The sequence below is a fragment of the Canis lupus genome, chromosome 5 (genome assembly GCF_048164855.1).
Source record: "Canis lupus baileyi chromosome 5, mCanLup2.hap1, whole genome shotgun sequence".
NCBI classification, from domain to species: domain Eukaryota; kingdom Metazoa; phylum Chordata; class Mammalia; order Carnivora; family Canidae; genus Canis; species Canis lupus.
The window spans coordinates 37,486,475-37,540,416 of NC_132842.1; the positions used below are offsets into that span (position 1 = coordinate 37,486,475).

General features: G+C 52.3%; 1 protein-coding gene across 4 annotated transcripts; it reads right to left on the reverse strand.

Annotated features, from left to right (window-relative positions):
* Window positions 1-3,063: 3,063 nt before the first annotated feature.
* On the reverse strand, window positions 3,064-29,534 carry PCDH1 (protocadherin 1). 4 transcript variants are annotated; one of them, XM_072826262.1, is made up of 6 exons: window positions 28,959-29,147; window positions 19,829-20,676; window positions 14,712-16,907; window positions 9,296-9,515; window positions 8,300-8,338; window positions 3,064-7,106 (listed from the first exon to the last, which is right to left on the reverse strand). In XM_072826262.1, the coding sequence occupies exons 1-5, from the start codon at window positions 28,996-28,998 to the stop codon at window positions 8,313-8,315; spliced, it is 3,330 nt and encodes a 1,109-aa protein (XP_072682363.1). In that variant the 5' UTR covers window positions 28,999-29,147; the 3' UTR covers window positions 3,064-7,106; window positions 8,300-8,312. The 4 variants fall into 4 exon arrangements, with proteins under 4 accessions (XP_072682363.1, XP_072682362.1, XP_072682360.1 ...); XM_072826261.1 differs by lacking the exons at window positions 8,300-8,338; window positions 28,959-29,147 and adding an exon at window positions 29,516-29,534; XM_072826259.1 differs by lacking the exon at window positions 8,300-8,338 and having other exon boundaries at window positions 28,959-29,109.
* Window positions 29,535-53,942: the final 24,408 nt, after the last annotated feature.

The window sequence follows — 53,942 nt, forward strand, 5'->3', positions numbered from 1 at the left end:
GGCACTTATTTCTAACATCCATGGACCAGGCCTACTGGTTGCCATGGAGACGCAGTGTGCAGCTGGATGGTGAGTGTGTGAGAGGAGCTGTGTGCGCTCTGCAGCACAGGAGGGGGGGGGCTGTGTGTGAAACATATCCATGTGCAAGAAATCTTTCTTCCAGGTCTCCCTGAAGAGAGACCCAGGCAGGCCAAGGAGGAGACTCCAAAGGGCCCCAATGATCCTAAAACGCTGGTCCATATTCATCAGGGACACCTCCTAACCCCCTGCAGGTCAGATACTATAAACGCTGTTCAGTCCAGGCTCTGGACTGGCAGATTCTGGAGGGGCCCCAGCCTGCCCCTCCTATCTAAGGAAAGGATCAGAAACCCTGGGAAAGGAGCAGGGGTAGGCAGAGGCCTTTCCTCTACAGAACAGCTTGAGCACAGATTAAGCTGTGCAGATGGACCTACTGATAAGGCTAGCAATCCCCCAACACCACTCCAGGGGCTGGGAGTTTGTGTGTGGGGGGGTGGCCCAGCAAGCTGGAAAATCTCCTCCAGTTCTATTTACTTTACCCTGTATTTGTCCAGAAGGGTGGGAGAGGTAAGAAACCTAGATTCCTGCCCTCAGGAAGCTTACCATCTTACAGGAATCAGACAAATTCTTCTCTTGCCTCCCATCCCAGGGCCTTGGCAGGCCCAGTTTCCTGTCCCTAGAATGCTCTGTTCTGAGCTCTACATCTCCAGGTGCCATCAGAGAAGCTTCTCAGGCCACCGTAAGGCAGCCCCGTCCTCCCCCCCCCTCGTTATCCTCCTTCATGTCCTACTGTTTGTTTCCTTCACAGCACTTTAACACAATCTGTAATTATCTCATTTGTTTGTTTGTTTATTGTCTGTCTTCTCTACTAGAATGGAAGTTCCAAGAGACAGTAGGGATCATGCCTGTCTAATTCAAGACTGCAATGCCAGCACCTGGCACAAGGCCTACCACATAGTAGGTGTTAAATATGTGTTTAATAAAAGAAGGGACAAATTGTTTCACTGAAGCCCCACAAGAATCTTCCATAATGGTAAGATTATTGTCCCCATTTTACAGATGAAGAAATGAAGGTACAGTCACCTGCCCAAGGTCATACCACTGGGAAGCAGGACAGTAAGATTTCTAATGTAGGTCTCTTTGATTCCACGTGTGAGGGAAGGAGGTGGGGACCATCTTTCCTAACCTACAGTGCACTTGGCTCCTCTTCCTGTTTGTCTGTGGGTGTGTCTCCACTCCCAACCTAGGCATCACCAGAGAGACCTGTGCAGAGAAGTGAGGAGGACAGTCAAAACCTGTGAAGAATGTGAATCTGACCTTTTCTTTCAGGGGCTTAGAAGTTCTCCATGGCTTTGCTTTCTCTCCTTAGGTGGACTAGCAGGCCCTTCTAGGCCTGCCCCCCTGCATTCTTCAATTTTACCTGCCCTCCTGCGGATCATCACTTTCTTCTCCTTATACCCCAGGCCCTCCACACTCAGAACTCCCTCAGGCCAGATCTGTCCTTTGAAACTCAGCTCCAGCACCCTGCCTTCTGCCTTCCAGGAAGCCTTCTGGACTCTCCTGGAGAAGACACTCCTTTAGCACTCCAGCCTGAATTTACAGTTCAGGGCAGGGCTGAACACATGATGCAGTTATTATCTATCTGTCTGCCTTTCCCACAGAGACTGCGTGTCATTCTCAGGGTGTCCCAGCACCCTGTGCTGGGCAGGTCAAGGGAGAGGCTCAGGAAATGTTTACAGAATGAGTGAACCAACCAAGGGCAGGATTAGAATACCCACGTTTCTTGACCCCTGATATCTTTTCCAAAGCTAGGCCTTAATAGGAGCCCCTCACCCCCAATTGTCTGGCCAAGTCTGGGGTGGAGATGATGTGAGGTTCTCTGATTCACTGGCTGCCTCCACTGATCAAATGAGGCCTCAGGGTTAGGGGCTGGTCAAGTAGGAGGATTTGTGATTCTTTAACTGGAGGATTGGGGGGCGGGGGGGCGCAGAGGTTGCTCACTGAACTGGAGAGTTGACCTGATCCCTTGTGGGTTCAGAGGCTGTCAAAGGGGCCTCAGCCCTTCCTCCACCCGCCCCCCTACCCCCGGCTATAGAGCACTAGATTCAAGCCTGATCTTGGTGGTGTCTTCTTCTACCCACCGCCGCCTCCCCCGGTCCGTCCCTCACAGCACATCCAAGCACAGGTCCCTGAATGTGGTAAGGGGACCTCGGGTGGGCATCAGGCTCTGCGAAGCCCCGTGTATAGGAATGGATGAAGGGGCGCCCGCGACCTCCGCTGTACCCGCGGCCGATCCGGGTTTACACGGAGGCTCAGCCAGGATTAGTCCCTGCGCTCCGCTAATCCCAGCCGCGGAGGCGACCCCGGGGTCGGAGAGCCAGGCCCACCGGGTGCGGGCGGGGCCCGGGCGGAAGCGCGCGGAGGGGGAGGGGGAGGGGGAGGGGGAGGGGCGCCCGGGGAGGCGGGGCCGGGAAACCGGCGGATCCGGCCTCTGTTCTGCGACCTCTCCCCAGCCGGTGTTTACCCGGGAGCCGGACGGAGGAGGCCGGGGCCGCGGCGGCCCGGAAGCGGGGGGAGGGGAGCGCAGTGGGAGGTCGGGGTGAGACCTTTCCGGGCCCCCTAAATCGACCTCCGGCCCTGGTTCCTGAGCGCGGGAGGGAGCGACAGGCGTGCCTCCAGCCCCTTCTCCCATTCAGTGCGGCAGTTCCTACTTGTTGCCAAGCGCGAGGGGAACAGGAAGGGGTTCCCGCCCTTGGAAGAAGGCAGCAGGGCTCACCCCTCCCCAGCGCCCCTCACCCCCCCCCCCCCGCTGCAGGTGGGGCTGCGTGGCCCGGAGCCGGCGGGCCGGGCGGGGGGCCGGGGAGGGAGGCGCAGGCGCTGGCACCGGCGCGGAGCGGGCGTCCGGCCTCGGCCCGCGTCCTCCCGCCGCCGTCCCCGAGCGGCGCGGATCCAGCCCAGCGGGCCCCGTCCGAGGCCTCTAGCCCAGACTTAGCCCCCAGGCTCCCCGGGACGCAGGCCTGAGTGCCCGGAAGAAGCGAGGTGGGGTCCGGTTTTCACACTTTTATTGTAAAGCTCGGGAATAATTACACGGGTCTTCCATTGACAGCTCAGCAAACAAACCGGAAACGAACCGAACCGGAGAGGGGAGGGGCGGTGCCTGCGCATGCTCGCGGCGGGGGAGGGGCGGTCAGAGAAAGAGAAAGACAGAGACGGAAATCATTACAAATCAACGGGATTGTGCTCGCAGCGCCGGGGGCGGGGCGGGGGAGTAAGGGCGGGGCGGGGGCCCTTCCCGGGAGGAGCGAGGCGGTGGGAAGTGGCACGAACCAAGAGAAACACGACCCCAGTGTGGGCACCCACGAGCCCCAAACCCCCCTCCCCGAACCCCACCCCCCAACACACGAGAGAGACACGGCCCCCCTCCCCACTCCGAAAACCCGAGGAGACACAGTCTCCCTCTCCCCACGGGCAGACACAGCCGCCCGGGGACCCCAAGGGCGAGGCAGAGTCCCCCCTCCCAGAGAAGTCCCACGCGGAGGCGCCCCCTAAGAGACTTTCTCATGGCCAGCAGAAGCCTTCCCAACACCAGGAGACAGCCCACGCCCAAGGAAGAAATGGCTCCAGAGGCCGGATCCTCGGGAGAGAGGTATCGCAGGGCCTCCAGGAGAAAAGACAACTCGGAGCTGCCCAGTCTCATCCCAAAGTGCTGCAGGTCAGAGACACCCCCAGAGGAGAGATGCAGGGAGGGTCAGGAATATCCCTTCCCAGACATGCTTCAGAGATAGCCCCCTTCCCTGGGAAGAGAGATGGCCCAAGACTGACATGCCTTAAGTACTCCCAGGAACCCTGGGAGGAAAACAGGCTCCCCAGAGAGCCTGGGTAGGGGGGAGACATGCTCCCATGGTCCCCGGAGGGAATACATGTCCCTCCAGAGACTCCCAAAGGGAGAGATAGGGCCTAGGGAGCCCCCAGAGGTGAGAGATGCCCCAGAGACCCTCCCCCGGGGATGTGAGACACGCTTCAGGGACCCCCGGAAATATGTCCCCATATACCCTCCCCCTACCAAGAGACATGCTCTGAAGTAGGGGGTTGGGAACCAACTAGGTCCCCTCTAGGAAGACACTGACTGGGTCAGGCTGGGTTTGGGGGGGGGGGGTCTCCCCTGGCCAAATGTCGTCTATTTGTACATAAAACTGTACGCGACACAAGGCATTGGGGAAGGACTTCACAGACCTAGGACCAACAGGGGTGGTCCCCAGTGCTGTCACCTATCCCCTGCCCACCTTTGGTTTCTCCTCGAGTGCCCAGGTGGTGACAGACTCAGTGCCCTGACCCCAACCAGGGGGCTGGGACTCTGCCTTTGCCTGTGGGAAGGGCTCCTCTGTGCTTCTCAGCCCTCCCAGCCATCTGGGCTACCCCCTTCCTTCTGGCTTCTCCATTGTGCAAAATGCTCCTCTGCCCTTCCACTCAGTGCTCAGGAGTCTCCAAGACCAGGGCAGGGTACCCAGGCCACCAGGGGCTTCCAGGGGAGTCCAGTGACTCCAGGAATGCCTCCTGTCTGGACCACCCTCTCCACCAAGCAAATGGGCCTCATACAATCTTCTTGCCAGAATCCTGACCTCCAGGACCCAGACAGCCCTTGAGGCCACTGCCCCACCAGCTGGGCACCTCATGTTACCAACTCTACCACTATTGCACCTGCCCTGTTTGTGCAGGGGGAAGGGGGCTGTTTCTTTATCAAGCCCCTGGCCCACTTCTGGGCCTCCCCCAGGGAAAGGAGCCTTTGGCCAACCCCCAGACCTGGTTGCTGCTACCTCAGCCCACTCTACCCTCTGCCCTCAATAGAAGGGCTGTGTATGCTGAGGCTACCAGCCTAACAATGCTCTCCTTCCCAGCACTGTTACCCCAAGCCAAGGTAGGGGCAAGGAGCAGAGAATAGGGTGATTCTTCAGGCCCCTAGCTTTCCCGAGGTGCAGTGGGGTCTCTGGGGTTACAGGAGTCAAGACCCCAGCAGCACAGCTCCCAAAGGCACCAGACGACCCAGCAGCCTGTACCCACCCCACCCACCCTTGGGCCGGCCCCCAAGCTTAGACTAAGTCAAGCAAGGGCCATACCCTGAGTCTCCAGCCTCCCAGCCTGGGCCCCTGGGGAGCTGGAGAGGTATGGGCCAAGGCAGTGGGGGTTTCTGGAAGGAAGAGGGACTGAGGCTTTGAGATGGCCACAGTGGGAGATGAGGGCTCTACAGGATGCCCCTCACACCCTGGCCCCCTGAGGTGCAGAAAGCAATCCCACCTCATCATGGCTGACTAGGCTTCTCTGCCCCCCAATCTCCCCACCCCCTCCCCCAGGGGACCCCTGACCCTGGCAAAGGGAAGCCCAACTGGAAGAAGGGGGCCTGGAGCCCAGGGTGCCCTGAGGCAGCGCTTCCCACCCCCTGAGATCAAGGCAATGGTGGTTTTACAGGCTGACGGGTCAGTCATGGCAGGGGCTGGGGGGGGGGGGCAGGGAGGGGGCAGGGTGCAGGTTCCCCCTGTTGGAGGCAGCAACCAGCCACCCCTTGAGCAAACCTTCCTGCTCCCAACTCACCCAACCAGGCCAGAGGCACAGTCATCCCACCCCTGTCCAGCTGCCCCCCCACAGCCTCAGGGCCCCTCTGTGATGCTCATCTGGATGTGGGGGGGCCAGCCTGAGCGGGGATCCCCCCAACCCAGGGCACAGCGCAACAGTTCCAAAAAAATAGAGATTTGTATTTTTAAAAAAAATTAAATAAAAGCCCAGCTCTGCTGATAGGCGAATGTTACCCCCATCCCCACCCTCACCCACCCATTGTTTCCCTGGCCTGCACCCCCATCCCACTACGGCCCCAGGGGTATTTACAACATGGAACAGTAGAGGCCTGGGGTGGGGGGCACTGCGGCAGGAGGGAGGGGGCACAGGGTAGCCTCCCCCCCCCCAGAGGGGTCCCCCAAGACAACACAACATCAACAAGAAAAGTTGCAAATCAGGCAGAAATGGGGACATCATTCCAAGGTCCTTATATACAGACACTGCATGACCAGCAGGGAAGGAGGTGCCTGGATGGGATCAGGCATGGGCATGTGGCAGGCAGGTGGGCCAGCCCAGGAGCAGTGTAGGAAGACATGGCCTCCACCCCACTCCCACCCCCATCCCCACCCCACCTTTGGTAACAAAAGCCCTTCAGGGAGCCCCTGGCGGTCAAGAGTTTCCTCTGGGAGTTCCCAGGGAGAGGGGCTCCCCGGCTCAGCCCTGAAGCAGGGCTGGAATGGGGACATCCTGTCTCCACCCTGGTCGGCCATGTGGGAAACGATGAGTTAAAAGTGTGTTGCCCACCCTTGACTCCACCATCTGCCCGAGGTGAGGGGGCGTTCCCCTGAAGTGGAGGGAAGGGAGCCTAGTCATTGTGGAGGAGCCCTCTTGGGCACCAGCTTGGGGGAGCCCCATAAAGGGGAAGAAGGGCTCCCAGGGGCTGGGGCTGGGGGATGAAGTGAGGAGAGAGAACCTGGACCCTGCTTGGGGGAAGGGCCTACGTGGTCATGAGGCCAGTACTCACCCCAACCTGGGGCCCTGGCTGGGAAGTCCACACTGGAGGGGTCAGGAGCAGGACCCTGGAATGGGCCCATCTGGGACCTGGCCGGTGGCTGGGAGGGGCAAGGCCACCGACCAGGAGGGGGCTCACAGGTAGATCTCGCGCTTGGCTGTCTGGGCAGACGCCGGTGTGGCTGCAGGTGGGAAGTCCGAGGTCTGGGTCAGGGGGATTTCCTCCAAGGTGGCCGAGTCCTTGCAGGAATCATGGCTACTGTGGGAGAAGGCACTGTAGGAGGGCAGGAGGCGCACAGGGGCCGTTTTGGTGTTCCGGTCTTCCGGGGGGCTGGGGCTGCCGGCGCCCACAGGCTCCTGCCCTCCTCGGTCCTGGTAAGGCACGAAGGTGGAGAGTTTGAGGGCGCTGCTCTTGGTCCGGCGGCTGGGAGATGACTGGCCAGGCATCCAGCATGTGTCGGAGTGGCCAAACTCGCTGCACTCCTGGGTACATGTGCCTGTCATAGCAACGTCAGGCAAAGGGCGCAGGTCTGCAGGACAGAATGGGGAGGACAGTCTTCAGGCAGAGTAACATCACAAAGCTCCACTCCATGGCTTCCCACAGGCACCTACGCCCTGCCTCGAACAGGGGTGCACGCCCCTTTTGCCCACTGAGTTCACAGGCACACACACCCGCAAATAGACACTCTCCCACCATCCACCGCAGGCTCTTCTCTCTCTCTCATACAATTTATCCTTAAATAGATGTGTTTCTCCATCCTCAGCCACCCTCCAGCTCGCCTATCAACACACCCACCAAATCTTCCCTCAGACAGGTGCACAAACACACAACCCATCTACACACTCCCTCATCTATCTCCAGTCAGGCTTAAACAAGCAAGTCTATCCTTAGGGATAAGGAAACCCCCATCCTCATTTAAGGGCACAATATCTCCATTTGTCTGTCTGTCTGTCAGTCGTGCACACTCACACACTCACTCACACACACACATACACACACATGCCTATCCTCAGATTAGGTATGGACACACAAATCTATACTGGGCATCTCCATCCTCAGATAAAGGTTGGGCACATACTTTCCTTCTGAACCCCCTCAAGCCTCACCGTGCTCCCAGCTGTCCTGGAACCCACCCTAACCCAGCATGGTGAGGCCTTGCTTGAAAGCCAGGGAGAAGGGAGCTTCTGTGTGGGGAGTTCACATAGAAGCACACACCCACATACTCATAAGCACACTCATGCAACCCCTCCCCACCTCACTCCAGCCCCCTATGCCAACCACCACCCTTGGTCTAGTCCCGGCTCCCTGCCCAGAACACCCACGGGAACAGGAGTTGGCCGCCTGACATCAGTAGCCGGTGTGGTTGCTGGGCAGCGGGGGGTCTCCATGGGAACGGCTGGGCCATGAGCACTTCCTGTCATGGTTGCCCCGTCTGCCCTCGCTCAGGGACAGTACCAGGCGGTGACCCTCCCTGAGGGACATGACTGAGCAGCACTGCCTGGGTCAGAGGCTCCCCGGGTCCCACCCACCCTGGCTTGGCCTCCTGCCAGTGCAAGGTGAGGAGGGGACAGCGCTGTCATTAACCCTCAAAGCACCAAGGCTCTTCAGCTCAGAGTTGAGGGACCCAGCTTGGCACCAAGCAGAGCAAGGGCGCTGGGTGGGCGGGGCTGGGTGCTGGGCCAAATCCCCCAGACCCCAGACCCCAGAGCAGCCCCCACATACCTGGCACTCCACCTCAGGGCCTGCTCCGGCCAGCCGGCTCTGCGCGGGCACAAAAAGGACGAGATGGGCATGAGAGAGAGCACGGAGGGGCAGGGTGGGGCGGAGGGCACTCGGAGACCTAGGGCCTGGGCTGTCAGACAAGGGCCCTGGGCCTGACGGCTGGGTGTGGGACGTCGCAGCGTTTTTGGGGGGGTCAGTTTGGACTGAGGGAGGGGACAAGACCCGACAGGACAGCTCCAAGCGGGAGAGTCTTTCAGTCCCAAGGGGAACCTTTTTGAGTCTCCTCCTCCAGCGGCTATCACGGATGCCCTCACACACACAAGCATACGTACTACGCACACACACACATTTTGACAGCACATTCACTGTCCATTCCCGCACTGACCTCTGCTCTGGCCCAGACGTCCCTTCTGCCATCACCTTCAAACCCTTCGCAGACCAGCCTTTCCCCTCCCGAGACCTCCCACTCCCTTTCCTCAGCCAGACCCTCTCCGGCTCCTCCCCTCAGGGGAGTGGCATACCCTTTCCAGAGCTCCTCACAGAGGAGCTGGACTCTTGAATCCAGGGTCCCCTCTCTTTTCTCAAGGCCCTCTGACCCCATAAAGGGACCCCCCCATTCCCTCAAGTTTCCCTCACCACCGCCTGAGCCCCTGGCCACTCCTCTCCTAGGCCCCGTTCAGGAAGGCAGTATGATGTGGTGCTGAAGGCAAGGTCTCTGAAGTCAGAGAAGCCTGGGTCTGAATCCCTCCCAGCTCTGTCACTTCCCACATGTTACTTTGGGTAAGTGACTTAACCTCTCTGAGCCTCACATGCTTGCACTGTAAAGAGAACAGTGAAGTTCTCACATCAGAGTCGTGAGGATTAAATGAACGTATAGCTCAAAGTACTCAGCACAGTGAGTACTGCTGAACACATGGAAGACATTGTTGAGGTCTCCTCACCATGCTCAGCTGCTACCCATTCCCAGGGGGCCCTGACCATGCTCATACTCCTCACCGTTCTCGGGGTGCTCCATCTCTCCTATGCTGCCATCAGGGGTGGTGCGTTCATAGTGATCCTCAGGCAGAGCCAGGGGACCGAGTCGGGGTCCCGAGGATGACTTGCTGGATGGCGTCTCAGACTCCTCCAGGCCACTGTCATAGTAACTGTGCTGGGATGGGTCCTGCAGCTCTTGGGCCTGACTGGTGGCGGAGAAGGTGACGCGGCGGTGAGGTAACTGCAAGGAGAAGGAGGGTCACTGCTGGCAGGCCAGCCTGCCCCAGAGGCCCACCACCACAGTGATCTCCACCCCCAGCCTGGCCCACCCCAGAGCTCCTGGTCCCCCAGGCCTCAGCAGCGACTGAGAAGAGGCCCAGCTCCCTAGCACAGCAGAGCCCCCAAGGAAGCACAGACCCCGATGGAGGACTGCCCCTTAATTGGGACAGGATAGCCAAGACTACACGCAGCAAGTCCCACCACAGCACAGGCCCCAGTGTTATTATAGCCCCCAGGCCACCACAATAAGCCTAACCCAGTACAACCACTCTCACAGCACAGCTTCCCAGTATTGGCATAGCCTTTAATTCCAGAACAGCCCACACCAGAATAGCACAATACCAGCCAACTCCCCTAATTCCAGCATAGCCTTCAATCACAAGCAAGCTTCCAATTTCTAGAACAGCTTCCTTAAAGCAGTATGAACTTCTCATTCCAAAACAGCTCACCAATACCAAAACAGTTCCCTAATTTCCAAATAGCACCCCTGAACTTCAGCTCCTCACCTGTCTCATTGCTCTTTGACTTCCCATTGCCTCCATCTAAATGAGATCCCAATGTCTTTCTGATCCTCTGTTCCTACCCCTGCAGTCATGCTGTAGGCAACCTCAGGACTCCCTGCTGCGTCCCCTCCCACTGGCGGGGGGCGGGGGCTTTGTCCCCACTGCATCCCCTTCCAGAGAGGCCTGGGAGAGGAGAATGGTGGGAGGGAGGGAAGAAGGAAAGGGAGCCCGTTGAGAAACCAGGGCCCTTTGGGGGTGGGGAAGCAGAACAATGGAAACTCCCCCATCCTCCAGATCAGGAAGCAGAGTATTAACTGTAGAGGGCAGGGCCCAAGAGGACCTGGGCAGAGGGGGAGGGGTCTGGCATCCATCAGGAATTAGGAAGGCTGGCCTCAAATGGAGACTCCTTCTAGCAAATAGGAAGGAGCTTCTGGGAGGGGACAGGCTTGGACTGGATGTTGGCGTAGGGGCGGTAGAACTGTGCAGGCTGCTCCCAGCCAGCAGCCCCACATGCCTGCTATGGGTTAACGATCCTCCCAGGAACCTGGCAACCTCAGCTTGGCACTTGGCACAACCAACCAGTCACCCAAACGCCCACCTGGGACTGTCACTGATTTTCCTGTCATCCAGAAATTAGGAGTGGTGGAGAGTGTAGACACAGGGTCCCCTGGAAGCCAGGAGTGGGAGCAGCTCAGGCCAAGGCCCTGCTGCTGCTAAGACTCCAGCCTCCCTCCAAGCCTCTAAGACTTCACAGGTGCTTTGTCTTTACTCTAAAACCCTCAATAGGAGTTTATCAAGAAGGCCACGAGAGGAGATCCTGGGTTTGCAGACCCATTCTCCTGGTACCTCCTGATCCATCACAGTCTTCATTCCATTCAAGGCAGCTGGGGTGGGGGAGGCTGTCAGGACGAGGAGCTCTTAAGCTGTTGGGAAGGCGGCTCAGAACTGCCTTTCCATCTTGGCTCCCATCTCATCTTCAGGAATAGGCAGCCCTTCTTGGGATCTGTGTTGTGATCCAAAACACCACAGGGTCTGGGTGATGACAGACAAGATCCCCCAAATTGACCTGTGGGTGGGATGTTGTAAAGGGGCATCACCCCCCTGGTCGAAGTGAACAGTCTCCAGGAAGGGTCTGTGAGTCACCGGCCAATCTGGTTGTCAGGGGCTTCTCTTTGCAGTTTTCTCCAAGATGATATAGCCAGCAGTCCTCCCTCCTTAAAAAACCTACACCTGGTAATTCAAAGCTTCAATCCTGCCTACTAGGTGTGTCACTTGGTCCCTTTTGCCTATGATTTTCTTTTTCTATAAAATGGAGGGTTGGGGCATGCTCAACCCTAAACATTCCCTATACATCTATCACTATCAAATCTTAAAAGGCCTAGATCCAAAATCTCTCTGATGCTAGTCCTGAAGTTCTAGACATTTGCTGGGTATTTCCTATTAGCTGTCCTTACTGGCCCTTCAGATTCAACAAGTCTGAAACCCAATTCTTCTTTTTCTTCAATCAGTTTTTGCATGGACAATGATTTCGTCACTATGCCATCACCCAGACACAGATCATGTCCACCTGGGAATGCTGGTAGCTGTGATACTCATTGCCCATCCCTACAGTATATCCAATTATCCTTTGAGTCCTAGAGGTCATTTCTCCCTAAGTTTAGCCAAATCCATCCATCCATTGTCTCCACTGCCACCATCCTAGTCCAGACCTCAGAGTTTCAATCCTGTACCTTCACCTCTACCCCCTTTATACCCACCATACACTCTGGTGAATTTTTTAAAACTCAGTTCATCCAAAACTCATGAGCGCTCATTGCATTCCGCATTAAAGAACTTTTGGCAAGGCATCTGTGTACTCCACAACCTCCAGCTCTTCCTCTCTTGTCTCTCTGCTCCCTCCTGTGCCCTCCACTCTAGCCCTAATACTTACTCCCCTTTCTGCCCTCTCCCTGTCCTCCACTTGGCCATGCTCACTCCTGCCTCAGGAGCTGGCTCACTTGGTTGAACCTCCTGCCCAAGTCCTGCTCATCACTGAAGAGCTGGCTCAAGTTCAACATTTTCCTTCCAGGAGCCCACTCCCATGACCTATGCAGGTTTTCCCATTCCCATACTGTGTTCCTCAGAGAGAGGGAGGGGGCACTGTGGTCAGATACATTTGGAAAACCCAGAGTTTCACAAAAGGTTAGCAGGCCCCTCTTTCTTCAGGCCTCGCAGAGGTTTTAATAGGCCCATGTGATTGTACGTCCCCTACTCCCTACACTGACTTAATCGTGGGACCCCTCTTGTGCAGCATTATGGCTAACAGCAGACTCTGGAGATCAGATTTCCTGATGCTTTGTGTGTGAATTCTGACTCCACCGCTAACCAGTTTTCACTTCTGGAAAATGAGCGTTAATGACTTATGTCACAAAGAGTTATGAGCATCGAATGAGCTAATTCACATAAAGTGCTGAGTATGGTACAATGCACCTCATGTAAAGATTTAAAAAAAAAAAAAGGAAGCACCTAGCAGCAGAAGGAATAGTGGAGCAGCAAGCTGGGGAAAGCTTCACTACGGCACTTCCTGCTCCATGGTCAAGATGCTCAAATGTGTCATCTTTTCACTCCTATGTCTTGTATGTACATGACCACTTCCCCTCAGGGTCTAGTACCATGCTGATCTCACAGGAGAAGCGTGGCCTATGTGTTTTGATGACGACAATGGTGTTGTGGTTTGGTTGTGTCTGAATGTTGGGAAGACATGTTCAATGTGGCTCCACGGATGTGTTGGGTTGCAGCTGAGGAAGAGATAATCCCTCAGACCCTGGGAAAGAAAAGATGAAGAGGCTAAAGGAATAGAAGAGCGACCTGGCGGTAGCAAGGATGAGAACAAGAGAAGAGAGAATGGTAGGTCAGGAGTTGCTGGCTGTCCCCCTAGAGATGCTTATTTGTCCAGGAGAGATGAGACGTGACTAGATTTCCCTTGCCATACCCCATTCCTCAAAGCCCCCAGGTGTGTTTATTTTGGGGGTACTCCCAGGGCACTGGGGAGTTTGTGGATGGAATCAGAGTAGAGTGCTGGTGCCTTGGACCTCCTGGGAGTGTCTCAAGCCTCTTTAGTTGTCATGGAGACATGTTGCCTCTGGCCTCAGAGACTCCCCCGGGACCTGAGGCCCCTCACCCAGGCTGTAGCCCCAGTGCCCGTCAGGCACAGCCAGAGACAGGGCAGACCCAGGAGAGCAAGAAGTGAGAGACGGAGAGAGAGAGAGAGAGAGTGTGTGTGAGTGAGAGCCAGCAGCCCAAGGTGGTCAGAGCAAGATGCTGAAGGAAGGGAAGGGAGGAAGGGCAGGACTAGGGGACCTCAGCCTCGGTCGGAAGGGAGCACCCTAAGAATGGGAATATAGAGCAGGCCAATCCAGAGAACCTGAAGATTCCCTCCCCTCTCCCTGGGCCCTCCCTCCCAGTAGCCCAGGCTGGTGATCATGGTGGGGACACACAGGGCAGGGCCCAGTAATTGTTGGGTATTGAGTGATGTTGAGATGAAGAAGCTGGGAAAGGGACTTTGGAAGATCTCATCCTGAGGGAAGGTGGCTCGTAGAATCAAGGGCTTCTCTGCCTTCACCTGAGGTGGGCAGGCTGCACTTCACCCTCACCCAGGTGTTCTGGCCTGAGTTCTGTCAGACGCTGCTCAGGTGAGCAGATTGGAAGGGTCAAGTCTCAAGCAGGGGACAAAGGGCAGGACCTGGGTGCAGCTCGCTTGGGTGCTCCTGCCCTTTCTCGGTGGAGGGGGTCATTCCTAGGGAGAAGGCTTCACAAGTATGGAGGGGACACATTGCCAGATGTGGGGGTAGATGGGACGATGGTAAATGAACATAGGGCTGGGGTAGAGAGCAGGTCTAGGAAGTGGGAAGGGGCAAAGAGAAGGGATGGGGAAATTGGGTAGGCACCTAAGGACAAAGGGCCATTTCCAGTCTCTCTCACTCCTTCTCTCAGTTCCAGGAAAATAAGAAACAAAAACTCCAAAAATAGAGAACTTTATTGTCAGGGAAAAGTGTTTGGGACTGGGGAAGGGGAGCCGGGGCCCAGCCCCAGAAGCCTGGGGTGGGGAAGAGGCTGACACAGCACACACAGGAGGCACAAATAGGGAGCCTCCCCCTCCCTGATAGAGTCCCTACCCAGTTACCCAATAGGACCCCAGGTTGCCCTGTTTCCCTTCTAGAGAAGCACCAATGGGTGGTCTCAGCTAGAGACCCAGGTTTGGAGAAGACTCTACTTCTTCACTTTCCTTCCCACCTTCTTGCCTCTGACCCTTCTGCTCACCTGCCCATCAGCCCCCACTGGCAAGACCCAGCAGCTGGTTTGGCATCTTGGGATCTGACAGTCACAGGCCTCTCCCTGTGGGGAGGGGGCAAGAATGCCACAGAGCACACCCTCCCTCAATTTTCACTCAGTCTAACCCTCCATGCCTGGGCGAGGAGGCAGGGTCATCATCAAGGCCCCAGCACCCCCAGATCCTCAGTCCCACCTCCCACCACTGGCTTGGGTCGGCCCCTCTAGGCTGGTGAGCCTGCAAGTTGGATACGCCTGCTTGGTCACTCCCATACCTCAGTCCAGATGGCCCCATGGTAGGGGTGGGGTAGGGGCCGGGGTGTGCTAAGCCGCAAGGGCTGGCCTACCTGCTTGCTGGGGTATTTGGGGGGGTTGGTGCGGTAGCTGTAGTCGGAGTACTGCTCAGAGCCCGTGGACGTGGTGTCACCAGTGCCCACAAATGTGTTTGCGGGTGGCAGGTCCTGCACCACCTGGTGCTTCTTGGAGGCCGAGGGTGACTGGGGCTGCAGCTGGATGGAAGGCAGTGGGGAGTTAGAGCGGTAGTGGCGGCCCAGATCAGGGCTGCCCGGTGGGTAGTTGAGGGGCAGGTGGATGCGGGGGCTATCTCCGGGGGCGTCGCTCATCAGATTGAACTTGAGGGATTTCTGCAGCCCGGCCTCGTCCTCATCTTCCACTGGCTTCACGGGCTTCGGGGACTTGCTCTTCTTGCCCTTGCTTTTGTTGCCCTTGGAGGCTTTGCTGCTGGGCTTGGGGGCATACAGGTCCTTGGTCTCCTTCTTACCGGCCTGGTAGCCACTCTTGGCCTCCCGCTGCCGGCAGTAGCGTACAAGCACTGCCAGGGCAATGAGCAAGGCCACAGCCACGACACCAGCCACCACACCGAAGAGGATGTTGCCACGTTGCTTGGAGCGCTCATATTCTGGATCCCCAGCAATGTCGATGTCCAGTGGCGTGTCCAGGCTGTGGCCCAGCAGGGTCTCCAGAAGCGTGCGGTTGGCCAGGGTCTCATTGACATAAAGGTGGACCAAGGCTGTGCCATAGCGCGGGGGCTTGCCACGGTCACTGACCTTTACCACGAGGCGGTGTAGCCCATGGTGGCGCCGCTCAATCTCCTTCTCAAGGGTGATGGCACCTGAGTGTGACCCAATCTGGAAGAGTCCGTAAGGGTTGCCACCAGCAATGCTGTAGGTCAACTCCGCATTGACACCAGAGTCAATGTCTTCAGCTGTCACCTGGCTGACCGTCTCACCAAGACGGGTCTGGGGGGTCAACAGCTGGTGAGAGGTGTTGGAAGGGGCAGTGATAAAGGGCGCGTTGTCATTCTCATCCAGCACATTGATGGTGACACCAACGTAAGCTGAGCGAGGTGGGACACCACCATCCACTGCCTTCAGCTGGAAGGTATAGGTGCTTTGATGTTCTCGATCAAAGCTCAGGCTGGAGAGGATGGTGCCCGTACCGTTTTGGATAACAAAGTCACCATTGTCCTGCTCCACCGTCAGCTGTACCCGGGCATTCTCCCCTTTGTCCCCATCAATGACAGTCACCATGCCCACTGGACTCAGCGCTGGCATGTTCTCCATCACCGAGAAGTTGTAGCCACTCAGCATAAACTTGGGGTCATTGTCATTGCAATCCAGAACATTGACAAGGACGGTGGCTGTGCCCTGCAGGCTGGGACTGCCCCGGTCAGCTGCCACCACTTTTAACTCATAACTGTCCCGCTGTTCCCGGTCAAGGGATGTCTTCACCCGGATCTCTCCAGTGTCAGGTGAGATGGTGAAGAGGCCCTTGGCAGCCGGCTCAGGCTCCAGAGAGTAAACCAGCTCGGCATTAGAGCCTGAGTCGGCATCGCTGGCAGTGACTTCAGCGACCACTTCACCCGGCTTGTTGTTTTCTGGGAAGGCGACCTCTGTGATGCTCTGTGTGAAGACAGGGGCATTGTCATTGACGTCCACCACCTGGACCTTGAGGGAGTTGGTGCTCGAGAGTGGGGGGTTGCCAGAGTCCACAGCTACAATCTCTATGGTATAGTCTTTGACCTTCTCGTAGTCGAGCGGAGTGGTGGTCTGAAGGAAGTATTTCTTTTTGCTGTCACTTCCTGTCTCACTGGCCTGGCGTAGCTGGAAGGGTACATCATTTGCCACCACACAGGTGACAGCTGCATTCTCTCCCTCATCTCGGTCAGATACCTGCACCAAGGCCACTGCTGTCTCCTCTGCCACATCCTCTGAGATATTGGCCATCCCATCTTGATGGGTCACCAGCCCTATGCCCCGGATCTCAATGGTGGGGGCATTGTCATTCATGTCCTTCACAGTCACTACCACTTGGGCACGGGCACTCTTGGGGTTGGTGCCTCGGTCCTTGGCGAGCACCGAGAAGCGCAGGGTACTTAGGTCCTCACGATCCACGGGGCCCTGTACAGTGATAAGTCCAGTGTTTCTGTCCAGTCGCAGGAGACGCCTCACCACCTCGGGCGCCTGGTGGAACGTGTAGTCAATCTCCGCGTTGGCACCTTGGTCCGAGTCGTTGGCCTTCACCTACAGGGTAGAAAAGGAAAACAAGGAAAACAGGGACGGGTTAGTCTGGGGATGGCAAAGTAAGGGACATGTGTGCTGCCTTGGCAATGAGCATGGCAGATACAATTTATCTAAAGTGACACCCTTTCCAAAAGCAGCACATAGACTGCCCTTTGCCCAAGCCTGACACTAGGGCACAGTACTGACCTCTTTCCCCGAGGAGGAAAGATGCAGCTGGCAAATCCTCAACAGTGTTACAAGTGACTAGTAGAGATGGGACAGGGCACAATTTAACTCCACTTACTGTTCCTGTGCTAGTGTGCCCAAGTATGGGGATGAGGATCCAGTTGCCAACTGGGGCAGCCTTTCCACTCAATTAAACTGGCCTTCAACCTATCTGAAGACCTGGAAAGGTATGAGGCACGTATATATGACATATATGTCTAATATGTGTGCGTGCACTTACATGTGTTCCGAGACTGGGATTACATGTTATTGTGTGAGAAGGCATGTGTTTATGCATGTGTGTGTCTGCTCATGAGTGGAGACCCACATGCCCACCTGGAGGCCACAGGTGAGGGGATTTCTTTTGAAAGCAGCCAGGTAGGGATCTGGGTCAGAAGGAGCCTACCAAGGCCACTGCTCTCTCAAACTGGGGAAACCTGTTTCAGCAGCTTCTTCCCTCCTGGTTGGCGCTGGCTAGGCACCAACTTGAGGAATCTGGGCGGCTGCGAGGGAGGGGTTGGTGGAGGCCACAGAGCCTGCTGGCAGCGGGCTGGGATCCCAGCATCAAACAATGAACTGTCTGTCCCTTTGCAGTGGGCACGCCCTCCCACGCCAATGCCGATGTACACTCGGCCCAAGTCTCTACAAACATGAGTGGTGATGGGGCAGCGGGAACCTGGTGGGAATGGCCATGAGGTACCACCGGTCAGGGAGACAGATGGTTGGAATTATGTCCCAGTCATGCAGAACGTGATGGCACTGGGGGTGGGGGAGCACGGTGGTAAATGGGGAGGACAGGACAGGTAAAATTTGGCAGAGTCTCCAGGGAGCACAGCAAAAGAGTCCTGGGTTCAAATCCCAGATGCACCCAGTTCCCAAGTAACTATGTGACCTTGGGCTAATTTCTCAACCACCACAAGCCTCAGTCTACAAGTGTATAATATGGGATAATAATAGAATCTATTTCATGGGGCTGGGGTGAGAATTAAGTGAGATAATACTTGTAAACATGTCTAACACTGCCTGGTATGTGGCAAGTGTTGCCTAAATAGCACTTATACCTCTTTTCATCCATCCATCCATCTGAAAATCAGTCTCTGAAAATCAGTGCTAACACAGTGCTGGGCACTGCATCTAGCGGAGTCTCAAACCACTGCTGGTCTCCTCTCTTTCCTGTTAGGAATAGGACTTCTTCACAGCGGAGACACCTGGGCAGAGGGCTTCCCAGCTATACCGGTCCCTGCTCACATCCTGTCAAAGCCAAACTCCGTTTCTTCTCATCACCTGCCCTATCCTCATTCTCTCTCTCTGTACATACCTTTTCACGATGATTCCCACTTCTCCCTGTCTCTAGACTGGTCACCCAGCTTCTTATCTATCTCTTACTGTCTTAGCTCCCTCTGTCTCTGTGACTCTTCATTTCTGTCCCTGTTTCCCTCCCAGTCTTGCTCAGCTCTTTCTGCCTCTTTCCAATCCTTCTTTTCTGCCCCTTCTCGAGCCCTGTCTCTGTCCCACTCTCCTGCTTCAGCCTCCTGGAATGGGGTGTAGCTGTTACACACATAGGCTTTGAAGCCAGACTACTGGATGTGGCCAGAGTGGGATGTGAACACATCAGCTGGGTGAGATCAGGCAAGTTTCCAAATCTCTGTGGGCTCAGTTTCCCATCGGTGAAATGGGGATAATGCTTACCTTGTACTGTGAGGATTACATGACATAATATGCATAATGTGTTCAGAACCGTGCCTGGCACCCAGGCTGTTATTATTCACCATCTCTGACTGTCTGTCTCCCTTTTATTCCTGAGTCTGTCTTCTATGTGTTCAAGTCCACCAGCCTCTAAAAAACTGCCTAAAACTCCTCCCCATGCCCCACTTCAATTTAAGGACATGGAATGAAGGGTTTCCCAGGACCATAACGGTGTACAGGGCAGGCTGATCCCTTCTCAGCTCCCTCACTTCAAAGACAGACAGCTTCAGCCCAGGGGGAAGGAGAAAGGAGCTGGGGCTGGCAGGAGGCCAGGGCTGAGATGACAGTGGGAGATACGCCCACCTGTCTGCAGGGACGCTTTCTTTGCTCCCTCCCAGGCCCTGGCCCCACCAAGCTGCCCAGCCCCTGAGGCGGTTCCCATGGAGAAGGGTGCTGAGAACTTCAGCAGAGTTAACCCCCCGCCCCCCGTGCCAGAGCACCCCATTCTCATAAGCACCCTGTGCCTAGGCAAGGAAGCTGGTGTACAGTCAGACATCTGAACACAGTTTTCTAGAGCTCTGAGGACTCACTTGGTTAAAATAATCTCATTTGACTGTTAGGAAGAGGCAAAGAAAGGCTCTGTCCTCTAGCTCAGGAAAATCTCATCTGGTTGGGAAGATATTCTCATCTCTAGAGAGATTGTTCTTGTTCTAACTTGGCTCACCCGGCTGGAGGATGAGCCAAGCCATTTGACTTGGGAGGGGGTTTCTCTTCTCAGGAGTTTCTCCAACTTCGGTCAATTTTGGGGATGGGGGCATTGCTATTCATATGCTATGTCACTCTCACTGAGTAGATTGATAGAGGAAAATTATATCACCTGCTGGGGTAGGAAGGTCTCACCAGATTGGGGCTGGGGAGAAGAGCTCTTACCACAGTATCCTGACAGTTCCCAGAGAAGGGAAGTCTCGCCAGGTTGGGTTGGGCTCCCATTTCTAAAGGTGGGAACCCTGACAGATGGAGGGACCTCTCACCTGGATGACCGAGTGGCCTATGGGGCTGTTCTCAGACAGTTCAGCTTCGTAGGAAGGCCGTTCAAACTTGGGGGCGTTGTCATTGGTGTCAAGCACAGTGACTCGCAGCAGGGCACTGCTGGCACGTGGGGGGCTGCCACCATCCTGCACCTTGATGGTGAGGTCATAGGAATCCCAGCGCTCCCGGTCCAGGTTGCCCATCACGATGAGCTGTGGCTGCTTCCCCTCCTGGTCCTCTGCCACCTGAAGCCCAAATAGCTCCTGGGCCTCGGGCCCGGCCTGCAGCTCATAGGATGCCACACCGTTGGGGCCAGCATCACGGTCAGAGGCCACCGGGATGGGGAAGAGTGAGCCAATGTTGGTGTTCTCCGGGATGGGTAGCGTGATGACTGGTGAGGCAAAGTTGGGTGTGTTGTCATTGATGTCCTGTACCTCTATCTGGCCCTCTAACAGCCGGGGACTGCCATTCTGCACGAGGTCCGTAATAGACACCTCAAACTCCAGGATGCAAGGCTCACCAGGGAGCTGGTTCTGGCATTCACGCAGCCCCTCGCGGTCGATAGAGGTCTCAGTGGTGAAGATGTCTCCCGTCTTGCCATCCACTCGCAGGTATGGGGCGCCTACCTCTAGTTTGTACAAGTGGCCCACATCTGGAAAGCCATAGTCAGCTGCGAGGCTCCCAATGAGGGTGTTGGGTGGCTGTTCCTCCGGTACTTTGTACACCACCCGAGTGGCATGACCGGGGGATGCAGCCAGCAGAAGCAGCAGTGCCAGCAGCAACCGTTGCCCGCTGGGGCCTGGGCTGGGCTTCAGGGGCCCCATCCTGGCAGTACCTAGAATCAGGAGGGCTGCAAGGAAAAGAGGCAAAATAGGAGGTCAGCTGGGAAGAGGAACCTGGTGCTGAGGGTTGCCCAATCCAGGCCCTGACTCTCCCTCCCTCTGCTACGTACACACTATCCCATGAAGAGAGCTCAGCCCCAGCCCAGAACCCTGATCCCAGAACCCAGAATCCTGAGTTTCACCCACAGCTGGGTGTAACAGCAGTGTCTGCTCCAGCTGGAGGAGCGGGTAAGGGCCCCGAACAGGTCTAGAGCAGCTCCCGCCCATGGAACGCCCTGACCCTCCTGACACTCCCTCCTCCCTGCTCTCTATTCTGTGCTTTGCCCAACACCTCCTTCTCACCAGCATCCTGCCTTAGTCACCCATGGTAATTACCCTGATACTGAGATATGGAGAGACAGCAAGTAGAAGGGAAAGGCCTTAAGCACCCCTCACATACATGGTAAAAAAGAGACACAAGCTCCCCTAATATTCCCCAGACCCCACACTGAGAGCCACTCAAGATGGTTGGAGGGAACAGAAAGACGTCTCGTTTCTCTTCCTTCTAAGAGGCCAGTCAGTATATGCGTATGAGATATGACATGTTCAGATCTCTCTTTTCTGACGATAATCACCCAGAGTGCCCAATGCCCCCACCACCAGCTTAAACTAGGCACCCATCAGGCCTGGAAACAGCTAGAGTTGAAGAGTGGGAATTAGCCACCTACCTCCCCCAAACACACATTGCCCCCAGCATAGCTCCCAGGACTCCTCCTCCTCCCTCTCTCCCCTGCTCCCACTAGGGGGAGGGAAGACACGGACAGTTGTGTGGAAAAAGAGTGTAGAGGTCAAGATTGGGGTCAAGGCTGTGGTCAGGGCTGACTAGCCCTGGAATTGGCATTGGGAGCTGCCCCAGCCTGTCCTTAGCAACTGCGAGCCCAGCAGGTCTAACTGGGACAGAGCTGCCAATGACACTACCAGCTTTGTCCTGACCACTCCCCTCCAAGCTCTGCTCACAGTCTCTCAGTAAACATCTGGCTCCTATTTAACCCCTCTCTGTACAAACATCTGGCCCCTATTTCATACCTGGCCCCTCCCTCTTTGAATGGTCCAGTCCTATCTCTGACCTGCTCCTCCGTGCCCACCCCCAAATCCTTTCAATTGGAGCCCTGTATGCCATAGCCAACCATAAGCTGCAACCCCATCACCCCAATAACCCACTTCTGCCTATCGCCCCCTCCCCCCAGCTTTGAGGCTGTGCATTTACAGACCCTAGCCACACCTGCTACTGTCCCAGTCTTGACCCCTTCCTCCTCTCCAACAAAACCATGGCCAGCCCCTGTATTCTTTTTTTTTTTTTTTTTTTTTTTTTTTTTTTTCAGCCCCTGTATTCTAATCCAAAGTCAGGCCCAGCAATTTCAGCAGAGGGCTCAGGTTCGCTTTCTTTTCCCCACCTCCCCACTTGCACCTGAAATACCTGCCTCCCACCTTGAAATCCTAGCTATCCTTGTCATAGACCACACCTACCCCACTTAAGGCAGGCTCTACTCCCCCCACCCCCGGCCCCTCCAAGCCTTCCCAGGCCTCTCCAGCCCATGGTGACCTCTCCTTTCTCCAACTCACAGCCACTATTGTCTGCCCCAATCCCGAGGCAATGAATCACTGAGCTACCTTGGACCCCGCCCGCCCGACTGTGTTGTTCAACCCCAGTACTATGTACCTATTCCTGTGTTCTCTGGCTCTCCTGGCAAACGCCAGACTTCCTGAAGGTAGGGCCAGACTCCCTACCCTCATTCCCTTGCCTCAACCTATGCGTATTCACAAAGCTGGCCACCACGCATTCGATAAACGTTTACTGTGCACTTACAATGTGCTAGGCTCTGTTCTGGGCACTGGGACACAGCGGCATCCAAGATTGACTCAATCTGCTATCCTGGAGCTCACAACAGTTCTAACTCAATGACTATTTGTCATTTCTCTTTGGTTGTAGTCATTTGGCACATGTAAGGAATCAGGGTGGAGAAGACATCAGACAGTCTGAGGAGAACCCCAGCTGTCCATTTCCTGGCTGCTGAGCAGGAGGAAATGATTTAGGGCCACAGTTTCCTTATCTGGAAAATGGGAATAACACCACCTAAATGTCCTAGGAAGTTTGAGATCATGTGGGCTAAATGCCTAGCACACAATAAGTACTCAACAAATGCTCCCTCAAAGTACTTACAACTGTAGTTACGTAGCCATTGGGGAAATAATTTGTCAATTGTCTTTGTCGAGACTGAGTAGAGAACAGGAGAGCCTCTGTTTTGTTTGTTCCTACAACCTCAGGACCCTGCCCTGGACCTGGCACACAGTAGGCACTCAGTAAGAGCCTCTGAATAACTATTTTAGTTCCTAGAGTTAGCCTATCCTAGCACTTTCTGGGTGGTCACTGCTTATTCCCTTGCCCAATTCCATTACTCTATCAAAGAACCTACTGGGGTTAAATTTAATCCTCTGTTCAGGTCCATAAGCTCTCAGCAAATGCTCATTGAATGCAGATTCCTTACACTGAGTCAAACACTTTGCCTCTTTCAAACACTTCACCTCTTTCACATAGCATTCCCAAACCACACCTCCTCCCTGGTCACTCCTTGGCAGTAAAGTACTCAACGTATATGAGGCTGTTATCAGATTAGTGCTTGTTCCTAGTTGCAATCTTAATCACTTTAAAGGAAGGCGGAATTTAGCTAATGCTTCTTTTGGATCCACCCTCCAGCCACTTTCCATCTACCGACATGGACTGGGCACAAGGCTCGTTTTACTTTCAAGCTCCCAACCCAACACACTCCCAGAGGACTGTCTCCAAAGAACCAAAGAACCTCATTCCTTTCTGGGTACCTTAGCCTGCCTCCCGCCCCCCGCTTTGGCACACATACAGCGGATCATCCTGCACACCAATTCCTTGCATAAGTCTTGGCAGGGTGGGGGTTATGGGAATTACTCTAAACGTGACACGGAAGGAGAAATACGGCAGTGACTGTTTGCCTCACTTAGTCTCTCCAGAACAGGGATTCTAAACCTTTTTAGATCACAGCCCTCTTTATGAATTTTATGAAACTACTGTACAGGTTTTTCTAAGAAAAATGAATGCTCACAAATTTTGGCTATAAATTCAGAGATCTGTTGTCTGACAGAGTCAGGGTGACTTTGATTTGTAGCAGCTCTGAAGTGCTACAGAGTACGCCCTTCCTTCCCCCTCTCAGGGTCACAACCCAGGGCTCTAACCCCTCAGGCCTACCAGGTAGCACAGACACTGTAAGACCCTCACCCCACCCCCACACATTCTTTTTCTGTCTCACACATTCACCCTGTCACCCTTAGGAGATATCTTATCTCCAACCATCATAGTCAGAAAAGGATTATGGTATACAACTTCTGAGTTGGAAAGAGAACCACAGAAATATCTAAAGCCAGGAAGGTATGGGGAAAAGGATGTTTCTGGGAGGTAGGAATTTGGGGAACATGGGTTTGGAGGGGTGGCTACTCAGAGAGAGGGCAAGAGTTGAAGAAGGTTTAAGGCATCTGGGAAGTTCCTTTAAAATGAGTATTATCAGCAACCCCCACCAGGAATTCTGATTCTGGGGGAGGGACTTGGAGAATCCTCCAGGCAGTAGAGTGGAAGCAACAGGATGCACCATGAGGGAACTATGATCTCTGAGATGTACTAGGTCCTTGGATTTAAGAAAGAAGTGCAAATTCTCCTGCCACCTTTACCACCATCATCGCTGTCATCATCATCATCATCCCAGCCAACATGCTCCATTCACATACATTATCCCATCTAATCCTCCCCACCCTCTGAAACAGGTACTTTATTATCACACCACTCTCCATTGTACAGATGATAAAATTGAGGCTCAGAAAGAATCACGAACTGTCTCAGGTCACGGGAGTAGTAAGCAGAGTCAAGATTTGAGAAATAAGAATGCCTCTTCACATCCATAGGGCTAGGGGAAAGGCTGGATGCAGGGGAAGGAAAATCAACAGAAATCACAGAAGATAGACTATGTTGGCTGAGTAGTGACCCCCACCCCCACCCTGGGCTGCCAAACTTGCCAGGCAAGGAAAGAAAGAAAGAAAGAAGGCTTGGGGTTCAAGGACTGAAAAACCCCAAGCCTCCCAGCCTGTAGCTGTCTTCCCCCTATTCCCACCCCCAGAGGTCCTAGGGATGCAGGGACAGAGTCAGAGGAGCCAGGAGCAGCAGTGAGGCAGCCGTTTCTCAGCCCTGCCCCCACCATCCCTGAACTTTGCCCAGGTGGTTGGTTATTGAGTCATTAGTTCCAGGGGACAGCTTTTGAAGTGATTGGTGTTTTATCTGCCCTTGCCCAGGCCCTGGCTGCCTTCCTAGCAAGGGTGTCCCCACCTCTGCCCAGTGACATAGGCACCCAGGACCCTGAGAAGCAGAGCTACAGCATACACAGTGACTCATTCTTCTCAGGCCTGAGGAGAGCAGTGAGGTATGAGGGAGCAGAGTCCAGGGAAAGCCAATCTGTGTCAACATGTTGGGGGGTGGGGAGGATAGCAATGAGGGTTCACCTGGAACCTTTATTTCCAGCGCCCCGGGAGACCAGGGCCCACTTTCTGCTGAATGCTAAAACGCCCAGAGGCAGCCATCAGTGTCCCAGTGACCAAGTCAGCTGTGACCCCCGACACTTACCCCTGCACTGTTACACAACAACCACTGCCACCGGGGGCACACAAATCAAAGGACAAAGCCAACCTCTGCGAGAGAGAGAGAGAGAGAGAGAGAGAGAGAGAGAGAGAGAGAGAGAGAGAGAGAGAAAGAGAGAGAGAGAAGGGTAAGCCTTAGCGGGGCTGTGTGGGGTGGAGCTGTTCAGAGGCTTCCCACAGTGAACAAGTGCACAGCTCTCAGCTCCTCTCCCCTCTCTTTCACAGCCCTCTATTAGCCTCTGCAGGGCTTCCAGGCACCTGCATTCTTGAGTCAGATTGTCGGGGTTCAAACCCTTGCTCCACCACTTCCTAGCCATGTGACCTCGGCCAGGTGACTTCACCTTTCTGAACCTATCTGAACCTATTTCCATATTGTGAAATGGAAATAATAAATTTTGCCTCTTGGAAGTTATTTGGGAGATGAGATCTGTTGCATTAAAATCTGGGATCCCTGGGTGGCGCAGAGGTTTGGCGCCCGCCTTTGGCCCAGGGTGCGATCCTGGAGACCCAGGATCGAATCCCACATCGGGCTCCCGGTGCATGGAGCCTGCTTCTCCCTCTGCCTATGTCTCTGCCTCTCTCTCTTTCTCTCTCTGTGACTATCATAAATAAATAAAAATTAAAAAAAATTAAAAAAAATCTATTATACTGTAAAGGATATATATATATATAACTGAATAGAGCATTTTATTTCCAGCACCAGGCACACAGTAGGTATTCACTGGCTCAGTAAATAAATGAACCCATCTCCTGCTAGTTGGGAAGACCTATGAAGACAAGTTTGGTGTTTATCTTGCCAATACACTGCATCCTCAACCACCCACTATGGGCCCTGGCAGATACAGATAGCAGGTGCTCAATACATTGTTGAAAGAATCTCACTCTGCAGCACCAGCTACCCTTGTTCACAGGAGGGGCAGCCCTAACCATAGGAGAAGGGCCTCCTCCATCTCCGACCCCCATCCCAAGGCCCTCTCCTGGTGCTTCCACCCCTTTTCTCCCAGCAGTGAGCTCACCATCTCTCTCTCTCTAGCCCAGATCCCCTGACCAAGTAGCCACAGCAGCAGCCCCTCTGCTGGCAAGATGCCAGACCAGCAAGACATCCTCTTCCAGCTGAAGTCCCTCTCTGAACCGGGTTAGCAGAGAGAGGGGAAACAACGCTGCTAGAACTGAAACTACATCTCTTCCGCTACCACACTACCCCTGCCTATCTCGGAGGCCCTTCTCGGCCCTGACCCCTGATTCCACTCCATGCCCTGGTCTAGTTGTAAGCACAGATTTCAATTCTCCTAGACCTCCACATCAAGAAAGTAGCCCCCATCTCCAGACTGTCACAAACACCTGAGCGCGCTCTTTCTTGGCAGCTACCGAAGGTTGGCCCAGAGCGGGTAATGAAAGGCTCCCTCGGTCTTCCGATGTCCCGGACTCCGTCGCCGCCGGGGCAGCCCCGTCTACACCGCTGCGGTCACCGGGCGCTCCCCCGCACACACCCGGAGCGCGGGCGTCTCCTCCCAGAGGACGCAGCTGTGTTGGGGGCGGCTGGGGGTGGGGTGGGGACGGCTGTTCCTCCACCATCCCCGGACTCGGGCGGCCCCACCCCCACCCCAGCGACACGGGGCCTTCGGGAGCTCAAGGCGAGGCGGGGGCCCCTTGCGCCCCCTGCCCGAGGGGCCGCCGCGGGGAATCTCTACTCCTCCGCACCTCGGGCCTCTGCCTGGGGTCCCCGGCCAGCCGGCGTCGGCGGGAGGCGAACAGCGGGCGCCGGGAGGGGGCGGGGAGGGAGCCGGCGCCCGAATCACAAAGCGCGGCGAGCCGGGCCGGGTGGGGACTCTCTCCCGAAACGGACCCTCTCACGGCAAGTGGAAACGGGTCTTTGCCCCGCGCTCAATCCTCAGAGACCTCAACGCTGCACCGACTATTTCCAGCAAGAAGAAACAGTCGCCAATCACCGCCGGGGAAACTGAGGCCAGAAGTCTGGGCTCCCGAGGGTAGCCGAGTCCATCTTGCCCACCAGTTTTGCTCCTGCGCGAGCCGCGATCTCCCTTCGGGCCCCAGGGTCTTGCCCGCGCGTACTGCTCCGGCCTGCAGCCTGCAGCCGGCAGCCGGCGGAGGGGGCGTCCAGGTGTGAGAGGGACACAGGTGTGCGAGACCCAGGTGTGCTGGGGACCCAGGTGGCTCGCAGAACGCAGCTAAATGGCCCGAAGAGGGTCGCAAACACTGCCCCAGGCTTGCACCCTCTGCAAAGGGACCTAGGGCCTTGAAGCCCGGGGGAGCCGGGATGGCGCGGCCTGCCAGTCCAGCCTGTTCCGGGAATACCCGGCCGGCCGGCCCGGAGTGGGGGCGGGGAGGCGCAGGCGGGGAAGCCGGTCTGGGCAGCCCCCAGGGTTCCCGGGTGCTGATATTCACAATAACAATGTCGTGATTAAGATGAAGGGGCGCCAGGGGCTCGCCGACAGCCCCGCGGCTTCCCAGGACGGAATCCGGCCTCCGGCCTCCGGCCTCCGAGGGAGAGAGACTGAGCGTGTGTTTGTGTGTATAGGCTGCAAGGTGTAATGTGACACTGTTGGTGTAAGGTGTGTGTGAAACCCAGTGTTAAGATGCGTGAAGCCGTGGATTCTGGGTTTGCACCCGTGAGGCGCCGCTGTAGATTCTACTTTCTGTGTTAGGGTGTGTGCTGTCAAGGCGTGTGCTGAGACACCGGGGTTGTGTTTGTGTGGGTGCAGTGGAGGAGGGGAAGCGAGACCAGTGTTGTGTATCTATGTTCTGGCCAAGGAGTGGGTAACATAATTGATGTTAGGGTGTGTTCCTTAAAGGAATATGTATGTGCTAGGTTAGGTTTTGAGTGTTCGTCAGGCGCACTGTGTCCGTGACACTCATACTCGAGGGCACGGGATTGTGTGTGTCCATGTCGCCGAATGTCACACCCGGTTGTGCCCTGGTGCTCTCTTATGGCCATGGGTTGTGTGTCCGTGCTGCTGAGCGTGCAGACGCTGAAGCGGATTCTGAGCTAGCGACGGGGCCCCAGCGGGCGCTGGTGTGCGGGAGGTATGTCGGTGTGCACATATGTACGGATGTATGTATGCGTGTACGTATGTCCGTGGTCCGGCCCTCCGCGTGCCCGCGGGGAGCTGGAAGCGCCCGAGGGAGCGGAGCTGGTCGCCCAACAAGTGTGTGTGTGTGTGTGTGCGTGTGCGTGTGCGTGTGGTGTCTGAGGGTCCTCGCCTGCTTCGTCCTCCGGGAGCCCCCTCCCCCTCAAGCTGGGGACTGCGCGCCTCCCCCAACCACCTCCATTCGGCGCGCTCCTGGAGTCCCCCCATTCCCCGCGGCTCCAAACGCGCAGGGGTGCGGGACGCAGGGGCACAGGTCCGGCTCAGCACCCCTCTCCTCGCCCCGCGCTCGCCGCGGACTTCGGAGGCCGGAGTGTCCCGACCTCAGCCCCCGGGTCGGGGCTCCCAGCCGCCCCCGCCTCAGCCCCGGCGCGCTGAGCACCGCCCGGGCCCCCGTGGCCTCGCGCCGCTGAGCCCCCCTCCCGCAGCTCCCGCCGGCTATGGCCGCTCCCGACCGGGAGCCGCCGCCGCCTCCACCGCCACCGGATCCTTACCCGCCTCGGGGCAGCGCGGGCCGCCGGCCCCGCTGTCCATGAGCCGCCACCGGCCCCGGCCCGGGCTGCGGCTCGCACCGCGGGGGCTGGCGCTGCGGTTCAGGCTCCGGCTCCGGCTGGCTCCGGGCACGGCAGCCCCGGCGGCTTCGCGTCCGCGCCGCGCTCCCGCTGCCCGAATGTGTGAGGCGGCGGCGGCGGCGGCGGCGGCGGCAGCGGCGGCGGCGGCGGCGGCGGCGGCGGAGCCAGCAGCGAGCGGAGCGCACAGCCCGGCCCGCCCCCTCCCTCCCCCTCCCTCCCGGCCCGCCCGCCCGCCTCCCCGCCCTCCCCCCCCCCCCCGGCCGGGAGGTGGAGCTCGGGACCGTTCTGGTCCCTCTGGGAGGGGACCCCGAGCACCGCTCCCCAAAGCCACGACCCCCCTCCGCTGTCTCCTCCCTACCCGGGACCCGAATACACAGCGCGTCCCCTCCCTGGCTCTTCGCGGTGCCGAATCCCACCCGAGCCCCCAGCTGGGACCGCCTGCATTCCGCTCCCAACCTCGCTCAACACCTGTCCCCTACCCCGCCTCCCGGGAAGCCGGGGCAGGGGAAATGTTTTCCCCAGTGCCTTCTTCCCTGGAGGGCATCTGCTTCTCCACGTCCGCCTTCTTCCCACGCAGACCCCCGGAGCACCCGGCGTGGCCCTCCCTCCGCGCTGCGCTCCGGGGAAGTCCGCCCCTCCCCCTCTGGCCGAAGCCGCAGAGCGGTCAGCCCCGGTGGCCGCAGCGCGCCGTGGGGGTGGGGCTGTGGAGGGGACCTTGGGAGGAGGAGGGGAGGGGACCCGAGGGCTCTTCTAGAATGAAGGTGGGGGGAATATACGAGAGTGGGAATGAGGTGACACTCCAGGGCTCAGGCTTTTCGAGGGTCCCCCGTCACCTGCCCCCAGGGTGGGATGGGCTGCGGCCTCACATATTTACCGGTGACATACACACATTCACGGACTCACACGGGCCCCTGCCCCACGAGGCCGCGCAGTGTCACGGCCTGTGTCACACGCCCTCACAGTGCCACACGCTCCCTGTCACACTCACACTCACCGAGTCACACACGGTCTCACACGCAGCGTCTCACACGCTGGATTCTGTCCTCCCGCTCAGCTCTGGCTCTCTGGCTCCATCTAGAGGCCTCTGAGCGGCTTGGGAACTCCCTTGCCGGCGCTCAGGGTTTGGTACCCCGGCACCAAAGCGCTCCACTTCAATAGGACCTCCTGCTTTTTGCCACATACAGGCCTAGCCAGGGTGTTCCACGTCCGAAAAATGAGGAAGGCTATCCCCGGCAAGGCCTGGCACGGGGTGTGGAAAGGCCTTTTATGGGATGACTGGTTGCTGTGCCTCTATTTGCCGTAGCCTCGGCTCCTTCCTGTCCTCCCACGTTTCCCCATCCCTACTGCTCTTTTAGTCCCTCTTTCCTCTTCCTCCCCTCCCCCCCTCACCTCTCTGTGGTACACTTTTCAGGGTAAGGTGGGATCTCTGGCCACCTAAGGGGCAAGCAAGGGCTGCCCAAGTTCTCTTGCAGAACAGCTCCCCCCAACCAGCCTCCCTTTCTGGGCTGGGCCCTGTTCTAGTCCCTACTCCCAGCCCTCAACCCCAGGAGCCCAGGTGGGTGGGCTCTGGATGGGAGATGCCGTGAGCTAGTGAAAGGAGAATCTGTCTTGTAGGTGGCTTCTCTATCTCTGTCCCCTGCAAAACTCACACTCTTCTCATCATTGAGCGCAGCTCCAAGGAAGAAATCAGTGGCCCAGAGAGAAGAAATCTTCCACAGAGGAGCTGCCCCATCCTCCCTGCCCCCAGCATGTGCCCACTGCCCACGACAGCAAGCCCTCCCCAGTCGGCTTGCTTGGAGCCATTCAAAGGGTCCTCTGTTCTCATTCCTTGCTCAGGGTTGAACAAGATAGGCAGCCGCAGAGCTGGGCAGGAAATGCTAATTTCCCAGATGTTCTCCTCCATCCTCCCTGTTCCACCACCATCAAACCCAAATCCTGCACCAAGTGGCAGGAGCAGAACTGGGCCAGAGCAACCCAGGATGTGCCTACTCCTCTCCCTGCTCCCCATCCCCTCCTACCCCAGCTGCACTGCATGGCTGGGCTCTGGTGTGTGTGTGGGGGGGGCTGAGCCTGGGGAAATGCAGATATGAGAATGGGCACTCTCTCCCCCAGAAAGGAAGGTAGGCAAAGGACAGGGACTAGGAGGTGGCATCTGAAGAGACAAACCAGGCTCCTGGCTTCATACCAAACTGGGACCTGGCTGGCCAGTGGAGTACCGGGAGGCTCCCAAAACTGATGGTGCCTGAGATTCCAGCTGAGACTGTACCAGGGACTGGAGACTGGGGGATGCTGTGTGTGGAAGTGGTTGGTATTCTTGTGGTTTAAGGCCCTTGCTGTGATATGCGTGTACCTGGGATGGGCTATGGGTAAGAGGACTAGGGTGCTGTAGGGCCTGGCACTGTAACACAAAGGTTGTTTCTGATGGCAGCTCAAATGCTGTTGCAGTGCTATGCTGCTGATGTGCATAGGCTACAGCCAGAACAATAACCAGATTACCAAAGAGTCTGTTGCCAAGCTGTGTGTGTGTGTGTGTGTGTGTGTGTGTGTGTGTGTTCATGTGTGCATTTTGGCAGGAGGGCTGTAACTGAAATGCCATTGGGCCTGGAGCTATAGGTGAAAGGCTGGCACACCTGAGAGTGGCTATGGCAAAGAAGCGGTTCTCTGATAATATGACGTAGGTCGAGCTGTAGCTGGATCCATTGCCTAGGTCCTAGGAGATGAGAGGCTGTTGCTAGGAGCCTGTACCTGGGAGGAAGTCTGTTACCTGGGATAAGAGCAAAGCTACTGTTGTGTATATGACTGTAGCTGGGCTGCTATTGGTCCTGAAGCTATAGCTGTGATGACAGCATACCAGGGATTGGCTATAGCTAGGATGCTGTTGCCCAGGCTTGTGGCTGTGCTGTTACTGTGTGCAGGATTCTAGCTGGGATTCTGTTATGCCTGCAGCCATAGCTCTGAAGCTCCAGTGTAGCTGGGAGGCCATTTCCTAGTGATATAGCTGGACTACTGTAGTGTGGGGGCTGTAGCCCAGGCTCTGTTGCCTGGGAGATGAGAAGCTGTTTCCCAGGATGCTGTTCTGGGAGGCAGCATGCACCCTGAGATGGGGCTGATCTGCTGTTGTGCTTGGGATGGTTCGGAGTGTCTGTTGTTGCGCTTGTGGCTGGCTGGGTGGGGGAAGGCAAGCCAGTTCTGCCTTGAGGTCTGGGAGATGCCAGGAGCCCGAGGCTGGGCGGGGGCTGCCGCTCTGGGGAGGCTTCAGCAGCTGCTCTGCTGTGGAGCTGGGAAGCCTGTTTTCATTACTGTTTTAACTCTTTTTTTAACCTTGTTTTTCTCTCGGCTGCACTTTCGCTCACTCATTAATTTTGGTATTTTTCTCACGGTGCCTCAGCCCCTGTCACGGCTGCCATGGCAACAGGAGGCAGTGTGCACAGTGCCAAAATATCTGATCAAAAAATAACCAAAATAAGCAAACACCAAAACGGCTGTGTTAGGGGCGATGGCCAAGAGAGAGCCCATGGCTCAGGTCCAGGAAACCCAAGGCTCCCAAAGGACCCCTTTCACCACCCCCTCTTCTTCCTCAGAGAAGCTTTACTGAAACTCCTTATAACCTGGAAGTCCCCTTCCCAAGAGAACCCCACAACACATTCTCCCAGGATTCTGATACTTCCAGTGGTCCCTCCCCAACAGGCAGCTTTGCCTGAGCTGGGAGTATGGGGAGTCTGTGAGAGCTTGGGCTCTCTTCCCAGGAGCTGACAGTCAAACACCTAAAAAGTGGCCTCTAAGAAATGGCCCCTAAGGGCCACACACATCCACACCCACTGACCCACCCTTTTCCTGGGCCCTCCTTCCTTAGGCTTCTTTTGCCTTCTCTGCTCCCATCCCCTACTTGGCCACATCTACTTTCTTCCCTTCATGCCCCAGCATCCTGACAGGATGGATGGAGAGGAGAGAGCTACAGCCTTCAGGCCTGCAGCCTTAGTAGAGATCCCAGGGAGAGATGCCACAAAAGTATCTGACACTTATAGGCCCTCTGGCCACCTGGAGGTCCAGCTGCCTAGAGGTAATTCCTGAACAGCCCTGAACACCCACACCCCTCCAATTTCCACTCCTCTTTCCTGGCAGCCTTCTCATTTTCTGGGGAGCCTGCTTCTCTCAAGTTAACATGTCCCCAGGAGAGGTAAAATGATAGAGCTGCATAGGAAATAGCAAAGGGCAGAGGTCTTGGTATTACCTGTCTCCTTTCCCTCATCACCCACTCACCATTCACTTCCCAGCAGTTATATATCGGGCTACTCTTCTTGATATTCTCTCCCCCAACAGTGATAGTTTGATTTCCAACAGGTCTCTGTCCCTACCTGGGAATAGCTAGGCCTCATCTTGTGCTCCTTACTTTCAATTCCTATCCCTGCTGCCCCACTGCCCGCCCCCCCCCCCCAACCCTACTCCCAGCAGTACTGGCCTTGCCCTCCTAGCAGAGCCATCCTGGGCCTGTTGTCATAGAAACTGGGTAGTCTGCACAGTGTGAGAAGGAGAGGGGAGACAGGAGCAGGGAGGAGGGACCAGACCCTAGGGCCAGCCCTAGGAGAAGGCATATGGGCACTGAGAGAAGGGGGCAAGCAGCCCTGTCCAAAGCTAGGGTGGGACCCTGATTTGGGAAGGAGAACAAGGAGACAGCAAAAGCTTGGCAAGTTCTGTCTCCATGCAGCTTGCTCTGCTGCCTCCTGAGGAAGGGACAATCAACTGTGTCCTCCCCTGGCAGGGGAATGGACAATCCTCTCTCCCCAAACCTTAAAATCCTTCTTTAACAGGAACTGCCTGGTCCAGGATGAAACTCTTTTCCAGAGCCACCACTCTCTTTAACAGGGACTTAGGACACCTTCCCTCCTCTAAGAGCTTCACACTAGCTCAGGCCTCGTGGCTCCAAGCTCTGGAGCCTGAGCAGCCCCAGGACCAGTGGCCGCTGCTGACCCCGTGGCGTGCAGTTCTCAAAGGCCCCATTCATCTCTGGGGGCTGAAGGCGCCATTGTCCCCGGCTGGGGGGTGGTGGGGGCAGTGGGGGGTCTCGACTCAGAAGGAAGGAATGTGTCTGGAGAAGTTGCCCCCAGGGCTCCAGTCCCCAGATCGCCACCAGATCTCCATCAGGACCCCTTCACGACCCCAAGCCCTTTCCCCCATGGGCTCCCAGCCGCCTCCCTGCCGTCTTCACAGAGTGGGAACTGCCCCACCCTTCCTGCTCTCTTCCAGAAACCTTTTCCAAGGCTGGGAGCTGTCCAGCACCTCGGGTCCTGACGGGCCTCAGATTCGCCTTGATCAGAAAAGAGGGTGCTCAGGGCCCTGTGGGCTTGAGAGCTCTCCTCCACCCCTACCAAGACCACAAACCACACCTGGCCTTGGGTACAGCTCTGGACATGGGAATCCATGAGTGCTGAGAACTGACCTGAGGAGCAACTGATGCCTGCCCTATCTTAGCAGAATTGAAGGGTTAAGCACCACCAGGCCACTCCCCTGGAATTCTGTCTCCAACTGGGGCAAAAGAAATAACCATGAGAGGTCAGGCCCTGCCTCTCCCTGCCCCCAGTCTCTCCCTAAGCCTCTGTTTCAGTTTTCCTCCCGCTGTCTCCCTCCTCCTCTCTTTCCCTCCCTGCTGGGCTGGGGGCTGCTGAATTATCATTTCTCAGCTCTGCTAATGTGCTCCCTGCTGCGGGGAGGGATCATAATTCTGGGAGATGATTAAGTTTCAAATTGTTTTTCTTTGTGTTGTGTAGATGAGGCTTTAATATGGTCCCTCCCCAGACAGGGGGCCTGGACTGGCCCCAGCCGCCTGCCCCCATCTCCTCTCTTATAGACCAGGTCTGGGACTATGTCCTTTGGGGTCCCCGCTAAACTTTTGTCCAGGGGTGATGGGGGCACCATTGTACCCTCGACTCAAAGGGGAATAGATACGATATAGTGGTGAGGAACGCTGGTTTTGAAGTCAGACAAATTAGAATTCAAATCCTAACTCTGCCACTTACTACCACCGTTATCTTGGATGAGTTACCTAAACTATCTGAGCCTCAGTTTCTTCATCTACTAATTGGGGATAATTTAATAGCTGCCTCATAGAGTACTTGTGTGGATTTAGATGATGCATGTAAGTGCTTAGCAGAGTGCTTGGCTCATGGTAAAATTTAATAAATCTTAGTGGTTATTAATATACACATACCCCACCTGTGTGATCCTGCCTCCACCTGTGTGATCCTGCCTCCCTCATCCTCCTTAATTTTGTTCTTCAGTTCAGTAAATGTCTATCTAATGCCTAATATTTTCCAGGCCACTGTGCAATAGAGATGAAGTTATCTAGGTGTGAGGAGGTTAGTCTGCCTACTTATCTTCCCTAAAACACCCCTTCATTCACCTCATTCCCTCCTTTACAATTTAAATTCACTCTCATTATACCCTCCCACCCACTTCTAGCTCTTCCTTCATTATTCCCACTCAATTCTTCCTTCTTTCACTGCAGTCTTATTACCTCACCTTGATTCTTATCCTCCTAACACACATTCATCTTTCACCTTTTACATCATTCTTAATCCCTTTTGGGGCCATCATAGGAAATAAAGGGGTTGAATTTTCAAATGGGGAGAGAGAATCCTGAGTTATATTCTGTATGTGTGTGTGTGTGTGTGTGTGTGTGTGCGTGTGTGTCTAAGGGTCACACATCACACATGAGTTCACATTCAGCAGTGAGTCTAGAGCAGACTTGTTAACTGTCATATTTGAACTGCTTATTTGCTTGTCTATCCCCTATGTATAAGCCATACAACCCTTGAAATAGAAGTCTATTTCTTAAACAAACTGAGGGTTAGGAAACCTGGGTGGTTCAGTCAGTTAAGCATCTGCCTTCAGCTCGGGTCATGACCTCAGGGTCCCGGGCTCCAGCCCCAAGTCAGCTCCCTGTTCCTCAGGGAGCCTGCTTCTCCCTCTCCCTCTGCCTGCTGCTTCCCTTGCTTGTGCTCTCTCTCTCTCTGTCAAATAAATAAATAAAATATTTTAGAAAAGAAAACAAAAAACCAAACAGGGTTGATGGAAGGAAGGTGAGTGGGAGGATGGGGTAATTTGGTGGTGGGCATTAACGAGGGCACATGATACGACAAGCACCGGGTATTATATTCAACTGATAAATCACTGCACACTACATCTGGATCTAGATATGTACTTTATGTTGGCTAATTGAATTTAAATTAAGAAAAAAAAGTCTATTTCTTTTTTTTTTTTTTTAAGAAGTCTATTTCTTTACCTACCTTCCTTCCTGCTCTGCCCCTGCCTCTATCTTTATTACACTCTGAATGGGAAAGCCTGCTGTTTGTCAGTAAGAAAAGCTGATTTATGATAATGTATTTTTGTCTCTGCTTAACTGGCTTTCTACCCTTCACCATACTGGCTTTTTTTGCCCAGTTTTTCCAAGATGTCATTTCACGACTCTTTGAGGGCTTCGTTCAGTGTAAAAACAGAAACTACTCTCTGTATTTTAAACTGAAAGAAAATTAATATAGGGAATTCAATGCTTGCAAAAACATTGAAAACACTTGTGGAATAGACTCCCAGTAACTGTACCAAGAAAGCTAATGCCAGGAGAGCTATATATGTATGCCATGATCAGAAAGATGGGACTCATCATGCCACCATTGAAACAACTAAAAGAAAAAAAAAAAAAAAAAGAAACAACTAAAAGAACACATTGCCAGAGATTTGCCATCTAGGAATTAGAAGAGACAGGAAATTGGAATGGCTGTTACAGGAGAACCCCATGTCTACAGGATCCTGCTTGCCAGCAGAAAGCCCAAAATAGCAGAAAGAAGGCCTCTTCCTCCTTTTTGTCTTCCAGTCACACAAGTGCACTTAACTGCAAAGGAGTCAGGGAAATGTATTCTAGCTTTCTGGTAGTCTCTGTAACACAGTAGAAGAAAGTAGAATTCAGGATGCATGCCAGTTGACCATATTCAAACTAAGTTGGACTCTGCCCTTTAGAAGTTCACAAACTAGAGGAGATAACACCAGGATCAATGCAGATTGAAAGGATAAGCCAGAAAGTTTCTGTGATGGACCAAACTTCAGCCTCATGAGGTCTGGGACCTTAGCAGTAAACTGATTCCAGACCTAATTTGGACTGTGGAGCTCAGACTCAGCTAATCGCTGGAGGAATAAAGCTGAGGGCAGTGTACTAAGGAGAGGGGAAGAGACGATGACCCATTTGTCCAAGACAGTTCTCATTTCTAGCAAAGGGCTGTACATGGTAATCTTGGGCCCCGGGCGCAGTCCCAAGAAAGCAAGGCCCATGTTCAGTGGCAGCTTTGCCCACACTTTGATTGGTTTTGGTTTATGTGGCCTTATGTGGCTCACCTGTCACCTGCTTCAAGACCATCATTCTAAAATGATACCACCAGGATCACCACTGGAAGAAGAAAAGCACGGAGGGAAAAGACTAGAGTGGGCCCATCTCTCCAGCAGGTGTACCTGTGCCCAGGAGTGTTTTACTGGGCAATTCTGAGTAACTGGCACCTTCCAGCTGTCTATATCTTCTTCCTCCTACAATTCCAGATGTTTTGGCATCTCTCCTCTTCTATGACTCCAGGAATCAGGTCCAGGTTCTAAGACAAGGAAATAATGGTGGCCTCCAAAATCCCCAATAAATCACAAGTCCAAAAATGCCTTCAGTTTATATCTACTAAGTGAGTTTAAAGGTTTAGGTGTAAGGAGTAGACTGGCATCTCCGTATGGCCTTAAAGTGGAAGGTAACACATGCTGGTGGGTAAAGGCATGTCCTCAAGAGTCCTGTCCTGAATTAGCCACTTACCAATTGTATGACCTTGGGCCAATGATTTAATCTCTCTGAGCTTGTTCCCTTTCTGTAAAATGGGAATAATGAGTACTTATCTCACAAGATGGTTGGATAATTAATTGAAATAATAACACATAAATATGCATAAAGTGCTTAGCCCAATGCCTAGCATGTACTTAACTTTGAATAAATGGTAGCTGGTAGTATTTTTTTTGTTTGTTTTTTTTAAGATTTTATTTATTTATTCATGAAAGTCACAGAGAGAGAGAGAGAGAGAGAGAGAGAAAGAGAGAGGCAGAGACACAGGCAGGCAGAAGGAGAAGCAGGCTCCACGCAGAGAGCCCGATGTGGGACTCGATCCCTGGACCCCAGGATCATGCCCTGGGCCAAAGGCAGGCGCTAAATCACTGAGGCACCCAGGGATCCCCCATATTTTTATTATTACTATCAATATCATATGTTCTGAGCGACAAAAATCTTCCATCTTAATAATCAGGAAATACATAGAAGAGGAGATTCTTGGAGTGCCTGGCTGGCTTAGTCAGAGGAAACTCCAGCTCTTGGTCTCCGAGTTGTGAGTTCAAGCCCCACATTCAGTGTAGAGATTATTTAAATAAGTAAAAACTTAAAAAGAGAGAGAGAGAAAGAGAGAGAGAGAGGTTTCCTTATGCAAAGCTTTCTCCAGAAATATGAGCTCTTAGTCACATTCTGGAAAAATGGGGAAGCAGATAGGCCAGGATGCAAGCCTGTTGCCTCCAGCTGAGCAGTCTGTCACCTTCAATCCTAATGCTGTCCCTGTGTGGTTCCAGTGGGCATCTTAACATGGCCCAGGAGGAGGGGAACATGGTGTCACTTGGGCAAGTGAGGAAGGGAGAGACTGGTGATGTTCAGAGGCCCAAGATCAAAGCAGTTTGGAACATCTGGTCTGAACTTTTTTGCTCCTTTTTCTGTTCTGCTCTCCTTTCTCCAAATTTTTCCAGCTTCATTTCAATTTTATTGATCATCTACTGGGCACCAGGCACTGTGCTAGGTACTGCTCGTACAGTTAAGAACAGAGAGAAAGGCAGTTCCTAACCAACTGGCGCTCTCAGTTGAATGGGGTTACAAACTATACAAATATATCACACAAATAACCACTTAACTATAGTTATAATAGGTACTTCCAAGGAAAATGTAAGAGAGTAATGAGAATGGATAATAGGGGAACTTAACCTCCCTTGTTAGTCTAGAGGAAGAGGGAAGAGGCAAAGAAGGCCAGATTAGACCTGAGGAATAAGAGTCAGCCAGTCAAGGATGGGGAAGTGCCCTGGGCAGAGTAACTTCCTGCCAAAATGTTAGATGATAACTCTATGGTGTGTTGTCTTGACCAGAGGTATTTGATTCTTAATTGGGGACTTCCAAAAGGATAACTATTTAATTGTGGGATTTTTGAGAAAAATGTGACCAGCTGGCTGTTAGGATCAAGAGGCTTTCTCAACAGCATAAAAGCCAAACCATGTGGCCAGGAGGCCTATCTCTGGGTGATTGGTGTGCATGAGTGTGAGTGTGTATGTGTAGGAGTGTAAAAATGCATGTTTGTGATAGTGTCAGTGCAGGTGTCTATGGATAAATGCAGAACTCTAACTAATTTGACATCTGGGCCAAGCAGCAGAAACACATCTTTTTTTTTTTTTTTTTTTAAGATTTTAAGATTTTATTTATTTATTCATGAGAGACAGAGAGAGGCAGAGACACAGGTAGAGGCAGAACCAGGACCCATGCAGGGAGCCCAATGCGGGACTCAATCCCTGGGACTCCAGGATCATGCCCTGGGCTGAGGTGCCCAAACACTGAGCCACCCAGGTGTCCCCAGAAACATATCTTTAAATTCAGAGATACTCCAGCTCATGGTAGAATTGGGGGAGAAAAGAGAAAGAAAAGTGTTCTCTCATGTGCATACAAGAGCCCCAGTAGTTGGATTCCTCGCCCACAACTTTGGACATTCCAGATCATCCATCTCTGCCAAGTATCAGGGGCAAAATAGCCAACCCTGCTAGGAAAGCATTGGCGTTGAAGGTGGGGAAGGAGGAGAGGCTTTAAATTTCCACAGGCTGTTAGAAAGTATCTAAAATGTTGGCACCCTCTATATTTTTGTTCTTGGGCTCCTGGGGAGCATACCTTTCTGAGACTTTGAATATATACATGCGTATATATGTGTATGAATGTTGGTTACATGTGTGTATACGTATGTGTGTATGTATATCATGTGTATATGTATATTATGTTTGTATAGGTATACTGTGTGTATATGTATGTATATTATGTACGTATGTGTATATTACATGTGTGTATGCATGTGTGTATAGGTATATTATGCTTGTATATGTATATTAGGTATATATATGTGTGTGTATGTAAATTATGTGTGTGTTTATGAATGGGTGATTGGGGACTACAATGTAAATTGTGATAATTAAGAACCCCTGTGTGTTTGGGGCCAGCAGGCATGTTCCTGTGCTTTTTCTCTCCCACTATGCCTATCTCTACTGATCTCACAAGGAACAGAGGCGGTGATTGTCTGCTGGTCAGGGCTGAGTACCTTCATATTAACAACAGTCTGAAAATGTACTGACCGCAACAAGGCAAACGAAAATAATATGCTCACGTTCACCTCCATTCCATAAAGCAAGTGGAACCTGGGCCCATTGCAGTGAATGAGCTTCAATAATTCATCCCACTGCCGATGTGATATTGATATAAAGCTAATTTAACACTGGGGGAACCAGGAGAGGTGAGGAGCAATTATGCCATCACCTGCAGCACATTCTGCTACCTCTCTGGTGCCACGGTAGAAAGCAGAATCCCAGAGTGCGAAAAGGGCCAGAGAGGTCAGTTGCCCCCTTTGCAGACAGTTGACTTTCTGAAGCTGTTAGGATGGTGTTCTCTTTTCTTCTTGATGATATTCCCTTTTTTTTTTTTTAAGGTTTTTATTTTTAAGTAATCTCTACACCCAACATGAGTCTCAAACGTATCACCCTGAGATCAAGTCACATACACCACTGACTGAGCCAAACAGACCCACTGATGATTTTTTTTTCCTTTTAAAGATTTTATTTATTTATTTGAAACAGAGACACAGAGAGAGCACTAGCAGGGGGAGTAGTAGGCAGAGGGGAAAGGAGAAGCAGGCTCCCCACTGAGCAGGGAGCCCAACTGGGGCTCTATCCCAGGACCCTGGGATCATAACCCAAGCTGAAATCAGACACTTAATCCACTGAGCCCCCCAGGCTCCCCCTTTTGCTACTTTATAGTTAGGTTGCCTTGGGCAAGTTACTTCTTTCCTTTAAGTCTCAGTTATCTCATCTATAAAATGGAGATGATAATGCCCCCCACTTTATAGAACTGTTGTGAAAAATTAAGTTAAATAATGTTCTAAAGTGCTTACCAGTGGTTGGCATATGCTGTCAATAAATTACTATTATTGCTATTCTGATTATCCTCAGATGCTCCAAGTTCATTATTACCCCCAGGCTTTGTTTGGCACAATTTGTTCCCTCTGCCTGGATCACACCCCATTCTCTTTATTCATTTATATGCATCTTTCAAATAACAGTTGAAATGTATTCCCTGGAAGGACTTTCCTGACCCTTGTATCACTGGTTCTCAAACTTTAGTGCATATAAGAATCACTGTGTGTGTGTATGCACACGCGCCTATTATAGAACCCATTACCAGTTTTGACAAATTACCATGGTAATATAAGATGATAACATCAGGGGAAACCAAAACTAAATGAAAGATAGACAAGAATTCTCTCTACTATCTTTACAACTTTTCTGCCAATCTAAGATGGTTCCAAAGTAAAAAATTATTTATTTATTTGTTTGTTTGTTTGTTTGTTTTAAAGATTTTATTTATTTATTTAAGAGAGAGTGAGAGCCCAGGACCTTGAGATCATGACCTGAGTAGAAGGCACAGTTAACCAACTGAGCCACCCAGTGCCCCTATTTATTTATTTATTTATTTATTTAAAATATTTTATTTATTTATTCATGAGACACAGAGAGAGAGGGAGAGAGAGAGAGAGGCAGAGACACAGGCAGAGAGAGAAGCAGGCTCCATGCAGGGAGCCCGAGGTGGGACTTGATTCCAGATCTCCAGGATCATGCCCTGGGCAGAAGGCAGGCGCTAAACCGCTGAGCCACCCAGGCGTCCCTATTTATTTATTTTTAAAGATTTTATTTATTTATTTATGAGAGGCACAGAGAGAGAAACAGAGAGGCAGAGACACAGGCAGAGGGAGAAGCAGGCTCCTTGCCAGGAGCCCTATATGGGACTCAATCCTGGTATTCTAGAATCATGCCTTGAGCTGAAGCCAGGTGCTCAACCACTGAGCCACCCAGGCGTCCCTGATCTTGTGGTTTTAAGTTCAAGCTCCACATTTGATATAGAGATTACTTTAAAAAATTAAATCTTGGGCAGCCCTGGTGTCAGTGGTTTAGCAATGCCTTCGGCCCGGGACATGATCCTGGAGACCTGGGATCGAGTCCCACATCCGGCTCCCTTCATGGAGCCTGCTTCTCCCTTTGCCTGTGTCTCTGCCTCTCTCTCTGTGTCTCTCATGAATAAATAAATAAAATCTTTAAAAAAAGTTAAATCTTACAAAAAATTTAAACAGCAAGTTTCTGGGCTTCAACTTCAGAGCCTTTGACTCAGTAAGGAAATGGAAAAGCTGATCCTAAAATTCATATCGAATTACAAGGGACTCTGAGTAGCCAAAACAATCTCGAAAAAGAACAAAGTTGGACCACTCACTTTTCCTGATTTCAAAACTTACTACGAAGCTACAGTAATCAAAATAGTGTGACACTGGCATAGAGATAGATGTATAGATCAGTGAAAGAGAATTAGGAATCCAGAAATAAACTCTACACCTATGGTGAACTGATTTCAATAAGACTGACAAGACCAGCCAATAGTGGTGAAGAATAGTGTCTTCAACAAATGGTACTGGAGCAACTGGATAGGATATCCACATAACAAAATGAACAAACAAAACAGAAAAAAAAAAATGAAGTTGGATCTCTATCTCATATTATATACGAAAATTAACTCCATGTGAATGGAAGGCCTAAATATAAGAACTAAAACTATAAAACTCTTAGAAGAAAACTTAAAGGGCAAATCTTTATGACCTTGGGTTTGGCAATGGCTTCCTGATATAACACCAAAAGCACAAGCAACAAGAGAAAAAAAGGATAAATTAGACTTTCCCAAAATTTAAAACTTTTGTGCATCAAAGAACACCATCAAAAAAAGGAAGACATATTTCATCTTTCTTTTTTTCTTTCTTTCCTCCCAAATCATATATTCATTAAAGTTCTCATATACAGAATATATGAAGAACTCCTACAACTCAATGACAAAAAGACAACCTAATTAAAAATGGGCATAGGACTCAAAGGATTTGCATAGACATTTCTCCAAAGAAGATGCAAATCCGAATAGAATGAGAGAGCACTTCACACCCACTAGAATGTCCATAATAAAAAATAATAGAAGCACCTGCTGGCTGAATCAGTAGAGCATGCAGCTTTTTTATCTTGGGGTTGTGAGTCTGAGCCCCATGTTGGGTATAGAGATTATGTAAAAATAAAATCTTTAAATAATATTAATAAAAGGAAAATAACAAGTGTTGTCAAGGATCTAGCAACATTGGAGTTCTCATACAACTCTAGTCAGCATGTAAAATGGTATAGCTGCTATGGATAAGTTTGGTGCTTCCTTAAAAGGTTAAATAAACATGGGGGCACCTAGGTGGCTCAGCAGTTGAGCATCTGCCTTTGGCTCAAGGTGTGATCCTGGGGTTCTGGGATCAAGTCCCTCATCAGGCTCCCCATAGGGAGCCTACTTCTCCCTCTGCCTATGTTTTACCCTCTCTCTGTGTCTCTCATGAATAAATAAATAAAATCTTTAAAAAAAAGTTAAACATAGAATTACTATATGACCCAGTAATTCCACTCCTAGGTGAATTGAGAACAAGTACTTAAACAAATTCTTGTCCAAGAATACCCACAGTAGCAATACTCACAATAGCCAAAAGGTAGAAATAAATTTCTGGTAGATAAATGGATAGACAAAATGTGATATACCCATATAATGGAATATTATTCATCAATAAGAAGAAATGAATGAACCTCAAAAACACTGTGGTAAGTGAAAGAAGGAAAACACAAAAGGTCATGTGTGATTTCATTCTATGAAATTTCCAGGATATGGGATGCCTGGGTGGCTCAACTGTTGAGCGTCTGTCTTCAGCTCAGGGCATGATCCCGGAGATCCAGGACTGAGTCCTGCATGGGGCTCCCTGCTTCTCCTTCTGCCTGTGTCTCTGCCTCTCTCACTCTCTCTGTGTGTCTCTCATGAATAAATATATAAAATCTTAAAAAAAAAAAAGAGAAATGTCCAGGATAGGTAAGTCCATAGACAGGACGCAGATTAGCAGTTACCAGGAGATGTTGGGAGGAGGAATGGGGTGTGACTGCTTGTTGGGTATGGGGTTTCTTTTGGAGATTTTGAAAATGTTTTGGAATTAGATAGAGGTAAATGACAGCACAACACTGGGGTTGTACTAAATGCCAATGAAGTATACACTCTTAAATGGCTAATTGCATGTTAGTTAATTCTGCTTCACTTTTTAAAAAGCATATTCCTGGCCCCACCTTCCGAGCTTTTGACTCAGTGCATCTGGCACGAGGCCTAGGAATCTACATTTTGTACAAGTATCTCAGTTGTCTCTGACACAGGTAGCCCAGCTACCATATTTTGAGAAACTTTACTGAACTATGTTAAAACTTCTTTGATCCTCTCCTAAAGACCTCTGAGCTTCTCCATTTGTAACACATCTCCTAATTGTACTTATCTGTCACCTCTTTCCCCCTAGACCATAAACTCCTTGAGTCAGGGTCCACATCTTCCTCATTCACCACAAGATCCTCAGCATTTGAAAAGCACCTGGACTTTGAGTGTCATCGGCAGATATAGGGTGAATGGAATTACTAAACTGGATTAGCTGGAAGGGGTGAGGGTAATGAGGGGAAAAAAATCTAAGGTGCCTCAAGCCCAGGAATCCAGAGTCTGTGTGGTGAGTCCAATGTTTGAACTCTATTCTCTTCAGGACTTCTGTCGCATGACAAAGTGTATCAGCCCTTGGTGTGGAAATCAGCACACTCTGGTTTAGAAATGCCTTCCCCAGTACCGCATACTGGGCTCTTTATGGGAGGTACATCTAGGGAGCTCGTGGCCAAGCTGGGGTACGCGACTTTGTTCTGAGACCTGTGGACATGGCATGCAGAGGTGCACACCCCATTTGGCATCTCCTGGCTGGAAGACCTTGGCCAGGTTTTCCTGGCTTCCTGGCTAATCTCAGCGTCTTTTGGCTGGGTAGCAGGTCTCATTCTTGGCTGCTTCCACAGTGCCTTAGAGCACATAGTCAGCAGAATGGCTTTCCTCATTGCCACTGAGCTGGGCCTGAGCCATCGACTGTGTCCTGTGCTGACTTCTGAGGCCACAACCACACTGGAAGTATGATGTAGCCATGAGGGTATAGGTAAGACATCTCAGGGACTGCCTGAAGCCTCATGCTTGGGCCTCCCATATGGGGCCTACACAAATGCGATTTTCCCCTTACTGCTCTTATCCCTCTCGTCCAAGTCCCCAGAGTCCTCCTCCTCCCTTTGTCTTCTCTGAGTGGGAGAGTGAAGTTTTCTGACTCTGCACTAAGTTTATGAATGTCAATCATAACATCATATCTTCTTACCACATGTAGGAGTTCCAGAAGACATCATATATGGATGAAGGGTTAAGGGCATGTGCATTTCCAGGTTGAGCTTAGTACCAAATCACAGAGTCCTAGATATGCAGCCATACCCTGTCCCGCAAGGAGAGTTCCATGTAGCATGTGCAGAGAAGCTTGGACTGGATGGGATATATATCAGGAAGGAATGGGAATTCAGTATGTACTTCACAAAGGATGATGCTGTGCAATACATCTCACATTTGGAGTAATTCCACCATCCCACTCCAGACTGGAGATACAGACTTTGGCCTCAACACAATAGGTTTTATGGGGCTTGGTCTGTGGTCATCATGGTTTCTTACATTCAAATGGTCCCATTCAGTGGTCTGTAGGTCTCTATTACCTAGAGGCATCCTCAAATAGAACAGACTGCCCAACAAGGGGGTGAATTCTCTGCACCTGTCAGGGAAGCCTGCAGGGATGAGGTAGGAGACAGGATGAGACAACCTCAAGATCCTTTCCATGTCTGGGCCTATGTTCTAAGTTTCAATGGATAGTGTTCTAAGGTGTCAGACATCCTGAACCATTCATTTCTAGTCTTCTCTTCTGCCTAGTGGAAAAGAGGGTACCCCCTTTCTGCCAGGCAGAGGGTCAGTCCTGGGAAACTTGAAGGAGCAGCTGGACAAGGGGTGGGGGTAAGATAGGATGAGGATGAGAAAGGCCTAAATATGTGTCCTGGTTCTAGTCTACTTGAGCAAACCTCTTAACTACTCTCTGCCTCTGTTTCCTCATTTGGAAAATGTATCAGAAAAAGAAGTAATAATCATTCCCATTTTATAGATGAGGGATCTGAGCCTCAGAGAAGCTAACCCGCTCAAGAATTCCTGCATTCAGGATTCAAACTTCAGTTGACTGCAAGGTTGAAGCTCTTCCTTATTAAGAATTACTACTGAGGTGGGGGTGTGCAGGATGAATTGGGGGGAGGAAGAGATACTGTAAAGTATTAAATGCGGACATCCACAGTCACGTATTTTCTGGTTTCCAAATTGTTAAACCAAGAGCAAGTGTTTTAGCTTGAAGGGAACGCGGTATTGTGGGTGGGCTGGAAGGAGAAGGGATGGAGACGCAATATGACTTGACTGTCTCATGCTGTTTCTTTCTCGGGTTTACAGCCTCCGGCAGGCCCCAAGCAGAGGAACTGCCACGTTAGCGCGTGGCTAGGGGGCCTGTCCCCCAAGATGAGACCGTGGTGCAGGCCTTTTCTGCAGGGTGCCACTGACTCTCCCTACACCGCCCGCACTCCTCCCCCCAAGCCAAGGTTTGGAGGAGGGCGGATGGGGTGCAGCGGTTGCCACAGTTTATGCTCCTCCAGAGCTTCGGAGCAAGATTTCCCCAAAAAGCCATATTAAATAAATAAAAGGAAATTCAGCAGATGGGAACATGAATCAATGAAAACTCCCATATGAGTGCAAAGATTTATGTCAAAAAACAAAACATCAACATCTGGGAGCTGCCGCGTCTCCTCTTGGCTGCTCGCTCGGAATGGATTCTCACTGTCGCTTTCCGCCTCTTTCTGGCCCTGGGAGAGGACAGAGAAATAAGGAATGAAGCCCATTTAAAAAATAGTCATTTTTAATCAGAAATGAACGCTGTTTTCCCCCTCAAGGCTGGAGAGAACGTGATCGGGCGGCGGGGCTGCGGCGCCCGGCTCCGGGATCGCGGGGAGACAGAGCCCCCTGCCGGACGCGAAGGGCCGCCCCCGCCCCCGCCCCCGCGCCCGCCGCCCCCGCCGCCCCCGCCGCCCCCGCGCCCCTCCAGAGCCCGTCACCTCGGGATCGCAGCTGCCGGGCAGCGCGGGCGCGCACCCGGGGGCCTCCGCACTGCGGCCGGGCCCCGCGGCTCGGTGGTCCGGCCCCAGCCCGCCGCGTAGGCGGGGGGCCGCGCGGGGCCCGAGCGGCGGCTGCAGCCTCTCGCCAGCGCAGCCCGCTGCCCCTGGGGCCAGAGCCAGCCTCTGCGTGGGTTTCCGGGGAGAAGAATTGCCGACGTGCGTGCGGCGAAAGAGGAAGCCAGGCCTGAGGGACGTGCGGCTCGGATCAAAGGCCGCAGGTAGCTCTAAGGCCTGGCCACGCAGGCATTATGAGGGCAGGCCCTGGATCCTGATATCTGGGTTCAGATCCACTTCTGCCACGCCAGCTGTGTGTGACCTTGAGCAATTTAACTTCCCTGGGCCAGGGTTTCATTATCTGTAAAAAGGGAATAATAGCACCAGCCTCCTAGGGGACTTGTAAACAGTATATGAGAAAACGCATGTCCTTAGTACATTGCTCATATACATAAAATGGAATGTTCGCTATTATCATTAGGCTAAAGGCTCCAATCCTCATCATAGTCTGCAAGGCTCTGCCTAACGCATGCTGCTAGCACTGTGGCCTTCATCACCGAGTTTTGGCTGCATTCATCTCCTCTGGCTGCATTTAACCATCCAACAGCCTAGTTCCCTTCTGCCTCAGGACCTTTGCATGTACTGCTTCATCTGTTTGGCAGGGTATTTTCCACCTTCCACTTCAAACCAGCCTCACCTTTCTTAGAATTTGAATTTACTGGGGATCCCTGGGTGGTTCAGCGGTTTAGCGCCTGCCTTTGACCCAGGGTGTGATCCTGGAGTCACGGGATCGAGTCCCACATCGGGCTCCCTGCATGGAGCCTGCTTCTCCCTCTGCCTGTGTCTCTGCCTCTCTCTCTGTGTGTCTCTCATGAATTAAATAAATAAAATCTTTTTTCTTTTTTATGATAGTCACAGAGACAGAGAGAGAGAGGCAGAGACACAGGCAGAGGAAGAAGCAGGTTCCATGCAGGGAGCCCGATGTGGGATTCGATCCCGGGTCTCCAGGATCGGGCCCTGGGCCAAAGGCAGGCACCAAACCGCTGCGCCACCCAGGGATCCCAATAAATAAAATCTTAAAAAAAAAAAAAAAAAAAAAAAGAACTTGAATTTACTTGTCGCATCAACTCATCCTGATTTGCCCCTCCCCCAGATGTAGCTAGCCTCTGCTCTATACTTCCTTTTTTTTTTTTTTTTTTTTTTTTTTTTTAAGATTTTATTCATTCTTGAGAGACAGAGAGAGAGAGGCAGAGGGAGAAGCAGGCTCCACGCAGGGAGCCGGATGTGGGACTTGATCCTGAGACTCCAGGATCACACCTGAGCTGAAGGTGGCGCTAGACCGCTGAGCCACCCAGGCAGGGATCCCTGCTCTATACTTTCATAGCAGCCTGGGCTTCTCCTTGCTAACAACAGTGCTCCTAGTTGAAATGTACCCCCAGTTTTGTTATGTTTAATGTCCACCGCCCCCTGAAGAGTTTGCTCCAGGAGGCCAGAAGCCCATCCCATTGCATTCATCTGCCATCTCCAAGCCCCAGAACAGTGATTGGCTTGGGTTCTCTATTTGTTGTAAGTGATCCAGGGTGGACGGTGAGACCCTGAGGTGGGAGAGAATCTTAAGTCTTCTATACTGTTTCACCAGTTCATTCCAACAATGGCATTCAAACAGGGGCACATTCTGCTGTAGAGTCAGAGCTCCTACTTGTTTGGCCTTTCTAGCTCAGAGCAAACAGCTCTGAAATTACCCTCCCTGCCCACGACCCCCTTTGGCAGTGGGTGTGAGCAACTCATCACGTTGCTGCCAGTAGGAGTCCTGCCACCCAGAAGCAGAGAGGCAGGTGGGAGCAAGGGGCTGAGGGGCAGGTGAAAGTTGTACACTCCACTTCACACATTGAGCTTAATGAGGAATGTTCACAAGAGTGGCAAAGGAGACCTGTAACAGCTCAGCTAAAAACAGGAGTGCCTCTGGCTTCTGTGCTGCCAAATCCCCGGCACTGGAGGGAGGCCCCTGCCTAAGCCAGCCTCAGCGCCCTGAGGGTGCTGTTCTCACCTTTCACACCCACCTCAAAGCTCCACTGATCCGGCTACATCTCCTCTCACTACCCCTGGGGCTTTTTTTTTAAAAGGTTGGATTCACATCCTTCATTTGCTCTCTTAATGGCAGCCCTGCCCGCTCTCTTGGATTCCAGGAGTCAGCCAGCAAAGGGTCTGGAGGCTTAGGGGGGGTGGGGGGAGCTGTTCTTCAGAGTTTTCTCTGCAGAGGCCTGGCTGAGGTTAGGTGGGGGCTCCTTTCGAAGATTCAATGAGACCACCCTTCTCTGTTCAGGTCCCCTCCATCTTCCATGTCTCAGAAAGCTGCATCTTCCAGCAGTGCCTGGTGAATTCTGACAGGTGGATGGATCTGAGGTCACAGCAGGACATCTAATGGAAAAGTCTAGCAGATGATGTCAGGCTAGAACTCAGGAAAAAGAACAAGGGTAAAGCTAATAACTGTTGTCATCTATTGAGTTCTTTCTGTGTGCCAGGCGCTGTGCTAACAAAGCACTTTATATGTGATTGCTCAGTGCATCCTCACATCAACCCTGTCAGGAAGGTACCAGTACTATCCCCATTTCGCAGATGTGGAATTTAGGCTAAAAAATTTCAAGTCACTGCCAAATTCGCACAGCTAGAAAGTGGTGGGGGATTCAAGTCCAGGCTGTTAGGACTCTGGAATTCAAACTCTTAACCACTCTGCTCTCCTTCAGGAGCCAACAATACAGAAGAGTTCAAGAAAAGGGCAATGGACAGAGAACTGAAACATAGGCAATGCTTGGACTCCAGGTCAGGAGGAGGAAAAGGCAATGGCAGACACAAAATGATAGGGAGGTAAACAAACACAGGAGATGCAGTGCAAGGGAAGCTGGAGAGGAAACAGATTCAAGGGCCTGATGCAAAAGATGGTGATTTTTTTTTTATCAGTCCTGGGGCCTAGGTAAGTGTGGGAGAATCAAGCACCTTTGGGGAATCTGTGCAGATCACAAGAAATCCAGAAAGAAAGCTAGAGAGAGGAGACTCACTTGATTGAGTCCTAAGTCTACAGTCTTGGTCTTTCCAGCTGCAGCCTGCCTTTGGGGTGCATTAGATAGCCGCCCCCCTCCCCGTATCCTGATAAAGCTTTTCCAAAAAGGTAGCTTTCAATGAATTTCTAATATTTGCAGTAAAAGTCAAGACTAATGTGAGAGCAGAGAGGGGAGTCGAGCTAACCCTGAGTTCAAGGTTTCTTTCCTGAATGGCGTGGGGAAATGATACAATTGACAGAAATAAGGAAGTGGGATAATGAGGCCATTTTGTATGTGGAATTAAGGAGTGGACAGTCAACTGAGTCAAGTACTCTGGGCCTAGGAGATTGATTGAGCAATGGCTCACTGGTGGTTAATGAGGTGGTCTTTGATGACCACACTGACAGCTATGTCAAAAGAATAGTGATGGAAGCTGGGAGACAAAGCTGAAAAGCAAAGGAGTGGAGAAGTCATGGGAGGCAGTATGTGTGCTACTTAATTAAGAAACCTGGGGATCCCTGGGTGGCGCAGCGGTTTGGCGCCTGCCTTTGGCCCGGGGCGCGATCCTGGAGACCCGGGATCGAATCCCACATCGGGCTCCCGGTGCATGGAGCCTGCTTCTCCCTCGGCCTGTGTCTCTGCCTCTCTCTCTCTCTCTCTCTGTGACTATCATAAATAAATTAAAAAAAATTGAAAAAAAAATATTTAAAGAAACCTGGCAGTAGAGAGAAAGAAACAGAATGATAGCTGAAAAGGGCAGGAGGATCAAATAAAGGATTTTCCCCCCAAGATAGAAAAGGTTCTTGTATATTTCATAGGAGGAAAGAAAATAACTAGTAAAGAGACATATGCTTTGGCATGAGGGTCAGGATAATTATAGAGACAGGGTTCTAGAAAAGACAGGAAGAGAATGGGACTAAGAGCAAACACAGAGTTTGGTCTTAGAACAAAGGGAAGAGACAGACCTCTCCAAGTGAGTCTATGTTCTTGTCATTTCCTCTAACTCATATTCATGCCTTACATTTATTTGTATAATGTGCAACTAAACATCCACAGCTATGCTCATAGCAGCTCTCAAGTGAGAACTTTCTTCATTATTACCATTTATTGACCATGTATGTGCCAGGCAATGTATGTACTGTTATCTCACAAGGAGGCTATAATTGTCATTCCCACCTTACAGATGAGGAAAGTGAGGGAATAGATTTTATCATTTATTTTAAGCCTTTTAAGCCTTTTAGTACTGTTTGACTTTTCCCTAGAATAGGGGCTCCTTTTTAACCAACCATCACTTAACTGAGGGTAAAATCCATTGAGCCTGGCCTGCTCCCTGTTCTTGGCAGGCAGGCTCTTCCTGAACACACTTTACACTTAAGTACAAATTGTTTGACCGCCTGACCAGCCTCATGTCCATATCCTACCAGGTAGCAGGCTTCCTATGATATGTTTTTTTTTTATTTATTTTTTATTTATTTATGATAGTCACACAGAGAGAAAGAGAGGCAGAGACACAGGCAGAGGGAGAAGAAGGCTCCACGCACCGGGAGCCCGACGTGGGATTCGATCCCGGGTCTCCAGGATCACGCCCTGGGCCAAAGGCAGGCGCTAAACCGCTGCGCCACCCAGGGATCCCTTTTTTTTTTTAAGATTTATTTGTTTATTATTGGTTGAGGAAGAGGCAGAGGGAGAGAATCTCCAGCAGATTCCCTGCTGAGTGTTGAGCCCGACTCAGGGCTCCATTCCACAACCCTGAGATCATAATCTGAGCCAAAATCAAGAGTCAGGTACACAACTGACTGAGCTACCCAGGAGTCTGGGTTCTTTCATGTTCTTTTCAAAATAAAAACAAAAACAAACAAAAACTTGTAAAAAGAGCTTTTTTAAAAAATGAAAATTTCCACTAATAGGGGTGACTGTCTGGCTCAGTCAGTAGATTATGCCACTCTTTTTTTTTTTAAGATTTTATTTATTCATGAGAGACACACAGAGAGAGGCAGAGACCTAGGCAGAAGGAGAAGCAGGGTCCTTGCAGAGAGTCTGATGTGGGACTTGATGCCTGCACTTGGGATCACACCCTGAGCCAAAGGCAGACGCTCAACCGCTGAGCCACCCAGGCCTCCCGATCATGCCACTTTTGATCTCAGAGTACTTAAAAAAAAAAAATCTTTAAAAAAAATCCCCACTAATAAGGTGCAGAAAGAACTTGTATCATTGCTAAGGTGATGACTCAGTCTCAGTGACAAAGGTGAAGTTGATCACTGGATAGAAGGTTCTGGGTGAAAATGAAGATTTGACCCCCTCCAACCCATCCCCCACATAGCAGCCAATAGTCTGTGTAGGGTCCTTCTGGCCTGATCATGCTCCTTCTTCCTTCCTTGGTGTCCCATGCCCTTAGGACAGAGTCCAGACATCTTGAGGCATTTACAAGACTTTATGATCTGGCCCCATTTATCTTTCCAGACTAAAGGGCTATCACTATCCCTTACTACTCCCTCCACCCCTGACACCACTCACCACTCCTCACCCAGCTATAGCCACACTGATCTTTTTTTTTTTTTTTAAGATTTTATTTATTTATTCATGAGAGACACACAGAGAGGGGCAGAGACAGGCAGAGGGAGACACAGGCTCCCTATGGGGAGCCCAATCTGGGACTCGATCCCAGAACCCCAGGATCACGATCTGAGCCAAAGGCAAACCCTCAACCACTGAGCCACCCAGGTGCCCCCAGCCACACTGATCTTAAGTTGTGCTCTCTTTGCCTCTCTGGGGCTTTGCACCAGCTGTTTCCCCTACCTGAACTGCTTGCTCTTCCCTTCATCTGGTTAGTTCCCAGACCTAGTCATAGAGGTTCATCAGTTAAGATGTTGCTGTTTCCAGGAAGTCTTCCTGACATCCATCCATAGATGTTCTCATAGAACCCTGTACTTTCCCCACTAAGCCACACTTCCTAGTATTTGTCCTGATGTGTCTTCTCCTCTTCATTGCTTGTGAGCTGACTCTATGAACTGCTTTATCCAATGGAGTATAGGTGCAGGCCCCAGCTTAAGGCTTAATAAACCTGGCAGCTTGTACTTTTGGACATTCAGAAGCTCTGAGCCACCATTTAAGTTCAGCTGCTCAGCCAGAGAGGCCCTGAGACCACATGGAGAATAGAGGGTCAGCCATTCCAGTGTCCTAGTTGAACCTTCATGACTCCAACTGCAGTAGGCATCTGACTGCCACCTCATGAGAGACCTGAAGTGAGACCAGAATTGCCCAGCTGAGCCCAGTCAGTTCATAGAACTGTGAGAGATAATAATAGTTTTAAGCCACCAAATTTCAGAGCATTTGTTATGCTGCAGTAGCTAAAACACCATGCCGTATTTTAATTGTCTACTGAGTCTGT

What these genes read in the sequence shown, in the direction of transcription:
- PCDH1 (XM_072826259.1), bottom strand. Translation starts at nt 28,998, where the DNA reads ATGGACAGCGGGGCCGGCGGCCCGCGCTGCCCCGAGGCGG. An exon ending in CCCGCGCTGCCCCGAGGCGG is followed by an intron (nt 20,677 to 28,958) that starts GTAAGGATCCGG and finishes TTTTCCTTGCAG; the next exon opens with CCCTCCTGATTCTAGGTACT. An exon ending in GATGGAGCACCCCGAGAACG is followed by an intron (nt 7,107 to 9,295) that starts GTGAGGAGTATG and finishes TCTGTCCTGCAG; the next exon opens with ACCTGCGCCCTTTGCCTGAC.